A 72,089-nucleotide genomic window follows, 5' to 3' on the forward strand; every position below is an offset into this window, starting at 1 on the left:
TAAAATTTAAATGATTTAAATATTATAAAAAATAAAAATGGACTTATGAGGGATAAAGTTTTTTGGAGTAGACCTAGATGTCCAACAGTTTTAAAAGTGGTATTAATTTGTCATTTTCCATTAAAAAATCGAAGAAACATATTTTTAGGCAGTTTAGTAAATCAGATTATTTAAAAACCCGTAATATGCGGGTATAATTTATAGATGATCGAGACGACATTGTAGAAACGTAATTTTTTTGTGCACTACTATCGAGGTAGAGATTCTTGTATTCTTTGGTCTTAGTGCCTGACTTTATTTCCCTTAGTGGAATTTCTTATATTCTTGACTCTTGTGCTCAAATTTTTTTGGTATATTTTGTTCTTCTGATTCGTTGTTTACTAAATTACTAAATGTCTTCTACATTACGAATTGGTTGTGATTCATTGATTATTCGTATCTGTATTTTATCTTTATTATTGTTTTGAAATTCATATCATAATTTGTTTACTCTTGTTGATTGAAACACTCTTAACATGTAGTTAGACATGCATCGATTTGAAATCGGGTCGACAGTGATTTTTAAAATAAATAATTTTTTTAGAAAAATCTTTGAAAGTTTACGAAAATTCTATTTAATATTTATTATGTATTGATATCAATAGAAAAAATATTTAAAAAGAAAATTAAATGACATTAAAACATTTTTTCAGTTTTGATTTAAGTATTTCGTAGAGCTGTGTATGATTTTAGTAAATAAAATATTTTTAAACTAGTTTTCAAATCATTTTGGGTATACTAAAAATTTGTTAAAATTCATGCATCACTATTGTTGGCTTGATTTGTTTGATTGTAAAGCTCCCTACTTTTATGGTCCTTGTAAGGCCAACATGTGTTGAGTGTATAACCATTTTAGCTAGGTAGCAAGTTTGAATAGTCAAATTTGGGGTTGAAAACTTTAGTAAATTGATATCGAGTGATTCGAGGTTCATTAGACGTATTTGGAGTGGATTTTGATGTATTAAAATACTTAAAAATAAATTCAGAGCAATTGGGGGAACTTTGACCAAGGAAAAAGGAAAAATTGTTTCTAGTATCCAAAACCAAAGTTTATCGATCAACCAAGAGATTCGATCGCTCGACCAAGGGATTTAACCAATCGACCATGGATTGAATAGTTTTAAAAATGGACAAATCCAAAGTTGTTTGATCGACTCGAGATCAGGGCGTAACTCCCTTCAAACATTATCATTTCATAATTTTTCTCCAAATTTTCAACCCAAAATCTCTCAGACTCTCATTTTCCCTCAAAATTCATAATTGCTACCTTTAAAGATCATCAACTAAGGTAATAATCTTAAAATTTTGGTTGATTTCAAGTTGATTAGATGGTTCTCTCTCTAACCCATTTGGTTTTATTTCTCTCTTTCGTCAAACTTTCAAGATTTGAACCCTAACTCGAATATTCGAGTTTGAGGATCCTTGAAGGTCTAAAGGAGTTCAAATTACTTCTACTTACCTTATTCTTTCACACTTGGTAAGTCTCCTAATCATAGAAGCTTGTTATTCGCGATAATTTGGGATTCTAGAGTTTATGAGATTTGGGGGTTTTCGATTTAAACGATTATTTGATATTCTTAGTGATATATTGTGTAGTTTTATGGGTATTGACTCAATGGATAGTACTCAAATAGCACTCAGTGCGCTGTGTGCGCATGTGGGTTGATTTGGTGATTTTGGTATAAACGCTAAGGAGGAGAAGTAGAGAAATTCTATTCTTTTGGCTATAAGCTAAAATATATTTATTGTTGCTTATTTTTGTGCTTTGGTGTCTTTTATAGCCATGGTATGTTTCTTTGACTTCAAATGATTGCATTTCTATTTATTGCCTTTCTTTGATTAGGTTTCTAGAGTTTATTGTGAGATATTGACATTCAGGACTCTTTCTCGAATTGTGTCCTCGGTATTTTCCCATGGAATTGTTAATCTCTCGGTCACTTGTCAACTCTTAACCTCTTCCTTGGAAGAAGGTGGTGCATGTATTCATGGTTTTGAACGTTGTTTAAGAGTTTTCCAAATTCTTTAGTTTAATAGAATTATAATATTATGTATCAGTATATTTTAATTAAATTGCATTAAATGAATTGTGAATATTTTGTTTGTGTTTGCCTGAGTGGGTGTGGTCTCTCTTGAGAGGGATAGATCATAGACGAGATAGGAGGAACTATTTAAAATAATTTTATTGGTTTGATTAAACGGTAAGTTTAATATGCGTAGTTTGGACAACGGTTTTGTGTAAGTATATTCTATTTAGTTCAAAATGAAAATTGTACTTGGTCTTGTTTAAAATTTCATGGTTTGAACAAATACAAGGATAAGGAGATGTTGTTCTAGCTCTCCATTTCTGTTTCCTTGTTGTTGTCATTTGGCTCACCCTTTCTCTTTCCTTGTTCTTACTTTCCCTTTATTATCAAGTGAGCAGTTTGAGGAGTAGCTGTCAGACACGAAATGCGGCATAGTCCACTTTACTCTTTGTGCTCTGATTTTGCTAGTAAAGCTATATTGTCCACTAGGATGTTAGTTTGTTTCCGTTGTTGTCTATATTCGAGATATGTAGTTATGTTCAAGTATTTTTTTTGGATATTTCATATTGCACTGTCATTTGGGTGGTTAGTCACCAGTTGGAATGTTGATGCATTTTGAGATTTGATTGTATGGACTATGTAGGAGATTATGTTGCATATTTACTATGCTTTTGAGAAATTTTCTACACTTCTTTTTAGGCACTTTTTCATGTTCCCTCTGGTATTTTTTGCATTTAGGATGTGATTCGACAAGTTGACGCCATTACTATGCAATATTGTGTCAAGATCATCTTTTGATTTTGGGTATTTTCGTCATTCCTCACGTCCCCTTTCCTCGTGGAAATTGGGGCATGACATTGATTGTTTAGTTTATGGAATTGATATCGCTAGTGGTGTTTGGTATTGTTGATTGTAGTTAAATGTTATGGTTGAGCTATTTTGTGGTGGTTGAGACTTCATGACGGCTTGGGATAATTTTCCCCTTTTGTCCCACATGATGATATTGGGTACACCCTTCATGTAGAGATCGTCGTTCATAAATGACTTCTCGACCATAGAGTCCACAATCTCAAAGGCTATTATGGTGGCAGGTAAAGAGATCGTGGTCGGAGACTTGGAGTAACACGGCGAGTGTCCGCCTGAGATCGACTACGGTTAACGACTATAGGTGGTGGTGTGGGCACTGCTAGCACAAGTTGTTTTTCAATCATTTTTTTGACATTGGAAACCACGTTGTTAGGCTCCACAAGCAGAACTGCTCAGACATTATTCATTCACATAAACTCTCTTCCCTCTCTCTATGTATCGTTTTTCGTTCCTCTTCGTATTGCATTTCTAGGAAAACCACTTGTGGATTGGATTCTATACATCAACTCCGGGGAGAGGAGCATTTTCAGCGATAGGTTTCTCTCTCTAAAAATTTTCTTTGCTTCTTGTAAGGGCATTTTAGTAATGGTCTAATTAAAAGTTCTGTAAGATACATGAGGGAGCCCTCAAGTGAAAAGGACTCTCTCTCTCTCTCTATATATATATATATATTTGTATACCTATGTACATGGATTGCTAGTATTATTTGTGTTGCATGATCATACGCATTAATTTTTGTATTTCATCTGTCGTTGTTTGCTTCGCTAGCTTGCCTTTTGTTTCAATAAATTAATCTACATTTTATTTGCTCTCTTGGTATCCAATTTATTCACTCGGGTATCATCCTCATAGGTATTCAAATTCTTGTAAGGAATTTACCCTTACATAGCTATTTAGTTCACCCTTTCTTTCGATTTTTTTTTTCAGGTGAGTTTGTTGAGGAAAATCAACGCCCTAGAGAGAGATCGCGGATGGCATGGATACTGGATTCCCATAGTGTTAGTATTTGAATGTTAAGCTTCCACAAGTATTTATTGTTTAAATTTATTTACAATTGAACATAAACTCTAGTATTTTGTTTGAATTAAAACTTCGTTTAAGGATTTGCATAATAAATGTAGTTGAAGTTAGTTTAGTCGTTTTACAAATCCTTGTTAGGATGGGGTGTTACGACAACACGCGTAATGTATTTTTTTTAGTTTTTATTTATTAATACCAGTATATCTTTTCAATCACTTTTCTTTCCTAACATGTATTGTTTAACCATGCATTTGTTTTCATTTGCGATAGTTTCTATTTGGTATATGCTACTTCAGATTGTGGAATGTCCATTTGTGGATAGTATGTTGGAGCATTTAATCAGTTTTTCTTAACAAATTCTCTAGAAAACATACAAAATGTCCATATTTTCTAGTTTACAAATTCTTTATACAACAAGTACTGCATCAAATTATTTATCATATTTTCTATTTCATTAAAGTAATGATTTTTTCCTTAATTATTGTATTAAATTTTATTTTATTATTCTATAAACTTTTATTTTATTATTTTATTAACTTTTAGTCGAGTATGCCTCAAAACTTTGATAATGATTATCCTTTATTATTTTATTAACTCTCGGTATTAAAATAATGACTCTACCGCACCAGGTCATGCTTTTTCATTTTCCATGTTTCTTACTGGTACCCTATATTCATATCCATTTTTGGTTTTTTCGTTTTGTACAGCAAATGTAGGGTAGAAAAAGTTTCCCCTAAATCATATAAAATTATTTTTTTATTGTCTCTCTCCTACTTTAACCTTCTCTCTCCTACTTTTGTTTTTTATTTCTCACATTTTTATTTCTCCTAAAATAGATTTTTAGTGAAAATAGGAGAAATCTTATATCCCATTTTTGGGTATCGGGTAGGAATTGCACCATTCTCTCTTTACTATCACTAACGAATTTTAACTTGTCAAAAGGCCAAAAAAAAAAAAAAAAAAAAAAAAAGAAAAAGAAAAGAAGAGAAGTTTAGCTCTTTTATTTTCTAGTGTGATTTTTTTATAATCGAAAATGACATCATACAAGTTTATCATTTTGACATCCGATATGGGTCTAAACTCGACCCGATAAGCCCACGAGCATAGAAATTTCTCACCTAAAGACATATTAAATTGGAGCAAAACCTAACGCGTGGCCTCAAAGGTATTGTTCAAAGTGCGAATCAAACTCAGAATTTTTTGAGTTCATATGATTTACCCCCAAAAAAATTCACCATTAACTATTTACTCTCTCTATCGTAAGTTAACTGATTTTTCCGGTCCTGGTATAACTTAATTATATTTGTATTTTTTTTTCTCTGTTTGACAATACTTTTGTAGAGCCCACTTATTAGGTTAATTTAGCTCTTTTACTGTAATTTAATTTGGTTTTGACTCAAAGTCATCTCAATTGAAACAATATAAGAATTGCAAGATCAAAGAAAGTGGAAGTAGTTGAAAAGCACAAGAATATTCATCCACTAAGCAAAGATCACAGGTGCATAAAACCCACTAAACAAATATCAGTCACAGGTGCATAAAACGGTGCGGATCACATAATGTATCATAAATATTGACCCTACATGGCATATATAGCTGCTCTTATTCAATATTGGCCTCAACATTGCACATATCCATTATTCGCAGTTTGACCTTCTTCATTTCCTTATCAAGGGACAGTGAACCCTACAAAAGGAGAAGAAAATTTGTTAACAAGTCGTTCAGTATAAGCAAAATTGAAACATAATTATTGGGCCTATATTTTAGGCCCATATAACACTACTGGGCCTAGACCACTTACTCCCACACTTTTTTCCAGCAGGCCTGTTCCTAATGTTGCATCGCTTAGGAATGCCAATAGCGATAGCGGGCTGGATCCCGGCCTGCTTTGCCAATGGAGACAAAAGGACCGCGCACAGACATCTTGGAGCAGTCTTGATCAAGGCACCAACTTTAGTGCAACAAATTGGTGGCACTCTAGCTCTACCGTTCTTGGCCGCGGCCAAGCACGGGCTCAGGCTAGCCACGGCAGACTTGATTGGAGTCCTGCCGCATTCTCCGGCAGCTTCAATTTCACTGATAAACACATTCGGAGCTAGAAGGAACACAAGCATACACACAAGGCAGACTTTCATGTTAGTGGCCATTTTTTGGTTGAAGACTTTAGTGAACTTGTGTGTATTTATAAGTGATGTAAAGTGAAGTTTAAATTGGATGCTTTTTTGGTAAGTGGGGTGGTTGGTATACGTGGTACAAGTATGTGGTTTCTACCTTAGTTTTATTCAAATTGTAATTATTTATATTCAAGTTGTAATTATTTCAATAGAGCAATACTTGGTGAAGTGTGTGTGAACATGGATAAGAATTGGGGGCATGCGAGCTTTCGTGTGGTCTCCCATTATATCCTCCAATATCTTTCTATGTCACAAATGTATATGTGCCAATTGTCGAATACAATCATGTAGCTGTTAAATAAATATTGCAAATTCTAAAGACAAAAATATAGATAGGGTTGTGCAAAGTAAGTGTACAAATCGCTACGCTAAAGTAATATAATGATAAATAACACATTGAATGATGTAAAAATTCTCGTAGGTGCACAAGAGTATGAATAGCACAATGTATGCAAGTACGACATTGATCCCACAAAGATTATTTTAATCTAATTAATGTACCTAACGTGATGTATGAATGAGAATTGATGAAAAATGGGAATATGTATGATGAAATTAAATTAGGCTAACAAAGAAACAAAATTCATATTTGTGTTATCAATATGAGAAGATACTAAGGTAATTACTTCACCTAGCAATTCTATCACAAGCAATCAATTAACAAACACACAATTATGGTTCTGATTCAAGGGTTGATTCTTTCTTCAATATAATGGTTTGTTCGTTCGCAGTGCCAATAAATATTATCAACAATGGATTAATCATGTTCGTTCACAATCATTAACCCAAGACTAATAACTCATTACGATCTAAAGAACTATCACAACCAACCAATCCCCTAAACCTTATTCACAGCAGTCGACAATTGATTTTCTTAATTTCAATTCTACTAGGACACGTGAATTATGTTTGTTCCTTAATCCTAACTAGATGAACCTAATTGCATACCCAATTGGTGACTAAGCAATCAAATAAATAAATAGACTATAAGCATGAAAATTAAAAATACAAGAATCATTGAACCAAATCATGCATTCATTAAATTGAAATACTTGTAATATTCATGCTAGGTTACATCAAGCCTTAACAAAAAGATTTAGTTACAATCCATCATCCAAGAAACAAAAAAAGTCTAGAAAGAGAAAACATAGTAGAGAGATGAAGAAAAACCATTTTTTTTTATGGCAAAGCTACAATAAGGACAAACCAAAACAGTCATTCGGGGGATCACACCCACTATCCAACCAACGTAGGCTGAATAATCGCATTGACAACAATAAGCGCATCACCCTCAAATTGGACCTCATTCAACCTAAGATCTAAGCATCTCTGAACTCCCAACAGTAACTCCATCACTTCACCGATTGACACCTCAACTCTCGAAACACAACACACTGAAGCAAACAAGATTTCTCCAGAAGAAGAGCGTGCAATGGACACTGCAGCTGTAAGGTCATGACTCAAACCTGTATCAAAATTCACCTTAACCCAAGTCAAAGGCCGGGGAGTCCAATTTAGAAAGGGACACGACTGGACAAAGAGAGGCACCTTCCAAGCCTGACAATGTTGCAAGTGTAGCTACTAAATTTGAAAGATCAAATGGTGTATAGGCTTCACACTAGTCCCATGAAGAATATCATTTCTGTATCTCTAAGACTGATCGAAGGCTACCAACGCCAAAAGCTGAAATTATTGACACTCTTCCTTAGCAATACCAAGCAACTAAGGATTCATCAGAACTTTAATCCATTCCATAACACCTTGATTTTGAAAGCCAAACAAGTCAACATGCCATCTAGAATTACTCCAACCAAAAGAGGAACCAAGCACCCAACTAAGAGATAGTCTAAGGTTTCTCTTTCGGCATGACAGATAGGGCAGGACATTCCAAACTATTTTCCATAAAAGCAGCTAAAATCGAGTATGAACATTCATCCACCAAAGCTGGTTCCAATTCAAACCGGAGCTAGAAATAGAAGAAGGCAAATTAATGGCATTTGAAATGAGCTTATGGTATACCACTTTTATTGAGAGTCTCCTGAGTTGTTGAGATGCCAAATCTATCTATAATCACCACATGCCATTAAGGAAGCCACCGAAGAATCATCACGTTGAACTTGGATATCTAACCATGCAATCAGCTTGAATCCAATTTGAGAAGGAATCCAAGGGTCATGCCATAACTTGGTCCCTGCACCTGACTTGATCAATTTACATTAACCCATACTAATCACAAGTCTAGTAGACATAAAATTCTTTCCAAATCCAAGTATCTGCACCTAAAGTTTGAGCTGTCATTATATCTCCCCCACGAGTGAGAACATATTTACAAAGCAACTGATTCAGGCACATGGAATTATTAGAGTTTAGTAATCTCTAAGTGAATTTAGCAAGCATAGAAGTATTCATAAGGTGGATTCTATGAATTCCCAAACCACCTTCAGATTTAGGCGTGCATAAAGAGTGCCAGCTCTTCAGATATAGATGTCTAGACCCGTGCCCCCATGCCCACCAAAAATCTCTCATAATGCCATCAAGTGAGTCACAAACATATTGTGGAAATCTAAAACTATCATGCTGTAGGAGGGAAGAGAAGAAAGAATGGATTTAATGAACATACCCTGAAAAGCTTGTGAAAGAAATTTTGCTCTCCACCCTGACAATCTCTGATTGGCAAACCCAAATACACTGCTATAGAAGGAGATATTTGGAAACATAAAATACTTGAAATGTTTTGCTGCAACCTTTCAAAGGCATTTTTGCTAAAAAAATAAAGAAGATTTTCCAGAATTAACCATTTGCCCAGACCAAGTACAATATTTATTAAGACATCCCTGAATGACGCTAGCCTCTGCTATATTAGCTCTTGAGAAGATGATCGAGTCGTCAGCATACAACAGATGAGAAACTGGGGGATTCTAACGACTGATTCGAACACCATGATATCTACCAGCAATTTCTTCTCTAAACAACAGTCTGAAAAAGATCTCAGACCCCATAATAAACATAAAAGGGGATAATGGGTCTCTTTGTCGAAGGCCACGACCCGCTTTAAACCACCCTATAGGGCTGCCACTAAGCAAGAACGAAAAAGAAACAATGGATATATGGATGATACACAAGCTACACATTACTCTCAAAGAATCCCATATATCGTATAACTGAGATTAAGAAATGCCAATCCACACGATCATAGGCCTTAGACATATCTAACTTCATAGCCATCAAGCTACCATTCCCTCTATTTTGTTTCAATGTATGAAAATGCTCATGGGCTATTACCACATTCTTTTGAATTTTTCTTCCTGGCATAAAGGTCGCTTGGTTCAGACTAATAAAATTGCTGAGAATTTTGTTCAAACGATCTGCAAATATCTTTGATATAACATGATAAATGACATAGCATAAACTTATAGGTCTCAATTGGCCAATTTTAGAAGCCCTCGCTATCTTTGGGATCAAAACAATATTTGTACCATTCAATTGACCTAGCATATAACCCCGCTAAAAGAAATTTTGATAGTAGCTACAACATCCATTTTGACAATACTCCAATAAGTCTTATAAAAAAGGCTTGTCATACCGGCTTGTCCTGGAGCCTTAGAGGAGTCGACAGATCGAACTGTATCAAAAATTGTCTCCTCCGAAAGGATATCTCTAGATGACAAATTCTCCTCCTGATTAACAAAAGGGCAAACAAGATTCTCCAAGCTTTTATCAACCAAAGGACCATTAGAATCAAAGAGGGCCGTGAAGTGATTAACCAGGTAATTGCCAATGTGATCTCGCTCTGTTAACCAAACACCATTATCGTCCTGCAACTGAGATAAAACTTTCGTCTTACATTGCACAAGAGTTGAAATATGATAATATCTAGTATTCAAGTCCTTAGAGAAGCCAATTCTCCCTAGACTTTTACTTCCACAGAATTTCTTCTCTACACAACTGTTTATTCCAGTCATTTTGTAACCTTTTTTCCTCCAACCTCTTTCCTCTGATTGAGAACCCAGCTGCACCTTGGCTAAGTTCTTATGCAAAGAGTTAATCTGCTCGCGAATGATGCCAAAATCAGTTACATTCCAATGCCTTAAGGCCTTTTTAACCAGCTTGATTTTTTGACATAAACGATAGGCTGTAGATCCTAAGATGGCCGACTGTCAAACTGAGGCAATAAGTTGATGGATGCTCTTTATGCAAGTCCAAAAGATTTCAAACATGAAAGACCTACGAATAGGGACTAGATCCTTACAAGTATCCACCAAAATATGGAGATGATCCGAAGAAGTTGAGGGAACATGAAGAACTTCAAACTCTTGGAACAACGAACACCAATTTGGGTTAGCAAAAGCCTTATCTAACATTTCTTGAATATTCTGCACTCCACTCCTCCCATTACTCCATGTGAAAGGCTTTCGCACAAACCACAAATCAACAAGACCCAAATTATCTATAAAAGTGCGAAGAGGCCCACACCTATCGACGCAAAAGTCACTCCCCCACTTTGTTAGCAGAGCAAAAGATAGAATTAAAATCTCCAAACACCAAAAAAGGGCTAGAAAAATTATTCAACACACCATAGAGACGATCCCACATTAGTGGCTGATTATGAAACCTTGGTGGCCACAAACAAAAGCCGCCAGCCAAGGTTGAGAAAATTAATCAACTTTAACAGTGCCAGTGATGAAATTCCTTTGCACTAACTGTGGGGTAAAAGATGCCTTCGAATTCCAAGCTAAAAGTAAACCTCCCTGTTCATCAAAAAGAAGGAAATAAATAAAAGAACAAAAACCCAACGATTGTAACTTCAAACCGAATGACTGACAATGCACCATAGTTTCAGAGAGGAAAATAAAATTTGGTCTATATCTTCTAACATATGCCCTAATGGAATTAAAAGCCGCGTGTCGAGCAACACCCTGACAATTCCAAGCCAGCATCTTCATAAACCACCAAGAAGCCTTGGCCCTGGCCTGCTACTCTTGATTGAATCTTCCTCCACCACCTCAACGCAACCAAGTATACTCTAATCCTAAAGACTTTCAGATACATTCACCCCAGTTCCCCTTTTAAAATCATTGGTCTGATCAGCATAAGGACTATATCGATTTTTAGAATGTTGCGACATTTCCTTACCAATTTTGTATGGCCCATGAGAGATTACCTCCTTCCCTTTATCAATATGGCTCATATTGCTAGGCCCACCTACTTGAACAATTGGCCCAACATCAGAAATTCCCCTATCAGTCTTGCTCGACCCATCGGAGGTAACTTCAATTTGAGGCCCACTATCTTTAGGCCAGTGGTCCTATCCTCAAGGCACATTAAATGATCCAACTATTGATTGAAATTCAACTTGGTCCATTCCTTCCCATTTGACGCATCAGATAGCCTTAGAAAACTTCTTTTGTTGTCATAACTTCAGGCTGTATTAATTGCACCTTACCTCTCTGAGTTGAACTCTATCCTACAGACACTACAACACAACAGGCACATGTTGGTGTTCCATCGCCTCCATCCCAGTAAACCTGTCAGAGTTCACCAGTGTTTGGGACTCGTGTCTCATCCTCCTCTTTCGATTTTCTGATACACCGGAGATCATCCCTCCAGAATCTAGAAAGTGGTCCCCTCCACGTATATTGCCATTATTTGAAACTTCACCCATCATTGCCCTTGTATTATCTCCAGCTCTAACATTTGTCTGAGTAGGTTACGTACCCCCTCTACTTCTTCCCACCATAAGACTTCGACTGCCCACCGTGGTCGCTCGCATACCTACTATAAACTTTTCACATTGATAGGCAGCTTGAGGCCAAAAGCATTCTTCCTCCATATGAGTAAACCTGGTACAATGATAACAATAATATTGTTGTCTCTCAGATCTCAAAGACACCCAAACCGAGCCTCTACCTACTATTGATTGAAAGAATCCTGAAATTAGAGCTGTGTCCTCGTGAATATTTACTATGACACAAAGAAATGGCCTGTTAATTACACCCTTAACAGCGTAAGAGGGAAACCTCTAATATTCCAGGGACTTTGTTGCAACGGTCTCATCATATCTTGCTTACTATCTATGTTCACAATCAACATAATTATAATCATAATCAACATCATTATAATCATAATAATTATAATCAACCTAATTATCTATGTTGACAATCAACATAAATATAATCAACACACGTGTGAGCAAAGCGATCATTCTTGCCATAGTTAAAGTATTTCACCCTTTTGATGTCTCTTTTCTTATTTTCTTGGACTTACCACCCTTGCCTTTTCCTTTGTTAGATTCACCCTGATGCTTACGCTTGGAACTCGAAGCTCCCTGAGCACTTGAACTAGCCACATAGGCCTCAACATCTGGTTTGACCTCTTTGCGACAGTCCTCTTCAAGCTCGTACAATATCATCAAAGGTTTTAATGCTTTCATTGTGGGTAAGGTGGATCTTTATCTATTCCCAATTCTAAGGCAAGGATTAGATGTTGGTTGCTCCTGTTGTTCATTTGTGAGAATAGACACACTTCTTCACAGGTATCGCAGTTCTGCTGAAATCACACTTCAGCTCAACTTGTCTTCAAATTCTAGGTTAATTAGCTTCACCGAAAATTCTCAAAATATTCTCTAACATTCTTCAAAGTCTTAGCTTTATCCATCAACTAATGGTTCTTCAAAATACTCAAAATCAACCATTTTCCATCAAAAACTATCCAAGTGCTCGAGAAAACTGAAAATGTGGAAAACAAAGTGATAAGTCCTTTTTAAAGCCAATCCTCTAACAAAAACCGCGTTTAGAGAGTAATAAAATGAGAGAATATATGGAATTATCAAATACCTCCAAACCTAGTTTTTTCTAGTCCTCAAGCAAAGAAGAGAAATCAAACAAAATAAAATACCTAACTCACTTTCGTAGGAATCACCGTATGGTTGCAATTAGCATATGCAACAAGCCTTTAAACCCCTAAGTGTCCCTAGTGGACGAGTTATAGTCTCGTGAGGGTTTACTAGAATGATACCCACAAACATTTATTTACACAAATCATCATAATGTCATCGTCTAAAAACAGCAGCAGAAGAAAATTTAGAGAGGTATTCACACAAACTAATTCCATAATTCAAACTCCAAAAGTCACATCTTCAGCCGCTTCAACCAGGTTATCATACCATCTACTCCATTAGTATTTCATTACGTATTTTGTCTAGTGGATCACTATGAATATTTGGCTTTCAATTGATCTTAACACAAATATTGAAGTGTCACAAGAATCATTAGAACCATCAAGTGAAATACCAAGGCATATTTTTTCTTTTTCACTTTTTTGTATAGATTTTTTCATTTTTTTCCTCATGACTTGTGCAATGCTAAGCTATTAAGCTTTCTAATTGACCCATGTAATGAGCTTTTAACGAATGACTCCCTACCAATTGGCTTAGGGCATTAGGTATAGAAACACCCCTACGAGTTTAATGACTCGAGTAAAAAAGGCTACGAGGCTTCGCTAGTCATACAGTTATTCATCTCGGTCTCTCTACCTTTTTACGCGAAACTCACTGCTTGCTTGGCAAGAGGCCCGATTACTCAGCAAAGAAAACCAAAGGCAAACACACCATTATTTTGCATAAATTAATTGATTTTTTTTTTCATGCCAAGGTATCTAACTCAACAAATTCCAACTCCTCTTAAAACACCAACAATATTCATGATTAATCTCAAATGGCATACCCCACAAACATGTGTAATGTGCAAGTGTAATTATTTGTAACTAAAAAGAGTAGATGAAACAAGACTTAGTTTAAAGAAACCTAGATAAGAATGTGTGTTCTTAACTCAAATTCATCTTTGTGATAACAAAACTAAATTACTTCATATGTACTTGCAAAATCACAACAAAATCACAATAACACAATAAGAAGGGAAGGAAAAGAGACAACATGATATTGAGGGTCTTTGGACAAGCTTCGCATTCAAGTCATCCCAATCGAAAATGTTTAGCTCGAGCTAATCTGCAACTGTTTCAAAGAACCATCAATTGAAAATTTTGTAGCTTGAGCTAATTTGACCCCTGTCCAATAAACCCTACAGGAAATCAAAATCTAAATATCAAGATTTATATATAGGCACTAAGAAAAAGAATTAAAATGAGAAAATTAAAATGAAACGGAGCTTGGGTTGCCTCCCAAGAAGCACTTTATTTAACGTCTAGGCAAGACGTAGAGCAAAGCATTCATTCAAGTGATGGAGTTGGCAGCATCATAGCCAAAAACTTGATAGCAATGGCGCCAAATACAAGTAAGATATATATATATATATACACACACACAAGACTGTAAACATTTAAGCCTAAATACAAGTAAGAGCTAAAACAGATTTTATCGAATGTTATTTAATTTGTGAAGTTAAAATATAAAAGATTGAGTTTGTTGTAGCTGTTGCAACTGAAGCTCTTGAATTTGGGATTTTCCATCTCGACCATCATTTTTTTAGACAGAGGCAGGGTAAAGGGCTTTCCATCCATCTTTTTCGTAGAGGCGAGATAAGGCGCAATCTATCTCGAGTACCATATTTTTCGATAGAGGCGATGCAAGTTAAGATATGAGTGCATACCTGACAGACTACATCGAAACCCACATATCAACTTTACACTTGTAATAGCCGTTAGACTATCTCCCCCATATAGTCGTTATCTTTTTCCTTATATATATATGATGTAACGGATGAATGGGTTATTAACTTGAATGAATATAAATCTCTTTCTTCTCTACTCTGTCTTTTTGCTACTCTACTCTCTATCTCTCTAATCCTACTCTTTTTCTTCTTCAATTCATTTTCTCAATTTATACAAATTATTTCATGGTATCGGAGCAATTGCTCTATCCTTAGGACCTCCATCCGATGACGTTTGGGTCACCTGTGAGCTTTTTGGATATGGGCCACCCACATGATGAAGGGTACCACATATGGACCCTAACTTGTCTAGTCCACCTATTGGTCTAGCATAACCAAGCCCACACTTGCGGGGCAGTGTTAGAAGTCCCACGTCGGAAAAAATGTGGAACATTTCCTTGTTTATAAGACAAACTCACTTTCTAACATATCAACTAGGCCTTTCTCTAGTTAAGTGAGTTGGGCCTTGGCCCACTTGCTAGCTAGGGAGAAACAAAGCCGTGCGGACTCGATGTATCCACGGAAAGCGGACAACCCAAAGTGGATAATATAGTTGATATGAATGGGGGTGTGGATTTTCAACAATGCAAGGGCTCTTATGATTTTATATATACCAATTATAGCTAAAATCTCAATTTAAAAATTAATGTCTCAATTTCCGTTTTTTGATTGCATCTGCTGCGTGATACCCATCCAAAGACTATAAATTCTTTGTATTGAACGATTTTTAGAAGGAAAATTTTATTTGCACACCACTAAAATACTAAGTTTGCACCATTTTAAATTTTTTTATATTTTACATTAATATCCTTATTTAAAATGATATATTAACCCTTAAATTAAAAAGTACTAAGTTTCACCAGGATTCTCAAATTGACACATGCCATGTTTGAAAGACCCAATTGTGCTGGCAAAGTACCTGTGAGATAATTCTTGGCCAAGTTCAACAGCAACAAACTTCTGCAAAACCCCAACTGAGGCGGTATTGAACCGGTGAAGCTATTGAAAAGATGGTTGGATTTTCCCACTTAAATTGTTGGAAGAGAGAATCAAGATCTCCAACCTAGAGAGAGATCTCCAATTTCCATAGGAAGAGACCCTAAAAGCTTTTTCATGGTAAAATCTATCCAGCTCAAGTTCTGATAATGTGTGATTTTTTTTGGGATAGTATCCTGAAAATTATTCATTTTAAGCATAAGATGCTCCAGAGAAGGCATGGATTTTCCAATAGGAATTGAACCAGTGAACATATTGAAGCTACGATTCCAACTTTTCAACCCTGACAATCCATTCAATTGAGATTCTATACTTTCACTCAAGAGATTGTATGTCAAATCCAACACTTCCAATTCGAGAAAGCCAGTGAAAGTAGGTAAAGAACCATTCATACCATTCTTATTGAAATTTAACATCTTCAACCCATGCCTTGGAAAAATCGACACATGCCATGGTTTTTTACAAGAAAAATCAACAGAGGCTGTTGTTTTTTTGGAACAAAAACCTCACAACCTTTCCATTTTCCTGTGACATAATCGGACTTGGTTTTTAGATAAAAAAATTGAACAGATTATCACACAAACTGCACATGGATAACAACTATAGACACCAACAAATACAATGTAACAAAGACTTGACCGACCTTATTTGAGGAATTATCACAAACACATACCGAAAATAAGGTATACAATTTTGAGGAAATTTTCAAAATAAAAACGGACATGTATCCACTCAAGTATGGTTAGTAGTGTAATACCCCGTCCTAATGAAAGGGAAGGAAAAATATAGAATAAAAAAAAAATAGTTATGAACAAAATAAAATGTGTGGGATGAAATTAAAATGTTATAAGGGCTTAAAAAGGAAACTTGAAACAATTTTGGGGTCAAAGTAGAAAGATAAAAAAATAAAAGAATTTAAAAGATGAAAAATAAAAAGCATTTAGCTATTGACTTAAAAAAAATAGTAAAGTGGGTGAAGGTCGCTATTGACTTAAAAAAAATAGTAAAGTGGGTGAAGGTCGCAGACCTTCACCCGTGTATATTAGAACAAAGGGGAAGCTACCCTTTGCACCTTCTCTCCACCACCTCTGGTCAGTCACTTCCGGTGAAATTTCCGGTGACTCTCTAGCAAAGCTCCGGCTGGCAAGGGTCATTCTTAGGTGGACACACACATGCTTTGATTTTCTACAAGAAAAGAGTTGGATTGAGGTAAAATTTTGGTTTTAGGATTTGAGAGTTAAATGAGTTTTGGGGTTTTTGGCTCAATGAGAGTTTCTTTGTTCAATAACTTAAAATTTGATTCTAATTTTGTTATTTTTGTAGGTTCAAGTGAGGTTTTTGAACCAATTCAAGAGAACCCTTTGTTATCTTGATTTGGTGGAATTACCAAGCTTCAAGGTAAGGGTTCTTGACTCCAATTGTTTTAATTAAGGTTGTGTTAGGATGAAAAATAATATTGTGATATGATATTGTGGAAATGAGGATATTGTGGATTATGGAATGTGGGATTTGAATGGGTTGATGAATATGAGAACTAAGTGGAGTTTATTTCATTACATAGGTTTGTGAATTGGCGTGGAGTGTACATTGCTTGTTGGTGAGAGTTTCGAGTCCACTTCGAGGTAGGGATTTCTCACCCTTTTATTTTGACATATTTTCAAGCCACCGAATTGCTTAAATGGTAAGTTTTGGTTTCTGTCTCAATCTTTTCTGAGAGGAAACAAGCCTTGAGGGCTTACCATTGTTTCTTTACCTAACTTGTCAATGACATATTATATGTGAATTATTTTGATGATTATATAACCTTGAAATGCCTGGTCATAAATCGGGCATTATGTAATCTTCATGCATCATGATGAATGGATGTTGTATTTATATTTGTTGCGTGAATGACATGAATTGTAGGATTACATTAGATGCATGGTGTGTTCCCAGGATGGACTCGGGGCTCACGTTAGGTGTTGGATGATTTGGGCACGTGCATGGATGATGGTTAGGAGCCTTGTGATGGTCCTAAGCCGGAGGATTCCCGTAGTGCAATTTGTCACTGCACACTGGCTAGTATGTGATGCTAGGCCAAGCATGACAGGTTGAGATATCACTGTGGGGTCAGCAGTGAGTGGTTGCGATCACATGTGTGCAAACCTTCTCTCTAGCGATTTGAGATGGACGGATATGCAATTGTGGTATTAATTGGATGCTAGAGAGAGAGGTAGTGCGGTGGATTCTAGTCGGCTTATGGCCGCAGGGCGGGAATCTGATTCGTCGGCTTGGGTGTCATTGGTGGAGGATATGGAGGATCGATTGGGTTGATCGGGTGTATTAGCTTTGCACTACATATTATTGTATTGATGATTCGTTATAAATTTCCAGCCATACTATTATTCTTGTGATCTATTATTTATCCCTATTGAGCCTTCTGCTCACCCTATCCATTTTCCCTCTCCGCAGGTGAGACAGGATCTAGTGCACAGGCTACGGATCAGCAGGAGGACGCGTGACGGAGGTGGCCTGGACATTAGTTTGTTTTGTGTATTTACATGGTACTTGTGTGTGATATGTATATATATATATATATATATGCACATGTATGGTTATGTTTTGGTGGTGAACATGCATGGATATGGGTAAATATGCAGGACGTGTTGTTTGCATTGTCACGTTTGTGTGTACTAGTTGTAGTACGGAGAATTATGTGTATGGTTGGATATGGATGATATATGGATGACTGAGAGTGATATTCTGTAATTTTTGGATGGTTGATGCTGATGATGGAATTTGTTATAAATGGTGGACCCTGAGGATCAGTGGATTTGGATGTATTGGAAGTGCTTATTTATTGTGTCATTGTTACAGGTTGGTTTCCTCAATTAATGGGGAGATGCTGTCGAAATTTTTGAAAATTTTTATGTTGGTTTGGGATATACCAAGTGAGAAGCGTGTGGTTTTTGTGTATTTGTCATTTTCTTCAAGCTCCACGGATCGGGACGTGACAAGTAGTGGGTTGAATGTCGATTTTGCAATGGCCAGAATGCAACGCTGATCTTGCAGGGGTTGAAACGCCCCTCTCTACTGTCTAGAAGTACTTGAAATGGTAAGGAGAGGCTAAGGGTTGTGGGTTTCGTTTATGGGTGTAAACTTAACAATTTCCAATCTAATATTTTACAAGTAAAGGTCATTTTAGTCTATTCATTATTTTTTTGTCCTAAACTTATCAAATTTTTGTGTAAACTAATAATGTTGATTTAGTGGTGTAAACTTAGTATTTTATTGGTTTGCAAATAAAATTTCCCTTTTTAGAATTTTACATAGGATGGCCCCAAATCCAAATTTACATGGGCTGGCCCGTTTGGCCATGGGTGACCAGATGGCCCATCCACTGATTCACCGTCAGGAGAAATGTAGAAAATAAAAAGGGAATTCATATCTTCATCTGTAACAACAATCAACAAATAAACCCTACTTCACACAAAGCCTTCCTCGCACCGTCGAAAGCCCTCACCTTGCAGAGAGAACCGCGATCAAGAGACGGAAGAATGAGGCCGATATTGATGAAGGGTCATGAAAGGCCGTTAACGTTCCTCAAGTACAACAGAGAGGGAGATCTTCTGTTCTCCTGTGCAAAGGATCACGACCCCACTGTCTGGTTCGCCGACAATGGCGAGCGCCTCGGCACCTATCGCGGCCATAACGGCGCCGTTTGGTGCTGCGATGTCTCAAGTAAGTTTCGTCTTCTTCACCTCTTATCTTACATCTCCTCCTTCTTCGTGTCTATTCTTCTAATCGAGGATATACGAGGATATAGAGCTCAATGAAAAACAATTTTCATCTAATAATATATTATTTCGATCGTTGTGAGAAGTAAACCGGTAGCTTGTTGCGGTTGTGGTTTAACAATAATAACGCAATAATCTGGAATTCGAAATACAGAGAGTTCAAAAATACTGAATGTTATTGAATTTGGTATCTGAACAGGTCTATGTATGTAATTACAGGGCAAGCTAAATTAACAGAAGCATAGAAGGTAAGGGTCTCCGTCAAAGCAAACGAACAGGAACTCAACAATCTTGCGCTAAGAAAGATAGACAATAAACTTTTAACTATACATGCAAAACTAAAGTTAGTCTCAACCCATATTGATGCTTGAATCCTTGTAAAGCCTTGATAGTTAATCTTATTCTCAGCTGAACTGAAGATTACTGACCTAGACTTTCTATGACGTAGTTGAGCTTAGTGTTTGATGTATAAGATTTTGTTATAAATATCAGTTTATTGTTCTTTGATTTTTTTCTTGTTTGATAACATTTTGTGGGAGTTTTATATTTGTTTTATTGATGAATTGCAGGAGATTCTACTCGACTTATTACTGGGAGTGCAGATCAGACTGCAAAGCTTTGGAATATTCAAACAGGACAGCAACTATTTACATTTAAGTTTGATTCACCAGCTAGGGCTGTGGACTTTGCCGTTGGTGATAAGCTTGCTGTGATGACCACTGATCCCTTCATGGAATTGGCTTCTGCCATTCATGTTAAGCGCATTGCAAGAGATGCTGATGAACGTAAGCTTATCAGATTATCGGTTGTTTCAAATAGATTAATGATCAGCTAATTCATCATTTTTTTTCTTCTTGTTGAATTGTCGAGTTCAATAGAGAATTAGGATGGGTGATCGCCGTTGATAGTTTGATTAAGAAGGATGGAAAGATGCTGCAAACAATATGGTTTCACTGTGTTGTTAACTGAAAACAAATCATTGATTTTGTTTTCTGGCGAGGGGGTGGAAAATGGAAGTGACAGAGAGAGGGAGGGCATGAACTTAAATCATCATTGTAATTTCCATCAGAGTTGTTACTGAAAGTGAATTGTTGGAGTTGCCTTGTTAGGGTATTGATGAAGGTTGGAGAAATGGTGAAGAAGTTGAAGGATAGTTGTTATGTTTAATCTGAGAAATTATTTCATTAATAAAAAAATTTTAACAGCAAACTAGAAATTCTTTCTAATATTTAAAAACATGTTGTTATTTTGAAACCAGGTCAGTTTCTGAAAATATAATGATTTCAGCAAAATGCTTCTTCTTGTTAAAGATAATGCAAAAACTTAATTGTTCAAAACTTATGTTTAGCTTTTTGTCATTTTTTTATTGGTATTTTATTGGGGTATGGGTGGTATGCAATACAGTCTAGCATTTTTACAATTCCTCTGTTGCATTTGGATTCTCGGATTTGGGGGTTCCACTGTGTATGTGTTTATTTCTGGAACTTTTTTGCTCAGCTTCAATCACTTGTGGACTTAGCATTTTCAATTTACTTTTGCAGAGACCAGTGAATCTCTGCTAACCATCCAAGGCCCTCAAGGGAGAATTAACCGAGCTGTTTGGGGGCCACTGAACAGGACTATTATAAGTGCTGGAGAGGACTCTATTGTTCGTATATGGGATACTGAGGTTAGTGGATATGTTATGTGAATATTTTTGTGCTAAATTTATCTTTTAGCTACCATTGGTTTTTTTGTTAAATCTTCTGGTTACCTTTTTATTGATTGCTTGCTTACTATGGTTAATGCATGGATTTAGATCTATTTAATAATGTCTTTGAGAGCATTGATCGTCACTTTATATTGTTTAGTTGTCTTTGAGAGCATTGATCGTCACTTTCTTTATATTGTTCTATTGTCTCCCTCTGTTTCTTGGTTGCACCCCCTTGGTGCTCCTTTAATCAATGAACTTTTCATTCCAACGAAGGAAATTATGTTCTGCTAATTCTTTCTTGGGCTCATTTTAATGCCTTGGATTGGCACCAATTTGTATGTATTTTTCCTGTTCGGTCTGCAGTCCTTGACCTCATCTTTTATATTAATTTATAAATAGATGTTTCTCGCTTTATTTTTAAGTTTTTAAATATCATCTTTTGGGTGGAATTTTTTTAGATATTAAAAATATCTGTTTTTAATATTTCATTGATCACTTCCTTTTCTGTTCATTCTCAATTGCGTTATCAATTCCTGAAACTTACGCTTAAAATTTTTCGTTCTCTGTTATGGTGTAGACTGGCAAGTTGCTCAAAGAATCAGATAAGGAAACTGGCCATAAAAAGACGGTGACATCACTTGCAAAATCCGCAGATGGCTCGCACTTCCTAACTGGTTCTCTGGATAAATCCGCCAAGGTATGGTATACCTCCTCTTCTTTGTGGTTGAATTAATTGTTCTTCCCATACAAATTATGATTTTCTGTCTTCGACACATCCGTTTTCCTTTTCTTCCATTGTTATAGCTTTGGGACACCAGAACATTGACTCTTGTCAAGACCTATGTGACTGAACGGCCGGTCAACGCTGTTGCAATGTCACCTCTTCTTGATCATGTATGTAATATTGAATTTTCAATAATTCAACTTTTGCTGTCTTATGTATTGGCATTCTTGTTCATCTTTTTCTCACAAGTTACAATTGACTGAAGATTCATCAAAGTTTTATTTACCTTCTAATTTATTCTTTTCCCATCTGTTTTACGTAGAGGGGTGGCAGTATTGTGGTCCCCTCTCTTTTTTTTTGTTTGTTTGTTTATGGATTTTTCGGGCTTGTTGGTTTCTGAGATAAGAAATTAATATTTTCTGTGCCACAAATATTAATCCTATAGGGTTCTCTTAATTTTGATGACCATGATTGAGTATAATGTTGTGATGGTTTGGGCTATTAAAGTAGTTTTTAAGAGCTTGAATCAAATGGAAAATTAGATATCGAAGTGTGAATTTTTGGGTAATGTTTGGAGTACCTTACAAGCAAAAAATATTTCATGTAGTTGCATTTAGTTTTCCTTGACATCGGCTGTTGGTGCAGACGATTGAGTTTAATAAAATGTGATGGAATATTATAGTCCTAAGTCCTAACATTTGTTGAGTAAATATTAAGAGCGTAGAGCAAGAGGTGTTGGTTAACCATGTTTGGATGGGTATGCGAATGAAGTGTAGCTGTTAATTTAGTACCATTTATATATATTGGCGTGAGGTTTAAAACTAGTGTAATTGAGTAAAAATAATTGTACTTTCAATGACTATAGTTTAAGTGTGTACGGTAAGAATGTCTGTCTGGGTTTAATACTGGCCACTCATACTCAAATTGAGTTTGAGACTCCCTAATATTCTTCTCATTGTGTGGATGTTCAGCCTGAATGGATGGTCTTTTTACTTCAAGCTCTAGCAGTTTATAGGGTCGACATTTTTTTTAAGTTCGTAGTATGTTGGGTTGACTATTTTTTCCATAAGTTTTGCTTCGAAGGTTATTGAGACAAATTCTAGGTTTGGATATTTGCATTGCCATAGGTTGTGCAAGAGAACCCTGCACCTGCGCAAGTAATTATATGAAAAAGTATGGGTAGTTTGGTAACTATACAGAGTGGGTGGGGTTGTATAAAGTGTCTGGTGTGGGTTGTGAGAGGATGAGGTCTTGAAGAGTCTGTATTTGGGAGGTTTTGGTTCCTCGAAAACCATTGGAGGCCACTGGTTCCTCGAAAACCAGTCTTCTATTCTTGTATTTGGGTGTGATTCTATCATTGTGCTAGTAGTTATTTTTAATAAATGATGCTACTTGGTTGTGATAGATTGCTAGATGGTTTAATCCAATGTAGATAGCTGACAAGATGGTATTTTTGATTATTATGACTGGTTTCTCATGATGCTACAAGTTTTTTAATCTTGCCCTTCTGTATTTTTATTTTCCTTTAAAATTAGACTGCTATGGGCTCTTTTTTTTCTTTTTTTTTTTCAGGTGGTTCTTGGAGGTGGTCAGGATGCATCAGCTGTTACCACCACTGATCATCGTGCTGGAAAGTTTGAGGCTAAATTTTATGATAAGGTAAATTACAGTTGATGCTTTGCATCTCTTGTGGCTATGAAGTTTCTTCAATATATTATGCATTTTGACTTTTGCATGTTCAGGTTCTTCAAAAGGAGATCGGTGGTGTGAAGGGACATTTTGGACCCATAAATGCTTTGGCCTTCAACCCGGATGGGAGGAGGTATGATTTTTATTTATTACAGCTTATGAATCATTAATTGTTTATGGACTGTACTCTTCGCGATAGAATGTCGACCTTCATCTATTTTTCATGAAACTCCAATTTATATCATCTCGAAAAATAGAAAGTCCAATTTATATCATGATGTCAGTGATTATTATCTTTAGAAATTGTCTTCATTTAAATCAAAAGAGATTTTCTTTTACATGATATGTTGAATTTTTTTTTTTCATCATACTTATATTATATATTGAACTTGAGAGTTAACCTCTTAGATGTGACTTTGAAGTTAATCTGTGTGATGTCCATATTTGGGCTGTCTGTTCAGAAATGAGTCGACTGTAAGTCGTAACTTGTGTTTCTGCAGAAAATCTTGTTTGGTTTGTTGTCAAGGTGGAAAATTGTTTTAAGTTCTTTTGTTTGTCTTCTATTACATTTATCTTGAAACTTTTTTATGTTTGATTTCTTGCTGTCTTTGGATATGTTGGCCTTAGGAAATCTGCTGCTCTTAGTGCTCTATAATCTTCAAAAAAAAATCTGCTTCTATACCCTTTGAATGTGTCAAATTCATTGATATGCAACCTTTTGAGTTCTTGTTCATCAATACAATTATCAGCATCTGATTCCTTGCATTTTGTTTATTACCAGCTTATAGTGTTCCATGCTACTTGAAAGTTAAATAGATACCCATGGTGAAAAACATCCTCGAAGTAATTTAAAAAATCAGAAATTCTTTGCGGTTGTGTTTACATGGTGTGTTAAAACATCAAGCAATTTAATAATTTGATTACAAGGTATTCACATTTGTTCATTAGATTATGGGAAGAGTAAGGGTCTGGGAAGCACGAATACGCATATTGATAGCCAATGCAAGTGTCGAACACTTGCAGGACACGGACACGGACACGGATACTTGCCCGACACGTTGGACATGTGTCACCGTGTCATGCAATTTATTTATTTTTAATTAAAAAATATTACCGGACACGCAGTGCATGCGTGTCCGACACTTCTTTTGCTTAAAGTTAAAGTTGACAACTACTTTCTATAAAGTGAAAACATAAAGTATTTTATAAAAGAGAGAGATATTTTTTAATATGCAAAGTTAAATAAGAAACATTAAGTGCATTCGTGTCCGACACTTACTAGTTACTAAGTGTTGATATATCTAATGCCTGAATATTTTGTGCCCGAGTCAACTGATATCTCTAGTGGGATAGATTATAATTTTGAGTTACCAAATATCTTTTTGGAACGTTGTGGTTTTGTTGCCTCAAGCTGTTAGTGGATCCTCTGAGTGAGGACCATAGTAGTTCAGTGAGTTTTTGAACCCAATTATGGGGGTAAACCTTGGTGGACAAAGTGACTCAGGTTGAATGATTAGTAGCAAAATTGGCGGTAGATTAGGGGGGTTCAGTAAAATTTACCCTTTTATCCTTGGTTTTTAGCTTCACTGAGTACTTGAACAGCTGTCTTATAGAGTGAGTTCATTTTATAGTGTCGTTGAATGTTATCTTTGTCTTCGAGAATGTATGTGCTGTTTCTATGTTAGCATGGCCATTGCTCAGCCCAGCATGTGCGAATGCCACCATGCATTATCTTCTTGCACTAGGCCTCATCCCAGGTATTAATTGGTCCATGGAGGTTGCGGGGTCTTCCATGTGACTTGAGATTTACTAGTCAGTTGTCCGGTGGGCAGCTTGGTGTGTTCAACGTTACCAAAAAAAAATGTCTTTTATGTGGTTTAGTTTTCAAATGACTGTTCTGTTATGGCTTGTAATTTATCACTAGCTTTTATTTGATGGACCACATCGTAGCTGCTGCCATTTTGTACAAATTCATAGTTCATACACAGGGAGATGCCGTTCTGGTGTTGCTTAAGATTTTTCTGGCATCGGGATTATGGAAGAATTTCTTTGAAATTGAATCTTTGCATGGTTTAGGGTTTTATAATTTTAAGAATATGACAGGTCCCTTTTTTCTTAAATTACAGTTTCTCAAGTGGAGGTGAAGATGGTTACGTGAGGCTACATCACTTCGATCCGGATTACTTTAACATCAGAATGTAGTTTTTTTAGTAGTACCCTTTTGAAAGATTGTTGGTTAAATTCTCTTAATTGGCGCGGTGTAAACTACATTTTATGATTACCTGTAAGAGTAGCTGTGTTGTGAGGTAAAAATGCAGTTAATACCCTCATTTTTGTTTCCGTGATGCGACAAATTCTAAATTTTCATTTATATTTTAGAGGAAGTTTGAATTGGATAACGTTCAAGGTTAACTGATAGGGTCCAGCAAGTAATATTCAAATAAATATACCAGAGTAGATAACCAGCGAAATATTCTAATGTATTGGTCAAACAGAGAACAGTATAAACTCTCAAAAGAGGGGTGGAGGGCAGTGCGAATAAGCTCTCAAAAAGCTCATGGGCTAGATGGTTTTTCTGTTGGTTTTTTTCAAAGTCATTGGGAGATTGTGGGTGACACTGTTTTTGAAGCTGTGGCTTGTTTTTTTGAGACCGGAAAAATGGAGGTTGATGTCAATGGTACCGTTATATCATTCATTCCCAAGACTAAAGATGCTATAAAGGCCATAAAATATCGCCCAATTAGTTTATGCAATGTCTCCTATAAAGTCATTTCTAAAGTTATGGCTATGAGATTGGGTCTTATTCTGCTTAAGATTATACAAGGGAATCAATAACCACTTATTAGAGGGAGATTAATCATTGATAATGTGATTGTGGCGTATGAGGCATTACACTCAATGAGCCTTCTTGCACGTAGTAGGACCAGCTATATGACAGTGAAGCTTGATATGAGTAAAGCTTATGATAGGGTGGAATGAATTTTTGTGAGGGAGGTTTTGACACGTATGGAGTTTTTAGAAAAATGGATTTGGTGGATTTTGCAATGCATAAGTACAGTAACTTATAGAATACTTGTTAATGGTTCTTTCTCAGTTATCATTTGTCCAACGAGAGGCATTAGACAAGGTGATCCACCCTCCCCTTTTCTTTTTGTATTATGTACCGATGCCCTTAGTAGTAAACTAAAATCAACACATAATGCAAATCTGTTTAGAGGGTTCCCCTTTGGTAGAGGTCGATTACGTGTTTCACATTTATTTTTTGTCGATGATAGTATTTTTTTTGTCGAGCTGAGGATGATGATTGGAGTTGCATTTATGATATTTTAACCGCATATGGTAGAATTTCCGGACAGATGATTAATTACAACAAGACTAGTGTCTTCTTTAGTAGATTTACGTATACTCAATTAAGGGTAAGAATGATATCAATGATTGGTGCAGCGGAAGCTAAGAGGTATAATCGTTACTTGGGTTTGCCGGCAATGATTGGTAGATCTAGAAGGAGTGTTTTCCACTATATCTTGGATAAGTTACGAAAGAAGATTAATTGTTGGTCTCATCGCAATTTATCTCAGGCTGGGGAAGAAATTTTCGTCAAAGCTGTCCTTCAGGCTGTACCGACTTATGCTATGCAGTTGTTCAAGTTTCCAAAAAGTCTTTGTAATGATATTTGATCAGATAATGCGCAAGGTCTGGAGGGGGAATCATGACAATCAGAACTACAAAAGTTGGCTACCATGGTCCAAATTATGTGAATCAAAGTGGGTTGGTGGTATGGGTTTCAGAAATTGTGAAGCTTTTAATGATGCCTTGTTGGCTAAACAAGGGTGGAGGATTCTCAATAATCCAAATTCCTTGTCTAGCCGAGTCCTCAAGGCTAAGTATTTTTCTAGTTCTGATTTCCTAAATGTGGCTAAGGGGAGAAATGCTTCGTTTCTATGGGCTAGCTTATTGGAGGCAAGGAGTTTACTACAAGATGGATTGAAGTGGAGAATAGGAAATGGTGCTAATGTTAAGATTTGGCAAAATAATTGGCTTCCTAGATCAATTTATTTTGGCCAACAGGCGGAGAACTTGGGGTTTCAAATTTCATCCTTGGTTGAAAATGTAATAGATTGGGATAAAGGTTGGTGGAATGTCGATCTTTTAGAGATATTGTTTGATGCCGATACAACTCAGCTTATACTGAAACAGCCTCTTAGTTTAATTTATATTCATGACTCTTTATACTGGTCTGGGACAGCGAAATGGAGTGTATTCTGTGAAAAGTGGCTATCATCGTGCGATGGAAATTAGGGGAAGGGAAACAACTTCTCATTATGATCCCCCGAGTAATTTTTCTGATACAATATGGAAGCATATTTGGTCCCTACAAGTTCCCCCTAATTCAACCGAAGTTTTTCTTTGTTGTGCTGTTCATGAGATCTTGCCTAATAATATTTTGTTGCACCAGCGTCATATTAACCATCAGTCAGTTTGTCCACTGTGTAATGGAGATGCTGAGACTACAATGTATGTTCTATGGGAGTGTCCAGCTACTAAGGATGTTTATAGTGTGAGTCTCAAGAAGCTGCAAAAGATGAACTCTACATATCAGGAGTGCTTTGCTCAGTTCTGGTTAGATACTTCATGGAGTCTTTCTTCCCTCGAGCAAGCTGCTTTAGCTATTACTATGCGAATGATATGGTTGCTTCGAAATAAATTTGTTCATGAAGGGACTTTAATGCACCCAACATAGGTTGCGCAACACGGCATTCTAACTGCAGAAGAGTTTGCAGCTGCTCAAGTAGGGGTGGGAAGGTTTCAGACAATCTCAAACTTGCCTCAGGTACAACCAAATTTGCAAATTATGGAGGGGTCCAGTCACCAATTTTATTAAGGTTAATTAGGATGCTGCTGTTCAGTTGGAGATGAATTGTACTGTGTTTGGTGTTGAGCTCCGTGATGATAACGGGGATATTATGGCTTGTAGTTCAATGGTGAGAAAGGTTGCACTAGAACCTACATTAGCTGAAGCCATGGCAGCATTGTATGCGATCAAACTGTCATGTGAATTGGGTTTTACTCATTTGATTTTCGAAGGGCCCAGTTATTAGTGGATATCAGGAGATTACTTCTGAATGTTTTTAGTTGGGCAGCTGTCCATGTTAATCGATCGACCAATAACGCAGCACATTATCTTGCGAAACTTGCTTTTCATCTCAATCAAGATCAGCAAGTTTGGATTGAGGAAGCCACCTGCTCCATCATGCGTATTGTTCAAGAAGAGAAAGGTTCATGGGAAATAGCCCAACGGAGGTCTACTAGTTTATAGTATAGAACTTTTCTGGAGTTTTTTTTGGTATGTTTGCAAGTTCTTTGTTTTAAGTCTAGACTACTATTGTAGATGGTTTCATTCCACCAATTTGGTGGCCCAAATGCCTTTAATGACCTCCAGTTCTTTTGCTCATGAGGTGGGGGTATCTGAATATATTTTGGTCTTTGACCTTTTCAAACAGAGAACAATAATAATGAAGATTACACCGATTAATCTAGCTTTCGAGGAGTTAGGCCTCCCCCAAAGCACTAGTCAAGAGCGATTCACTCAGAATTTTGAGTAGTGGAAAGTAAGTATTAGAATTTTCAATCCAATATATACATCAATAATATTATCCACTTTGGGTTGTCCAGTTCTCGTGAATACATTGGGCACGCATGACTTTGTCTTCCTATGAGGTCATCCTTTCGGCATTCGAAAGGCCCCACAAGTGGACTATAATGGTTAGGTTATATCGGACTCAACAAGTGGACTATAATGGTTAGGGTTACTTGTGGATGGTCCGTCCTTTCGGCATTTGAAAGGCCCCACAAGTACCACTCACTTGTGGGTGATCCGTCCATGAGGACATCTGAAAGGCTCAACAGGTGACCCAAACATGTGGAGCTGGCTCTGATGTCATATTAGAATTTTCAGTCCAATATATACATCAACAATATTGTTCGTTTTGGGTTGTCCAGTTCTCGTGAATACATTGGGCACGCATGACTTTGTCTTCCCATGAGGTCGCCAATCTCAATAGTGCTCTTGCAGAAACACACTTAACTGTGGTGTTACTATGGGATGTTGTCTTCTAGGAAAACATGTTATTGATGGTTAGAAGCTGAAATTATCTATATATGTTAACAAAAGCATGAGAAAATTTATTAAAAATTTTATTTTATCCCTAAGCAATGATAACAGATAAGGATTGCCGAAAGTTTTTGAATCCGATCCTTGATTTGTACAAGAAGTTATGAAAACCTATTAAACTTGAAGCCGAAACAGGGAATGAATAATTTTCAAATGTTTATCACATGGCAATTCAATGCTCATGAAACATTAGAATTTAACATCCCTTAAGATATCATTGTTGGACCATAGCAGAGGTCGTACATGTATGATTTTGATGATTATATATCCTATGCTATTTGATTATGTGACGAATTTATCTATGCGTTAAGTGAGTGTGAAATGAGTTAGATGAAAAAGAAACTTAATTTGAACATCATTATATCTATTTTCTATCATGATTAATCATGTTTTAAATGAATTAAGTGATTCTGGACTTGTTCATTTTCGGATACTCAAATCTGTCCAGAAACTAGTTTACACACACCTAATTCCAAATTGTATATCTTGTTCATATGAATTTCTATTGATGTGATTCTTGAACAGAAATGGAGTTAAGATATTAAGGAACATTTTATAGGCAGAGTGTTTAAGCCAATTCTAATTGCTCCTTGATCAATTATGTGTTGGAAGTTTCTGCACTTGTACAAATCCAAATTTGTGATATTTGAGCTTTTCTTACTAAATTGAGTGACCATTGTTGGGAAATGTCCTAAATTGAGTGACCATTATGGATAAACATTTTAATGTTGCCTTTGGGTTTTAAATATTTTATTTAATATTTCATTTATGTATGAATGTTCTATCAATGTCTAGGGATGTTATTTATAATAATCATGGATACCCAGATACACTTTATGTGTGAGTATAGATAAACACAAGATTTACTATTACATCCGAAATAAATTAGTCACAACCAGATTAACAAAGCTACTACGCGTAGTGGATAAATACAAAGTAACCAATACCTTAGGAGAAATATGGACATTGGAGTGTTTAATAATACACAAACTCTCACTTCAATTCACCGGGTGTTGCATGGAGGATATATTCGTACACATTCCACAGGTCAAAGATGGGTTTCTAATAAGGAAAGCCTCGATTTAAGAATCGTACATCTTCAGGAGTTCATCCAATGAGTTTAGGTGGTGTTAAACAAACATTGGATTGAAATATTATTCCTAATCATAGGGCTTGACGGTAAATGATAATATTTTGGGAGCCTAGATTTGTATGTTCTACGAAGTTCCCTTGGTATCCTTATTTTAGTCTCTTGTCCTATTCATGGAAGATTGACAAAATTCACCATATCACAGCGATTGTTGGGACATTACAAGAATAGAATTTGTATAACAAATACATATAATTTTATTGGGTTTTGGTTTTCCAAAGATAACCTTAAGTTAAAATTATTTTTGTTAATATATATAAATTTTTTTAAGTGTATTTATAATAAACTAATAAGTCTCGAAATTTTGATTTACATTATAAAATAAATATTTTATATAATCGAAACTAAAGTCAAGAATAGACCAATGAGTAAAATAATATTTGAGTCTTTAATTCTTGACGGATTGGGCCAAATAGAAATCTAGAGGTACAATAAAGTTGGACGGATCCTAAGAATTCCAATTTTGGGTCTAGCTAGACCCAAATCATGCTTTGAAATGCAAGGCATGAATGACCTTAAACGGAAAACAAATCGACGTCGATTATTTGAAAAATGCCATTTTAATACTTAGTGAACAAATGTTGGACACATAGGTCTAACAAAAATTCTTTTTTCCATATAAGTACCTCTTTTTCTACATAAATAGTTCTTTTAAAAATTAAAAATTACATAGTCCCACATTTGCCTTTCTTCTTCAATAGGCAAGGATAAAAAAAAATACTTAGATCTAGGGCACCTACACTTCATCTCCACCATCGCCACCATCACTCCTCCACCACCGTCGCACCTCCACAATCATCTTCTTCATTTTTATTTTCTTATTCTTATTCTTTTTATTTTTATTAGGCTTCATCTATGTCTTGTTAAAGCTGAGATGTAATATGAGATCTGAGATCGTAATATAAGTTAATATCTAAGATCGTATGTTATTGTTTTCCCCCGATTATTTGCAATTGGTAGCCCGTTGTTTGTGTTATCCCTATTTTCTATAGAATTGGAACTTCCAATCAAAAGGAATACAAAAACAAACAGGGACTTATTTATTTGTCTAAATATAAAGCACTCCCTTGGTTTTGATGAGACACACGGTTTTGAGAGCTGCGTGCGTAGCACTATAAAGGCATCTGTGCCGAATTAAAAACATAAGAGAGAAAACCCTAAGTGGCCATGTTGCATCTAGACAAGGTAACCCGTATGTGGTTGTGGTTCACCATCAATCGGTGTTTTTTTTTGCTTTGCTCATATGCAAGGAGACTAAAGGGAATACCAAGGAAATAACGTAGGCACTCGAAGTGGTGGTTTGTGCGTTTAAGAAAAGAAGAAAGCTAAGAATCTCGATATTGAAGAGGTTGGTTATTTTCTAGATCTTCTTGATGCCATGTTTCTGTGTTTATCTAGTTTTAATATTTTTTAGATATAAACCTAGAGGTTATTTATAAAAGATTAAAACTTGTTCTAATATGTTTGTATGCCATGTTAAAAATATTATTTGTAACCAAATAAATTTTTAGAAGAGTAGCAACAAGGGCGATTGCCGACTAGGACGATTATCGACAAATATTTCCTCATGCCATTGATATGTGACATGCCATGACAGTTGCAAGAGTTGCATTGTTAGTTTATTAGTTGTCATTTGTTCTGTAATTATTTAGGGGTCAATTGTATTTCATTCAGTTGCTTTTGTTTCAATTGGCTCATGCTTGAACCCTGTTAGTGGGTTGGTAGTTGAGTTTAGTCACATTCTCATTGTAACTGCAAGCACTACTATAATACGTGTTGATGAAGGAACATAGGATAACCATATTTGAGCCAAGAATCCTCTTCTTTATATCTCTCTCTGTTCAGTTCTCCTTTCTCAGTTCTTGTACGTATCATTGGTATTAGAGCTGTTGATGGAAACCCATGGCAAGTCTAATACAGAATTCCGCAACGAGGTTAGCAAAATCCTAGCCCGCCATGAATCTAGCTTCGACCAAGTACACTCCACCATTCAAACTATCCTCACCGAACTACAGTTCATCCATGTCTCTTCTACCCGAGCCCAAGCCAATGGAGTCGACGACATCAACCTATTTGCCATTGGAGAGACATCCCAACCAATCAGAAGCAATTTGACCAGTCCCCACAATACGGGACTGAAGTTAACCTTCCCGGGGTTTTCTGGAGGTGATCCAACTGGGTAGATTTAGCAACAATTTTTTGAGTACCAACGAATTCCACCACAACAGCCTGTATCTCTTGCTTCCTTCCATCTCGAGGGAATTGCCTTGTAGTGGCATCGTTGGCTTATAAAGGCTAAGGGGCCAATGGTCTGGGGGGAGTTTACAAAGGAATTGTTGCATCGCTTTGGACCCACTGAGTATGAGGATCCATCTGAGGCTTTTAGCTGGCTCAAACACACCACTACTATAGTAGCATACTAGGAGGAGTTTGAAAGGCTTTCACAGTTGATTGACAATTTACTACAGGCTTGGATGTCAAGGTGAAGAAACCACGTACCTTGATTGAAGCCCTCGCGATCGTGAGATTAATCAAAGAACGCAATTCCCTGCAGCGAAAGTCCTGTATCTTTGCACGCTTACCCATACCAGGCCCACCAAAATCCATTCTTGGACCCCTACCAGCCACCTCACACATCACCTCAAACACCAAACCAAACCAAACTCCACCCATACCACTACTATAAATTCTTCCACATTCAAGCAGATCACGGGGCAAGAGGCACGAGAACGACGGGAAAAATGCTTATGTTATTATTGCGATGAGAAGTACATGTCGGGTCATAAGTGCCAAAAGCCGCAGCTCTACATAATTGAGGATGTTGAACCATCGGATCCTACTGAAATAAGCCCAAAATCTAGCTCATATGTCAACAGTGACATTGTTCTCGAAATTTCATTCCATGCCATGTCCGGGGCTGCCCATCCTTAGACCATTTGAGTTCTTGGCAAATTTTAGAACCACGACATTACTGTGCTTATTGATGGAGGCAGCACGCATAATTTCATTGACCAGAAGGTTGTTAAAAAGTATGAAATACCAGTGGCAAGTGATCAATCCTTCCAAGTCCTGGTTGCTAATAGGGAACGGGTTGAATGTATGGGTCGTTGCCTATCTCTCACGCTTCTAGTTCAGGAGCATGTTATAATTGTTGATTTTTATGTGCTGCCCATCGCAGCCTGCCAAGTCATGCTGGGTGTTCAGTGGCTTGAGGCGTTGGAGCCTATTGAGACGAATTATAAGGAGCTTACCATGGGCTTCACCAAGGATAGGGTTCGATACCGATTCCAGGGCTTGCAGAGGTCTGAGTTAGAAGCCTTATCAGATAAGAAACTCCACCAATTAGAGGGCAATGGTTACTTGTTACAAATCATGTTGAGTCCTATTACAGATTCCCCATTGACGCAGAAGGATGAAATTGACAATTTATTGTAGCAGTACCAAGGAGTCTTTGTTGAACCTACATCACTACCTCCACACCGAAATCATGACCACACTATCCCCCTACAAAATGGTGCAAGACCTATTAGTGTGCGGCCATACCACTATCCTTCTTATCAAAAGGCGGAGATTGAAAGAATGGTTTAAGGGCTACTTACCACCGGATTAATAAGACCAAGCACCATAAAAGATAAGTACCCTATTCCTATCATTGATGAACTACTTGATGAATTGTATGGTGCTAAGTGTTTCTCTAAGCTTGACCTCAGTTAAGGGTTCCACCATATTCGTGTCAAAGATGAGGATATACATAAGACAACATTTTGTACTCATAAGGGCCATTATGAGTATGTTGTTATGCCATTTGGCCTTACTAATGCCCCATCCACCTTCCACAGTCTCATGAATGACCTTTTTCGATCATTTCTGCGCAAGTTTATCTTGGTCTTCTTCGATGATATCTTGGTATATAGCCACAATTGGGAGGATCACCTACAACATTTACATACAATCTTAGACATTTTGTTGGCTAACAAACTGTTTGCAAAGCTGTCCAAATGCAAGTTTGGAGTTTTCCAGGTGGATTACTTGGGCTATTTGATCTCACACGAAGGTGTGGCTGTAGACCCATCCAAGATCCAAAGTATATTGAGTTGGCTCGTTCCTCTCACGATGAAATCTCTTCACGGTTTCCTTGGGTTGGTCGGCTACTACCACAAGTTCATCCGTGGATTCAACACCTTGACAACCCCACTAACTCGTCTTCTTTCCAAAGATGGGTTCCATTGGACTCCCGAAGCTGTCATGGCCTTTGATGTCTTGAAACATGCCCTCACTTCACCACTAGTATTAAAACTGCCAGATTTTTCTCAGTCATTTGTGATTGAATGTGATGCTTGTGGCGTAGATATTAGAGCAATTCTCATGTAGGACCAGCCGCCCGTTGCCTATTTGAGTGAGGTTTTGAATAACTCCGCCTTATCCTTTTCTACTTATGAGACGGAGATGCTAGCCATGGTGAAGGCCATTAAAAAATGGCACCCGTACCTAGAAAAGTCTCAAATTCCTCTTAGAGCAGCGAATCACTACTCCTGCTCAAGCTCGATGGCTTCCCAAAATCTTGGGGTATGATTATGTGATCCAATATAAAAAGGGGAAGGATAATCAGGGTGCGGACGCTCTTTCACGTGTTGTCGAAGTGGAGTTGGTTGATATTTAAATTCCAACCGCTAATTGGTGGTCCCTCTTACAAGATGAAGTTTGCTCAGATCCTTTTTATATGAAGATTGGTGACTTATCTTTATAGTCGGGCTCCCACAAATATTCTAAACACGATGGAGTGTGTTCTATCGCAACAGAGTTCTATTGAGTCCAGCTTCCTCCCTCATTCCAATTGTCCTGGTAGAATACCACTCTACTCCTAGTGGTGGACATTTTGAGTGCCACAAAACTCTTGCTCAAGTTCAGTCATATTTTTACTAGCCTAATATTCATAAATATGTGAAGGAATTTGTTCGTAATTGTGAAACTTGCCAATGGTGCAAAACTGAGTGTCAATTGTCGATTAGACTTCTCCAGCCACTTTTTATTCCTGATAAAGTTTGGTCTGATGTTTTTATGGATTTTATTGAAGGACTTCCTAATTCAAAAGGGCGGACAGTCATAATGGTGGTCGTTGATCGACTAATCAAGTATCCCACTTGCCTTTACAGCTGCAACGGTTGCTCAATCTTTCATAGATCAAGTAGTTCGCCATCATGGTATTCCAACTTCTATCGTCAGTGATCGGGATAAGGTTTTTGTGAGTTCTTTTTGGAAAACTTTATTAAATTGTAGGGAACAATACTATGCATGAGTTCAAGTTATCATCCCCAGACAGACGATCAAACCGAAGTAGTCAATCGTACACTCGAGCAGTATTTGTGGTGTTTCACAATTGCTCAGCCAAAATGATGGAGTGATTGGCTGGCTTGGGCATAGTACAGTTATAATACAATAGTTCATTCGTCTACCAAAATCTCTCCTTTTGAAGCTATGTACGGGGTTCCTCCTCCCACGATGTTGTCATATGTGCCTAATACTACCAAGGTACAAGCTGTAGATGATCACCTGCGCACTAGGGATACTATATTGAAGGATTTACGACAACATTTACGGATAGCCCAAGACTGTATGAAATCAAAGGTAGAACAAAGGCGGCGTGAGGTTGTGTTTGACGTTGGTGATATGGTGTTTCTCAAACTACAGCCCTACCGACAATCCACTGTGTCATTCTGGAGTTCTCTCAAACTTGCTCCGCGCTATTTTGGTCCCTATCCAATTATGGAACACATTGGCGTTGTTGCTTACAGGCTACAACTCCCCGCCGATTCACAAATACATGATGTCTTCCTTGTTAGTCTTTTGAAGAAGAAGCTTGGCTTGGTCTCACCCATCTCTCATGCCTTGCCTCCTGTTACAGATGAGTCTATTGTTCTTCCTCAACCTGAGGAGATGTCGGGTCACTCAAAAGGGTAACTATCACCCAAAGATGGAGATCTTGGTCAAATGGAAAGAGGCACCTCCTGAGGATGCCACTTGGGAATATATGTGGCGATTTTCGAAGACTTACCCAACATTTATCCTTGAGGACAAGGATAATTTCAGCAGGCGGGAATGATATGTGACATGTCGTGATAGTTGTAAGAGTTGCATTGTTAGTTTATTAGTTGTCAGTTATTCTATAATTATTTAGTGATTAGTTGTATTTCATTCAGCTGCATTTGTTTCAATTGGCTCATGCTTGAACTCTGTTAGTGGGTTGGTAGTTGAGTTTAGTCACATTCTCATTGTCACTGCAAGCACTACTATAATACGTGCTGATGAAGGAACAGAGGATAACCATATTTGAGCCAAGAATCCTCTTCTTTCTATCTCTTTCTGTTCACTTCTCCTGTCTCAGTTCTCGTACGTATCAGCTATTGCGTAACACCTTTCTCACAAATAGTTCCTTGTGACTCTCCCTTTAGATCTACACTATAAAGCCTTTTCTTATACATTCCACGTTTGGATTTTCCCAACCTATTCATCCAAAGACACATTACATGTCTTCTAGCCAGACGAACCTCACGTAGGTATGAAGATTCTCTCATGGAATTGTAGAGGTTTGGGGCATGCCTCTACAATTAGAAGTCTATGCGCCATTGTCCAAAAAGCCAAAGCAGATATGATTTTTCTCATGGAAACCAAAAATCCTAGTGCCCGTACTAAAACAATTACTCAATCATTGAGGATTTTATAATCAAGACACGGTAGAAACTGAAGAAAGAAGAGGCGGACTTATAATCGGATGGAAGATGGGTATCGAACTAGAGATTAGCCATAAGGATGAGCATGAGTTCATGGGCGTAATCCGATCAGACCCCCCCAATCAGCCATGGATATTGGGATGCATTCACGGTCCATACTTATATTCCCGAAAAAAAAGGATTTTGGGTTTCCTTGCTTCCAGAATCAAAGGCCTCTCTTTACCCACCTCATACTTGACGATTTCAACATAATCTCTAGCAATTCAGAAAAAAATGGGAGGTATACAGTTCTCTTTTTCATCTCTAAATGGCATTACCAATCTTTTATAAAATGAAGGCTTTATTGATTTGGGATTTACGGGATATCAATTTACATGGACAATAAGCAACCAGGATCTCGTAACATCCACGAGAGATTGGATCGGGCAATATCGAATCTAGAATGGCACCAATTATTTCCCACGACATCTATTACCCATGAAACAACCATTGCTTCAGAGTATCTTCCATCCTCCTTGATAGCAGTGATCAGGTATCCTCCTTTGTCTATCCTTTTTTATTTAAAGACTTTTGGACCAAAGAAAATTCTAGCACTCAAATTTTTACAAAAGTTTGGCAACGACCCATTTTGGATACTCCAACATTCATCTTCTGTCAAAAGAAATTTGTAGGAAACATCCAGAACAATATCAAAAAAATTTCTTCTCAAATTGAAGAGCTTCAATCAAAAAATCCTTCCCATGATGACATGGCCACTGAAACGGCCTATCAACTGGAACTTCAAGAATGGTATCAGAGAGAAGAATCCTTCTGGAAAAGCAAAGCTAGGGAACAATGGCTAGTCTCTATAGATCTAAACACAAAATTTTTCTTCACCTCTACCATAGTCAAACGTAGGCAAAAAAAATCTCTCAGCTCAAAGCAACTAATGGAGATTGGGCTAATGGCAGACATGAGATAAGTACAATGTTCTCTAACCATTTTCAGTCTCTATTTTCCTCAACTAACCTCTCAACACTTGATGAACTGAATGATATTTCACAAGGCCAAAGAGACATGCTTTGTAGAGTTCCATCCAAAGATGAAATATTTAAATGCTTGTGCAGTATTGGATCATCCAAGGCCCTAGGATCGGATGGATTCAATAGTCTATTCTACAAACACTACTTGGAGATCAAACGGAGTGATGCAGTGGGCTTATGTTCATAAAGCTCATTGGGTTTGAAAATAGCTAGCATATCCATTTGGTTAGTAATTAGGGCCCGGGTCCATGAACTTTAGCAGGGGAGGGCATTATCTTTGCACGATAAAAAGGGCATAATGAAGTTTGAAGGGGAGCTTTTGGGATTGAATAGAAATTTAGTTGTTCGTAATTTTTTTCTCAATTTATCGTGTCTCTACCTCTTGTAAGAATTATTAATCGATACTCAAGGTTCTCCCCGTAAGTCTTGTAATCTTCTTATATCCTAGTGGTGTGATCAGACTTTTGTGGGATTTTTTGAATTGTTATCTATGGACATGCAAGTGTTTGCTGGTGATTAGTTGGTTGTGGGTGCTACTTCTATCTGTGACTGGTGCAGAGGATGTGTAGTTGTAGTTCATGTTTCTAGATTTGGTCATTACTATCGAGTATTTGCAACGCACTCTAGCTGTTCGATGAATGGTCTGACTGAAGTGCATCAAGTGGTATTGAAGACAATGAGCATCTGGGACTCTGTTGCTCACGATCTGAGAGACTAGAGTAGGCATTATGAAGAGGTGCCTGATCAGCTCACTAACCGATTCTATGGGCATGACCACACCCATGACGAAAGAATCGAGTGGTACGAGCAGTGCTATAACCAACTTTAGTGCGATCTCTCTCCTGATGTCCGTGCTGAGTTGCTTGAACAACACAACCATTATCCTCCATCTGACTCCAAAGCTAGTGAGTTTGGTTTAGGCTACGATGGTGACCGATGGTACGATCAATCTCGAGTTCTCGACGGTAATACCTATTGGGATGGTTGGCATGTGAATGGTTGGGAAAATGAATACAACTCTCGTGACATGTCCTATTCCTATGATCGGGATGCCAGAACCCCTTACTATCTTCGATCTCAGGCTGACAGGGAAGGTTGGTGCGATTCTGCTCCCAAATATAGGCGAGATTGGTCTGATTTACATGACTGTCAGCCTCAGTAGAGTTTTCATGCCTACCTTCTATGTGACGAAATGCCTGAATGAGCCTTTGCTTCCAGGAATAGTACATACATGATGTAATATTTCTTGCAAGTGCACAAGAGTCTATGAATAGTACGGTGTACGCAAGTACGAGGTCGATCCCACAGAGACTAGTTAATCTAATTAATGTACCTAACTTGATGAATGATTGAGATTTGGGGAAAATGAAGAATGATTGATGTAAACAAAATAAAATTCAGATTTTGTATCCAATAAGAGAAGAACACTAGGGCAATGATTTCACATAGTAATCCTATGTCAAACATTCAATTAATTAATACACAATTATGGTTCCGATTCAACGGTTGATTATTTCTTAAATATGTAGGTTCGTTTGTTCGCGGTGCCAACAAATATTATTAACAATGGATTAATCCTGTTCGGTTCGCAGTTTTTAACTCAAGGTTAATAACTCATTACGATCTAAAGAACTATAACAACCAATCAATTCCCTAAACCTTGTTCATGGCAATCGACAATTGATTTCTTTAATTTCAATTCCACTAAGACACATGAATTCGGTTTGCTCCTTAGTCCTAGCTAGATGAATCTAATTGAGCATTCAATTGGTGGCTAATCAACCAAACAAACAACATATTATAAGAATAGAAATTAAAGACAAGAATCATGAACCAAAATTATGCATTCAATTAATTAAAGTACTTGCAATAATCATACCAGGTTACATCAAGCCCTAGCAAAAAGGTTTAGCTACTCATGTTATAAGAACACAAGGAAACTAAATATGGGAACGCCATGAACCAAGAACAAGAACAAAGAGAAAAGCTAGAGACAAGAACAAAAGTTAGAGAATGTGGTTCTCCAATTCGTCTTCTATTGTGCTAGAGGACTCTTTTTATAGTGTTCACAAAAGCTTCCTTCAAATTTGACACTCCTCCTTATTGAATTCATACACGGTAGTTTCCTTCAATTGCTACAAACTTCTTGCCCAATTGGGTTTCCTTCTTTGAATCTGATTTGGTTTTACTTATTGTCTTGCTCTTCCTTTAGCATAGGTCACGAAGATCTTTTCTTATTTCATATTTCTTGTTTCCTATTATGCTTGATTTCATTGGTTCATCAGGTCCCACTTCTCTTGACTTTGAGAATTCTTTATTTCTTCAACAAGAACATGCATACCCTTTTTTCCTAACACCAGCCGAGCCCACAAATTAATATTAACATGCCTTCATCACTTTTTGTCTCATAACCCTGAAAATCAATAATCATGAATATTAGTGTAATGTTCATGTTCAATTCAATTAAAGGGTCAAAAGTGAGCGTAAAAGTGAGGTATAAAAATAGGTAAAATATCATACAATCAAATACCCCCACACTAAGCTTTTGCTCGCCCTCGAGTAAAATTAAAAAAAAATAACCTAACTCACTGTCGCAGGAACCGCGGTGACACTCAGCATGTGACACAAGCCTTTAAACCCCTAGGTGTCCCTAGTGGACGAGTTATAGTCTCGTGAGGGTTTACCAGAATGACACCCACAAACATTTAAAATAGTTCTTCCAATCTCGCTCAAGCACCAAAGATGTCTTCTAAACTAGTCATTAGTTAAAGAAATTCACAAAGAATCATGCTCAAATATATATGTTTAGAATTAGGCCAATATCAACACAACATATCTCAATCGAAATAGTGCACATTCAAACTCAATTTCAACTTCTCACAAGGAATACTCTCAAGATTCACTCAATTTAGTGGTAGTAAGGTGTTTGCACTCAATTAATCTCATGAAAACAGTCCTACCATATGCTTGCTTGTCCACCGATTCTACACTATTAAAAACATATAACTTCATGAATCAAGAGGTCTTTATTCAAGGTTGTAATGGGGCCAAGGGTGAAGGTAAAAAGAAAAAAATGGTATAAGAAATCACAAAATTTCTAAAGAACTAGTAGAGCACACAAAAATTAGGGCATAAATCATCTTGTTGGCCCATATCTTCATTCTCAATATTCAATACTCCACCAATTCTTCACAACTTCAAGATTTGCACTATGCACATAAACTTTCTTTTTTTTTTTTCAAAAAAATGTCAAATCATACTAAATATTTTTTTCTTTTTTTTTTCTTTTTTGACACATTAATGCACATGTGTTCGACATCATATTTATTCTCAACCAAATAACATCCCAACATACTTGAATACCATCAACACTTGAAAAATCTCATGGTATGCTCTACTAATCCCTTAGAACTAGGTAAATAATTGTTTTTCGGGTTAAAGGGTCATGTAGATAAGTTTCATGAATAAAAACGCTTATTTAGGCTCAAAGAGTTTTCTAGTGGATAAATACATTAGGATATAGGCAATTTGGCTATAGAGGTATCATCCTAATGCCTCAATCATATTCATGTCATCACATGTATCAATATAGTCTCAAAAAAGTTCAAAGCAAGTTCTAGAGAAACATGTAATCATGAGAGCACACAAGAAAGAAATTGGATTGATATGCATAATGTATCAATCATATAGGCTCAAAACTCACAAGGGTAATTATGCAAGTCTACATCAAGTCTAAACATGCTTCTTTCTCAATCAACATATCATGTTAACATTGGCCCATGAAAATTGTAATTCAAGCTCAATTCTAGTGAAAATTCTCTTTACACACTTGAATTATGCAATGTCCTCAGTGCATGGGATAGTGTAAAAAATAACGCGAAGAAAAAGTACTGAGTTAGAGCGATACAACCTGACTGCGAAAAACATTCGGGAAGTAATTCCCGCGTAGAATTTTGCACTACGCAGACGTCGTAAAATCATCAATTTCTCCTTCATCTGAGCTCGGATTCATGAACAGTAAAATTCTACAGAAACTAGACATCCGTATCTTTCTGTACATATATGGCTTGCATTCTGGTTCATCCTGAGTTGCTCCCAGAAAATTGTTTCAATCGAGCACTTTGGCACAATGTTTTCTTTCTACATTTGATGCACAAATAGCAATTCAATTCAATGTGGGATGAGTGCTCTTCCAAAATGAACTAAAATAATATACAATAAAAGGAACGAATTTACCTAGTGGGTTGCCTCCCACCAAGCACTTCATTTAATGTCTAGGCGAGACGCAACTCTTCAAATAGTTAAATTAGTGAACTTGGAAGCCCACTTTCAGTTCATTGGGTTGTAGCAATCGCCTTCCTCTAGCCACACCCATTTCAACATCCAAGGTATGCCTTTCGTTACTGAAGCAACTGGCATGAAAAACAATGAAGTCGCCACCAATTGATTTTTAGGATGCAATTGGACATCCGTTCTGCTCTACGAGAAAAATGGGCAAGGGGGTCTATTGAGCATGGGGAAGGTGTTAGGCACCCCACAACTCCCGAAAACGGTTACCTTTGAATGTTTTCCTATTTGGCTCTAATTTGTTTTTGAAAATCTCATTGTGAATGTGATGAAAAATCCACTTGGAGTGGTTTAAAGAAAAAAGGTGCACGGGATCACTGCGGCCATTCCCGGCTTGGCCAAAGATGAATAAAAATTCCAATTGGAGTGGATTTGGATGATTTGAAAAGAGGGTGCACGGGATCATTGGGGCCATTCCCGGCTTGGCCAAAGATGAATAAAAATTTCACTTGGAGTGGATTTGGATGATTTGAAAAAAGGTGTGCACGGGATCATTGGGGCCATTCCCGGCTTGGCCAAAGATTAGATAAAATCCCACTTGGAGTGGGTTTGGTAATTTGAAAAAATGGTGTGCACGGGATCATTGGGGTCATTCCCGGCTTGGCCAAGGATGAATAAAAATTCCACTTGGAGTGGATTTTGTAATTTGAAAAAAAGGTGTGCACGGGATCATTGGGGCCATTCTCGGCTTGGCCAAAGATGAATAAAAATTCCACTTGGAGTGGGTTTGGATGATTTGAAAAAAGGTGTGCACGGGATCATTGGGGCCATTCCCGGCTTGGCCAAAGATTAGATAAAATCCCACTTGAAGTGGGTTTGGTAATTTGAAAAAAGGGTGTGCACGGGATCGTTGGGGTCATTCCCGGCTTGGCCAAGGATGAATAAAAATTCCACTTGGAGTGGATTTTGTAATTTGAAAAAAGGGAGTGCAGGGGATCATAGGGGCCATTCTCGGCTTGACCAAAGATGAATAAAAATTCCACTTGGAGTGGGTTTGGATGATTTGAAAAAAGTTGTGCACAGGATCATTGGGGTCATTCCTGACTTGGCCAATAATGTTTGTTTTGCTTAGTTTGGATGAAAAATTCCAATATGAGTGGGTTTCGATATTTTTGGAAAAATGACTTTTTGGGGACTTGATTGATGTACCAAAAGGGCCCACAATCAAGGAAAAATGTTCAATTTAAGCCTTACTCACAATTATGCTCTTCATGAGAAAAGAAAGAATCCATTTATGACTCATTGAATGGGTCAAATATCTTTAAACCCACCTTTGAGTCCTTAAATAAATTCTCCTAATCCCTAAAAACATATTCGCTTTTCGGGTCCACGAAATCCAAATGTCTTGGATGAATGTGAGTGAAACCCCAATATCTTGAAGGCTCCTTGGTATTTAAACAAAACATAAAGGTTCCATAAATTAATCTTGGTGTGTCTTTTAAGGTGAGACGGCTTGGATTAATTCTAATGACTAACGCTTTGGATTTATTTTCATGGCATTCGAACAATCCTAGCATACGTCTAAGCATCATGGCATAGTGTGAAAAATCAAAGTCCTAAGCATGCATTCTAATGCAATCATCATTCACAAAATCAATTCCTAATTTCTATATGCTTCTAGCATCCTAAAATATCATGTATGCATTTTCTATTTTACATCCACTATTTTTTCTACACTATTACAAGGCTTACACTTTACAATTATGTACAAATAATAAAATGTACAAAAATCCAATATCACCCGCGAGGCCCATTGCTTCAATCCAGCCCAAATCCTCTAAGTATGCCCCTCAGCCCAAGTGGAATCAAGCCCGGTCCAAGCCCCAATATCAAACACAAAAATAATGGGGTCAAATGGGTATTCAAAACCAATATCAAATTCAAATTAAATTAAGTACAAATTCCCATACATTATAAATATATAAACTAGCATGATACGTACACAAACACATACACATATACCTATAAACCTGTACATATACATAAACACATATACCCGCACATATACATAAACACATACATACACATATAAACCTGTACATAATAGACCCATATCCATATACAAACAACATATACACCAATTACATATAGATATACATATTGAGCATAACAAGCAACAGATCAAATTTTTATTCAATTGCTACATGTACCCATAACCCACATACAAGCATCCTCTATATACAGGCTAACTAAGCCAAGTACTCAAACAAATATCACCATATTGAACAACGGATTCAAACCGGACATCAACAGTCAAAGAACAAGCAAATATGTTTATTTCAAATCCAATACATACTATAGATCCAATACATTTGAATAGAACCAGGAGAAACACATCCCAAAGCTTTGCAAAATCAAAATCATGAAATAGAACCAGGGGTATTGAAACAGAGTCTGGTATGACACAATTAACACTGGTATGGATCAAAGAAATGGAACCAGCTTAAACATGAAGGCAGGATGCAACACATGGGTATATCAAATAGATGTTCAAAAATTTGCAGAGATTGAAGCATACACAAAAACAGAAATCAAAACGAAAGATGAGAGTGTGTATGAATTGTCACCTTTTCGACCCAAAGCTAGAAGAGACTAAATCTTCACCTTGCTGTCTCTCACGACTTCCAGCTGCAGATCCTCTCCTTCTCTTTTGGCTTCTTTTTGCCCTCTGTTATCCCGATTTCTCCTTCTCTCCAAACCCTCTAAAACCCTCTTCTTCTTCTTTTCTCCCCACTTGTTCTGCTCTTTGTGCCGCCTCCCCTTTCTCTCTTTTTGTTTTTTTTCCCCTATGTGTGTTGTGGGGCCCTCTTTTCTTTTCCTCTCCTTTTTGTTTGTGTGTTATGCAGCTGCCTTCACCCTCTTTCTATTGCTCTCTCCTTTTATATTAAGAGAGAATGAGACCTCATCTCCTAAAACCCTAGTTCTTTCAATTTTTCCTTTTTACTCTTATTTTTTCTTTTCTTTTAACCAAGGTGGCTATTCTTTTTGGTCTTTTCCACTTTTTAATTTTCCATTTAATTTATTTATTTTTATTCTCTAGATATTTTCTAGGGTTTTGTTGTATTGGGCTTGAGTTTGAATTTTATGGGCTTATGGTCCAAGAAATGGGTCTTAGGATTTGTGTATGTTTGTGGGTCCATGAAATAGGCTTTGAATTTTTGTGTAAGCATGTGGGCCTATGACACCGGCTCTTGACTTTTGAATTTTTGCATTTTTGTATATTTTTGTTTTTATTAATTATTCTTCGACCGGACAGAAACCGGTTACTACAGTTACTCAGAATTGTAAGAGTAGTCGAATCCTCAAAAGGATCTAAATATCCTTTTTCCCTTTTTCCGAAAATAACTTGTTGCAAAATATTAGCTTGTGGCGCTTTCACAATGGAGGAGAACAACATGTTAGTTGATAAAGGAAGGGACTCAAAGGCAAGAGTATGCTTACTTCTCTCGTATGGAATGACTCTAAATACATTCACAAACTCAAGCTCAGTTGTATGTCCTTCTTTTTCCACAAGCTCTTCTTTAATAGTAAGCACCTTCTCCATCGATTTCTCACGTTGTGCTACCTTGGTCTTGAAGGTCACTGTTTTTTCATTATTTGTCATTGTTAGCGTGCCTTTGTACACATCAATTGTCATCCTTGCAGTCTTCATGAATGGTCACCCCAAAATTAGTGGAAACTCTTCCCATGACCTTAGCAATCCTGCATATCAAGTACTAGAAAGTCAGCTGAAAAAATCAGTCCATGTACCTTAACCAAAACATCTTCTAGTACTCCCTTAGGATATCGAATAGATCGATCAGCCAATTGTATGCCCATAGAGGTCTTTTTGAGCGCTCCTACATTCAAAGATTCGAAGACAGAGAGAGACATTAGATTAATTGATGCACCCAAATCCAATAAAGCATGTTCAAAATTTTTATTGGCTATGCAACAAGGTATAGTGAAACTCTTTGGATCCTTAAGCTTTGGCAGCAACTTCTTATGTGATATGGCACTACACTCTTCAGTCAGTTTCACCGTGTTATCCTCATCGAACTCTTTCTTCTTCTCTTGCACAACAAAAGGTTCCATGTCCCTCTCCGGGGTTATCTTTTGCACTGATGGTATTTCTTCTCTATTTCTCCGAAGACGCCCTGGAAATGGGATTGGAGGAACATAAGGTCTCACAGGTGGAGCAGGTTTATCGGGCTCAGGCAACCCATACATGATTGCACGACGTGACTGCTGAAACGGCTACTCTTGTGCTTGAACTTTATGCTCTTCCAACTTTGTAGCAACTCGGCTTTGTTGCTCACGTCAAAGTGTGATAGCCATGGCATGCTCCCTATTATTCAGATTTATCTCAATTTGGCTTGGAAACTTTCTAGCCTCCCTTTGACTCAATGCTTCAGTGATTTGACCCACTTGTGCCTCTAGTTTCTGATGGTTAATTACCAATTGTCTCACCATATCCTCTAATGTAGTGGTAGGTGGATTGACTTGATTCTGGGTGTTCTTCCAAGAAACGTTTGGATGTGCCCGAAAACTTGGATTATAAGAGTTAGAGTAGGGATCAAACCTTGGATTCCGATTATAGGAGTTCATCATATTTTCTTGCTCTTGCACAAACTCTGGGAAATCCACTCCTTGAGGGCATGTAATGGTGGCATGGCCAGGAACATGACATATGGCACATAGCTCTTGTTGAATTGTACGCCCATTCATTGCTAGAAGCATGTCCAACTTTCTAGCAATGGCATCAACCTACGATCTTGGTGCAAAAGTATCAGAATTATTAAGTTCATAAACACCAGCGTTCATAAACACCAGCTCGCTTACCTCTTACTTCCGAATGTTGCATCTCAACTGCCAGATTATCAAACAAAGTTTGACATTCTGCTGGAGTCTTATTCCTAATAGACCCCCCTGCATAATTATTAACTGCAGCCTTACTAGGAACTGTCAGTGCTTTATAAAAAATGTGCATCAACACTAATAAAGGCAGAGCATGATGGGGACACTGAGTTAACAAATTATTAAATCTCTCCCATGCCTCAGAAAATGACTCATCAAGTTGTTCAAATTGCATGATCTTATCCCTAAGAGCATCAGTTTTCTGAGTTGAGAAAAATTTTTCCAAAAATTTATTTTGTACCTCAGTCCATGTCGCCAGTGAACCCGGCCTCAAACCATTAAGCCATGTCCTTGCTTTTTTCTTCATAGTGTAAGGGAAGATCTTCAACCTCAAGTGCTCTTCACTAACCCCTGTAGACAAAGACATGCTAGAAACCATATTAAAAATTTCACGAATGTGACTAGGTGGATCTTCCGAACTTAGACCATGAAAAGAAGGCATCATGTTAAAGTGTATGGTCTTAAGCTCGTAGTTCCTAGTTGCCGTCGGAAGTACGATGCAAGATGGGGATTCCGGAATAGTGGGGATGTCAAGATCACCCATCGTTTCACCTGGAACTATTGCTGCCATCTTCTTGTCTTCGGTTGAGGATTCTTCGTTACTTTCACTACCTTGATTCTTGTTCCTCAACAAAATTTCAATGTCGTCTACGTAAGGTTGTAGCTCTCCTTTCAAAGAGCGTCTACCATGCATAAACCTGAAAAAATTAAAAAAAAAATTAAGTACACAATTAAACTAAACTAGTCCCCGACAATGGCGCCAAAAACTTGATGTAATATTTCTCGCAAGTGCACAAGAGTCTACCAATAGTACGGTGTATGCAAGTAAAAGGTTGATCGCACGGAGACTAGTTAATCTAATTAATGTACCTAACTTGATGAATGATTGAGATTTGGGGAAAAAGGAAGAATGATTGATGTAAATAAAATAAAATAAAAATAAAGAAGTAAAATTCAGATTTTGTATCCAATAAGAGAAGAACACTAGGGCAATGATTTCACCTAGTATCCTATCAAAGACATTCAATTAATTAACACACAATTGATGCAGTGGGCTTATGTTCATAAAGGCCATTTGATTTGAAAATAGCTAGCATATCCATTTGGTTAGCAATTAGGGCCCGGGTCCATGAACTTTAGCAAGGGAGGGCATTAGCTTCGCACGATAAAAAGGGCATAATGAAGTTTGAAGGGGAGCTTTTGGGATTGAATAGAAATTTAGTTGTTCGTACTTTTTTTCAATTTCTTGTATCTCTACCTCTTGTAAGAATTATCAATCAATACTCGGGGTTCTCCCTGTAAGTCTTGTGATCTTCTTATATCCTAGTGGTATGATCAGACTTTTGTGGGATTTTCAATATTGTTATCTCTGGATATGCAAGTGTTTGCTGGTGATTAGTTGGTTGTGGGTGCTGCTTCTATCTATGACTGGTGTCGAGGATGTGTAGTTGTAGTTCATGTTTCTAGATTTGGTCGTTACTGTCGAGTATTTGCAACACACTCTAGGTGTTCGACTAATGGTCTGACTGAAGTGCATCACAGAGGTAATTGTATGGTAAAAAAATTCTTTGTGGATGGTTAGCTGTTCAAGCAAATCAATCACACGAACTTAGCTCTGGTGCCTAAACTCAAAAGGGCTCAGAAGGTCTCCCAAGTCTAGCCTATAAGTTTGTGTAATGTCAGCATAAAATTATCTCAAAAATCCTTTCAGTGAGATTCAAGAAGGTTCAGCTCATCCTTATAGGTCCCCATCAATCAGCTTTCCTCCGAGAAAGAGACATTTATGACAACATTATTCTGACTCAAGAAGCTTTTCAGTCGATGGAGACGCGGAAAGGCAGAATCGGTTCGGTGATTTTAGAGCTTGACATGGAGAAAGCTTATGATAGAGTGGAATGGTAATTCCTAATTAAAATCCTGACTAGATTTGGTTTTGGTGAAACTTTTTTCAATCTCATCAAACGATGCATCACAACAGTATCCTATTCTATACTTCTAAATGGGGTTCCGCATGGGAAATTCCACGTATCTAGAGGCCTCAGACAAGGTGACCCTCAATCACAATTCTTGTTCATATTGTGCTCAGAAATCCTTTCCAGATTAATCTTGAAAAGTCTGAAGCAAAAGGCAATATCAGAGGTCTTAAGCTACACAAAGCAGGCACTTCTATTTCTCACATCTTATTTGCAGATGATACACTACTAATGGGCACATCAAAATTTTTAGAAATGCAAGCCTTCAAGGATTGTCTGACAAAGTATATGGACTTGTCAGGACAAAAGATTAATGTGGAAAAGTTTGTTATTTTCTTCAGCTCTAATACATCGATTAGTGACAGACAAAAGATCAATCACTATAAAGTTAATCCCTCAAAAGCCACGTACCTTGGCCTCCCATTAAATTTCCAAGGTAGGCATAGTGGGGCCTTGAATTCAATCATTGAAAGGGTATCAAACAAGGTTTCAGGTTGGAGCATAGCAGAACTCATGACAGATAATCCTAAAAGATGGGATATTGTTAAATTGCGGCAGTTGTTTGATCAAGAGACAGTTTAAAACATCATGGCTATCCCTATAACTCAATGGCCTATGGTTGATAAACAAATTTGGGCTCTATCCAAGAATGGTAAATTCTCTATCAAATCTACCTTTCATGTTATCCGTGAGCATCACCCGCAGGTCAACATTTCTTTATCCAATAAGGATTGGAATAAACTATGGAGCCTTCAAATTCAAAATAGATTGAAATTTCTATTATGGAGGATTATACATCGAGAGTATAAACCATGTTTTCCTAAGCTGTCTAGTGTCTCAAAATTTATGGAGTCAATCTCCATGGACTATTGATACAGGATTACCAACCCTCCCTCCAGTTATAACTTGGAGTAGGATGATTATGGATCCTGAAAACTATTGTCCTATTCCTTCTCAGGATAGCCATCACTTCCAGTTATTTGCTCTCACGTGTTTGGATAAAATTTGACTACTGCGAAATAAGACTCTACACTCCCAAGAACTGATTGAGGTTTCTAAAATGCGAGGGCAAATGTAGAAAGTCTTCTTGGATCACCACTATGCATGGAGTAAGAGAATCAATCAAGTTTCTATAGTGGAATGGTTTCCCCTAACCCGGGTATTATAAAAATCAATTTTGATGTGGCGGTGCGAAACAATTCTCCTCGATTGCTGTTGTAGCTCGTAATACAGAAGGGTCCATTTTAATGGCCAAAGCTTCCACCTTTGTCTCAATCTTAGATCCTACCATGGGAGAAGCCCTTGCTGCCCTAATGGCCGTCATCCTAGCGATAATTTATACTATGGGTCGCATTCCCGTTAGTGTTCTGGAAATGTAAAATATTTGGACTTATGTTGGGAGTAGTCCCCCTTAGTTTCCTCCTTTCTCGTTAGTGAAATCTTGCCTTACACAAAAAAAAAATTACAAGCATACTAGGCAAACATAACTGAGCCATGGGATACATAGGGGTTATAGGATATCGTTCGTTAAAATTTTGATGTGTACCTATGATAGGAATAGTATGCTAAAGGTCATTATTTTATGTAATATTCAAACTCGATTTATTTATTTGAATAAAATATATTTAGCATTTAAAATGAGAAAAGACATATTGGCATCAGTGTCTTTTATTCTATATGATATATGAATTGGTGTGTAGAGTCTAAGCTTGCACACGGAAGATCAATTCATAAGTTCCTATCGAATATAAGTAAGCGATCACAGCTAACGAAAATTGTACCTATCTTGGTTACAGAGAGCGGCAAAGCTTGAACTTACTATACCAGTACACTTGGAGTGTATTGATCAGGACTACGTGTGAGTCAATTTTCCCAGTCTGACTATATGGAAAATTGTACACTCACACAAACGTTATAGAATTGTTTATATTCTTAATTTATTAAAGATTATTAGTACATGTTCATTTAATGTATGGGACTTTGATTTACTAAAGGGTGAGGTCTTTTTGTACAGGCCAACAAACACCAAGTGAGTTGGGCCACCACATTAATTGTACGATGAAAAATAATCTGTTAATAAAATTCACGTCCAATTATGGATTGATGATACCCTCTTGAGAATGCTTATAGGATTTGAGATTGTGTCAAAACCCTGCAGGTGGATTTTAATTAATCCGACACATTCAAATAAGTTAAGCGGTGAGATCAAGGAAATATTTAAATATGTCAATTAAATATTATATGTCAGTGGCATATTTAATTGACGGGTATCTGTAACTTAACGTGAGGAATTTATGAACAAGTATAACGAAAGGCTCAGATTTAATTTGAGATAAAACGGGGAGTGCAATTATAATATTTTAGTGGAATATATTATAATTTATGAATTATAATTATGTCCATGGGTTTGGGCTGATAATTAAATTCATAGGAAGCCCATGTTTTATTTTTCATAATTGGTCCCCACTGTAGCCGAGAAGCCCAATACTAGAAGATACAGGAAAACCAAAACGGACCGGAATTAGGAGAGGGAGAGGCTTAGGGGCCGGCCCACCTAGGGAGAAAACCCTAGGTGTGGCCAAACCCTATAAATACACACATAGTGTGTGTTTTGTTAACACAAGTTTTGAGACATCAGTTGGCCTCTCTACTCTCTAATCGTTTCCACTAGTTTTGGTTTGTGTTCTTCAAGTTCTTGGAGAAAAGAGACCACCCTCTCAATCCAAGTTTGGGAATTGGTGCATACGGTGGAAGATCCGCAGGTTTGAGCTTAGTATCAAACTCGCTGACTCCATCCTTCGTTCCTGATTATTAGAGATCAAATCAGAGAGATCTCAAGGTATATAATCTTCTTGTAATTAATTGATATATGGTTTGTGCTATGGTGATTAGTATTTGATAAGAAATTTTTGAAACCTGTCTAGCTATCGTTTATGTCTATGAGGTCCTTATATGCTTCCGCTGCGTTGCACGTTTCCAACAATTGGTATCGGAGCCGGTCATAGATACGTAATCGATGCTAAACAAAATGAAAAATTTGTCAAATTTAATTTGTTAGCATAATCTATGTTTTTCGGTGTTATTGCTTACTTGTTTTTGCAGGATGAAATTCTGGCTGTCATGGTCTAAGTTTTTTTTAATTCTGATTTTAGAATTGTTCACTCCGAATAAAGGAGTAGGAATTATTGTAAATCGAATTTTAGATTGTGAACTCCGGTTTGAAGCAGGTTAGGATTTTTTTTGTAAAAATAGATGAAGAAACGAAGAGACGAAGGGTACTGGCAGCCTTGCTGCAGCTGCTGGCTACTGCTGCCAGCATAGGCAGCTGCTGCCAGCAGCAGCAAACTACTGCCAGCGCAGGCAGCAAGTGCTGGCAGCAGCTTTGGTTGCAGCCAGCAGCTGCTGTAGCGCGTCCGGCAACAGGCGGTCACCACCGGAAGCTGCAGGACAGATGTGGGCGGCAGGGGGTAGATCGGGCAGCGGGTGCGGGGCAATCCGGGCAGTAGTATTTCGAGCAGTTTCCAAACAGGGATTCCTAATCAAGTTGAGATTCGGCTTGATTGAAGACCATGATAGCTAGGACTCTTGATTGATTTGGTTTCCTATTTTAACTATGTCTCTTATTTTAATTGCATGTGTGATTGTAATTAAATGCCATGCTAGATTAGGATTCCTATTTATTTATGGATGTTATCTAAACATGGAAAATAAAATATTAATCACCCAAAAAAAATAAAATATTAAGTGGGAGAAGGGTTACACATCACCCTACGGTCTCCATCATTGGTTCAAAGAAAAATATGTAATAATAAAATTCGGAAAGTTGAGATATTAAATGTGACTACGGTATTATTTTGGGAAAATCCATTTTTAACTTAAGATTCTTTTCGGTACCAAAGTGTGTAATTCCGACCCATGCATTTAAGTATTCTAATTTAAGATTAACAATGCAATGTCTACAAAGTTCTGACAAGGATTGAGGTTACTTAATTGCGCGACGTTTTTTGGAAAGCCCCCTCTTACCTGGGAACGACCTGGTTGCTAGATTTGTTAATCGTTAAATTGAAAACCTATGGTGCTGCGATAACGGTTTCACTTCATGGAGAAAATCCGTAACGAATCTCAGTTTTGGGCGGTGATACCAAACTGCGTAAATTCCGGTCAATGCATTTTTTTAAGATATCTCAATTCCAGGAGTTTTGGAATTACGGAAATATTTTTTAAGTTTGGATTATTGGTAATTGGTAAGAAAATATAATAGAGATGTAATTGAAAATATGTGTTGTCTTACCCCTTCCTCCCTATCAGAAATTTTCGATTACAGATATTTCAGATTATTAGTTTTCTTGATAGTCATAATGAGTAGTCATTTATTATAAAATTATTTCACCCCATGCCACCAACCTGCCTGCCTTGCGAGGAGGTGATGGGTTGGGGGTAGCGGCCCATGGGCCCGGCTTGTACGCACAGCCCATTACTACGGGGTAGGTGTGTGGGATGGGTCGTTACATAAAAACTGCCTTTTCACAAGTTTCCCCACCCACCTCCCTGGACCTCAGCCCAGTAGGCATGCCGTAGGTACTTCCCTGGGCCATGGCCCAGACAGCTCTACCCTTCCCCCCTCGCAAGGAGTAGGTTGTTGAAGGTAGGAATCAAACTCCTCACCTCCCTTTAACATAGAGGCTTTGCCAACCTATACCACCAACTAAGCCATGGCTTAGTTGGTGGCATGGGGTGAAATACTCCCTATGTTAAAGGCTAGGTGGAGGGTTCGAAACCTAGCAACAACCTGCCTGCCTTACGAGGAGGTGATGGGTTGGGGGTAGCGGCCCATGGGCCCGGCTTGTACACACAGCCCATTACTGCGGGGTGGGTGTATGGGATGGGTCGTTACACCGTAAGTCTGAAACTTTTGAGATGTTCAAAAGCTATAAGGCAGTTAAGGAGAAGCGTTTAGGAAAGAGTATCAAAACACTACGATCTGATCGTGGTGGCGAATACCTCTCGGGAGAGTTTATGGAATACTTAAACGCAGAGGGGATTTCATCCTAGTTGACTGCGCCAGGCACACCACAACAAAATGGTGTGGCAGAAAGGAGGAATAGGACTCTTATGGAAATGGTAAGATTGATGATGAGTTTTTCTGAGTTGCCTAATTTCTTCTGGGGCTATGCCCTGGAAACAGCTGCCTACATTCTGAACTTAGTTCCTTCTAAGTCAGTACCAACTACTCCTACTGAATTATGGATAGGGCGAAAGCCCAGCTTGGCCCATATACAGATATGTGGTAGTCCGGCCCATGTGCTGGTAGGGAACACTGGGAAGTTGGAATCAAGAACAGAAGTACGTTTTTTCGTTGGATACCCTCAAGGTACCAAAGGTCGTTTGTTTTATAGTCCTAAGGATCAGAAGGTCATTGTCAGCACCAATGCCCGATTCTTAGAAGAAGACTATATGATGAATCACAAACCCAAAAGTACGATTGTTCTTGAAGAATTAAGAAGGGAAACACAAGGAAACCAAACAACTCAAGAAACACCAGTTGAGGATAACGATCCAGTACCACATAACAGTGGGGGGATTGTGGAATCCCAAATTGATTCTGTTCAGAGGGATGATCAGGGCATGCTGGGGAATCAACCAGATCAGCTTGAAAATCCTGATACAAATCGAACAGAATCATCACACCAAAATACTCCAAACGAACAAATAGAGCCTCATCGTAGTGGGAGGGTAACTAGATTACCTAGTCGGTATGCTCTATTGGGTGAAGTGTATGAAATGATCCCAACTGAACAAGATACTGATCCCAGTAACTACAAAGAAGCTCTCCAAGATAAAGATGTAATATCTTGGAAGGAAGCTATGAAATCTGAGATGGAGTCCATGTACTCAAATCAAGTCTGGGAACTTGTAGAACCACCAAATGGTGTAAAACCCATTGGTTGCAAGTGGATCTACAAGAGAAAGAAGGGGGTGGATGGGAAGGTTGAAACCTTCAAAGCTAGGCTTGTTGCGAAAGGGTACACTCAGAAAGAAAAGATCGATTATGAGGAAACCTTTTCGCCGGTAGCAATGCTTAAATCTATCCGGATACTTTTATCCATTGCAGCATATTATGATTATGAAATATGGCAAATGGATGTCAAGACAGCTTTCCTAAATGGAAGTCTTGATGAAAGCATCTATATGGTACAACCAGATGGATTTGTAGCGAGAAACCAAGAGCACCTGTTGTGCAAGCTTAAGAGATCCATTTATGGACTCAAGCAGGCATCTAGGTCTTGGAATATAAGATTCGACCAGGCCATAAAATCCTATGGATTTGAACAATGTCCTGATGAACCTTGTGTCTATCGGAGGAGCAATGGAAGTGTGGTGGTATTCTTAGTACTTTATGTAGATGATATATTACTAATCGGAAACGATGTAGCTATATTATCTACTGTTAAAGTCTGGTTGAGTAGTCAATTCGAAATGAAAGATTTGGGAGAAGCCGGCCACATTCTTGGGATCAAATTACTAAGAAATCGGAAACAAAGAATGTTGGGCTTATCTCAGGGAGTCTACATTGACACCATTCTGGCAAGATTCGGCATGAAAGATTCCAAGAAAGGATTTCTTCCTTACAGATATGGAGTCACTTTATCTCGAGATCAGTGTCCTAAGAATGTTGATGAGATAAAGAAAATGAGTCAAGTACTATATGCTTCGGTAGTGGGAAGCCTCATGTGTGCCATGATGTGTACTAGACCGGACATATGTTATATGGTTGGTCTAGTTAGCAGATATCAGTCTAATCCAGGTATGGAACATTGGATTGCTGTAAAGCACATACTCAAGTACCTAAGGAGAACGAGAGATTATGTGCTAGTTTACAAGTCTGATGAGCTTATACCCACTGGGTATACAGATTCAGATTTTCAGTCAGACAAAGATTACAGGAAATCAACTTAAGGGTATGTTTTCACATTGGGAGGTGGAGCCATTAGTTGGAGAAGTGTCAAGCAATCTTGTATTGTTGACTCCACTATGGAAGATGAATATGTAGCAGCCTCTGAGGCAGCTAAAGAATCAGTGTGGCTCCGGAACTTTCTTATAGACTTGAATGTGGTGCCTTCAGCTCTGTCGCCTATTACACTTTACTGTGATAATAGCAGAGCAGTTGCAAATTCAAGGGAACCAAGGGCTCATTCAAAAGGAAAACATATTGAACGCAAGTATCACTTGAGCAGAAGTGGGAGATTGATAGGAATAGTATGCTAAAGGCCATTATTTTATGTAATATTCAAACTCGATTTATTTATTTGAATAAAATATATTTAGCATTTAAAATGAGAAAAGACATATTGGCATCAGTGTCTTTTATTCTATATGGTATATGAATTGGTGTGTAGAGTCTAAGCTTGCACACGAAAGATCAATTCATAAGTTCCTATCGAATATAAGTAAGCGATCACAGCTAAGACGGAATTGGACAAACCGTCAACTTAGCTGTGGTATAGTATTTAAGTATACCTATCTTGGTTACGGAGAGTGGCAAAGCTTGAACTTACTATACCAGTACACTTGGAGTGTATTGATCAGGACTACGTGTGAGTTAATTTTCCCAGTCTGACTATATGGAAAATTGTACACTCACACAAACATTATAGAATTGTTCATATTCTTAATTTATTAAAGATTATTAGTACATGTGCATTTAATGTACGGGACTTTGATTTACTAAAGGGTGAGGTCTTTTTGTACAGGCCAACAAACACCAAGTGAGTTGGGCCACCACATTAATTGTACGATGGAAAATAATCTGTTAATAAAATTCACGTCCAATTATGGATTGATGATACCCTCTTGAGAATGCTTATAGGATTTCAGATTGTGTCAAAACCCTGCAAGTGGATTTTAATTAATCCGACACATTCAAATAAGTTAAGCGGTGAGATCAAAGAAATATTTAAAGATGTCAATTAAATATTATATGTCAATGGCATATTTAATTGACAGGTATCTGTAACTTAACGTGAGAAATTGATGAACAAGTATAACGAAAGGCTCAGACTTAATTTGAGATAAAACGGGAGTGCAATTATAATATTTTAGTGGAATATATTATAATTTATGAATTATAATTATGTCCATGGGTTTGGGCTGATAATTAAATTCATAAGAAGCCCATGTTTTATTTTTCCTAGTTGGTCCCCACTGTAGCCCAGAAGCCCAATACTAGACGATACAGGAAAACCAAAACGGACCGGAATTAGGAGAGGGAGAGGCTTAGGGGCCGGCCCACCTAGGGAGAAAACCCTAGGTGTGGCCAAACCCTATAAATACACACATAGTGTGTGTTTTGTTAACACAAGTTTTGAGACACCAGTTGACCTCTCTACTCTCTAATCGTTTCTACTAGTTTTGGTTTGTGTTCTTCAGGTTCTTGGAGAAAAGAGACCACCCTCTCAATCCAAGTTTGGGAATTGGTGCATACGGTGGAAGATCCGCAGGTTTGAGCTTAGTATCAAACTCGCTGACTCCATCCTTCGTTCCTGATTATTAGAGATCAAACTAGAGAGATCTCAAGGTATATAATCTTCTTGTAATTAATTAATATATGGTTTGTGTTATGGTGATTAGTATTTGATAAGAAATTTTTGAAACCTGTGTAGCTATCGTTTATGTCTATGAGGTGCTTATACGCTTCCGTTGCGTTGCACGTTTCCAACAACCTATGCTAAGCCGATCCTAAGACGCTTCCGCTAATGTCTGAAATCGATTTTGATAACCAACAACCATATGTGGGAATCTTGATATGAAAATTGGCATGTATATTAGACATGACCTAAATTGATTTATCATACATTATTCAAAATTTATTGAATCGATTTTGAATACGATTAACCTAAATACAGTTCAATGAAGCTCATTTGAGCTTACATGCAAATTGGGGAGTTACATCTCCTACGTCTTTATAGGTTAAACATTTGAACATCCTATGAAACTTGTGAAATAGTTTGGAGTATGCTCGATTGTTAAGCAACCCAAGAATGGGTTGGAATTCTAGGGTGTGCCAGTGTTCATAAATCTTTCCACTGATGGATCTATTTAAAGAGTTGATTACATACAGCCTTAGAGCTATTCATTTTGGGCAAAATTCGTCTAAAATATCTAAATTTCATCTAGAAGGTTTGTTTGGAGCCAAAAAGGAGTTGTTCGAAAAGTGAGAAAATGTTTGAAATTGATTTTGGAAAGAGACAAGGCAAATATTTGACCATAATGGATCCCGCATGGCTTTTACTTGACATAGCAAGATAAGGACATGATTCTTGATAAGTGAGGAGCCTTTGATAAGTGAGGAGCCTTTTAACTGGATGCGTTTAGTAGAATGGTTGGATTAACTTTCAATGCTAGCTGAAAAGTTATAAAAAAAAAATTGAGTTTAAAGTAGTGTAATATGTTGTGAAGTGGTTAATGATTTAAAAGCTGATGCTAGTAAAAAAACTGTTGAGTTAAAATATTCTAATATTAAATTTTATGATTTTTATATTAAATTTAATATTAAATTAATCTGATAAATATATTTTTTATTAAATTAAATTGAAGTATAAATTATTAAATATTTCTATATCAAAATTAAAATGATTGTCTTAAAATATTTATAAAACGTTCAAATTAATAAAAAAAACTAGGATTTGAACGAATAAAATAATTTATAATTTCATTAAAATGTGTCATCATAAAAGAATTAACACATAAAGTGAATTTCAAAAAAGTGTATGCATAATTATGTTTGTTATAGGATATTGATTTAAAAAGATATTGTTAAGTAGGGATTTGATTAGGGGCTATAGTGTTCTAAAACAACTAACATAACATTCCAGGAAAAATAAATAAAAATATACCCAAATAAAATAACAGAATATATAAGATGACTCTCAATACCACATGCTACTTTTTTAAGTTACTTTTTCTTGAGAGAGTCTTTAGAGACACATAATCAATGGAACCAAACAATCTAACAACAGAGTCAATGAACTCAATTCTAAGTTCATGATCTTCAATGGAGAAATCCCAAACTCTTTCAACAAAAGACAATTTTCAGGTTTCAAGTTCCTGTGAACAATATCATTGTTGTGAAGATAGGAAAAATCACAATATTAAAAGAGAAAGTAAGCCTGCAGAAATTGTTCCAATTGAAACATATAATATAGAGCCAAATACATGACAAAACAACATTTGGCTCCTTCTTGGTCAAGTAGAAAATTCGCACACATCTAAAAAGTTTAGGGAAAAAGTATTAGCTAAATACCATAGAGCAGCATATCCCCATCGTTTATTAGTTTAGCAATCTGTAATCGCTTTGATTGATGGGAGGAGGGGACCTGTGGTATAAAAAAAAATAAATAATTTTAACAAAGACTTAAAAGGGAAAAAATAAAAAATATCTCTAAGAAGCAAAACTTGCTTAAATCAACATAATAGTCCATGCGGTTACTCTTAGTTTGTTTCATGCAAAATATAATATAATTTAGCTCTTTTTTTTTACGGATAGAACACATAAATCTAAGTTAATAAATACAACAATTTTTTGACTTTATCGTATGTAGTGCATTAGAATAAATTTATAGTCTTATGACAATAGTATAATAATAGAAAATTGACAATAGTATGATATTCGTGTGTTAAATTTTGAGACATCTCTTTGAATACTATATTGCTTGTAGTGTTACATAATCATCGTTCATCATTAACAATCAATATCTTAAATAACATTCTTGAATCAAAGTAAGCACTGGACACTCTTATATTGTCTGATGTTATTTTAAGAAGACAATTAATTATATTCAATTTATCTCAAATTTTGATAGGGTAAGTTATATTAGCAAACAACCTTGACCGATAAATCTTGTATATTCATTGCATCTTTAACAAATTCCATGATGAAACAATTATGGTAACATAACAAAAAAAAAAGTAGGTGTTAGCTCCAACTATTTGATACATGACAAAAAAGTAAAAAAATTTAATAATGATTATGTATTGATATCTATCTTAACTTTGATTCTTACCTTGGTACTCCTTAAATTTATAAGAATATTAGGCCCTTGAATGCTAGCAGACTTATTCGAGTTGAAATTATCATCGTGGAAGCTTTGTCCTAAATTTCACTATTTCCCAAGACCATCCATTATGAGGATGTTTAAGACTATAATATACTTTATTATTTTAAAAAAATCGATTACCTCTATCTTCAACAACTAAGAATGTAATTGGAAGGAAAAAAGTCAAAAAAATATAAACGTGTCACAAAAAAAATTTGAGAAACAATAACAATGTACATGCATGCTCTTATTCTTTTTCGTTCTCTTCTTCTTATGCTTCTTTTTAGACAAATTATGCTTGATGCACACACGACATTTATATATATACCAATTAAATCATAGAACAAAGGTTAACATAACATAACTAACTTTGTATCAAATAATTCTATCTGACTAATTTTAAATTTGTATCATCATCTCCAAAACCCGCATCAACTAAATTTTTAAATAGCAATTAAAAGTTGTAACTTGGAGGTGCAAACTCTATATCATAATATATCTCCCAATGGCATTAATAATCTAATTCAACATTTAGTAGATAAAGGGCACGAAAATGTTGGACACCACTAAAATTGTTTCATCTCTAAGATGAGACACAAAGCTGAGTCATGCAAACATCTTTTGGGTATATAAGTTTTCCTTCCTCCATTTACAAAGGAAATGCCTTGAGCTACATAATTGATGCGGTTCGATTCCATTTGTTGAAGTTGGGTTTGTTTGATTGAGTCTCACAAAGTTTGGAATTATTCATAACGGTATAACTCGAATTTTCAACTTCTAATCATACCTATCATGAGTGACATATTCAATAAAGCCAAACATTGAAATCATTAGTAACGTACAATAGATAGAAAATGAAGAAAAAGTGAATGATTTCAAATAAAAAGAAACTTTTTTTTTTCATAAACTGACTGATTTTATTTAAAGCAAATGAAGATAAAAAGGGACAATCCCAACTAAAACAATCAGCCACACATCAGTATAACAATCAGGCACCCAACTATGACTAATCCCCTAACTATGCAACAAACATAACATTCCTCACGGCACCTTGCTTGGCGAGGATATCTGCCACTGTGTTGGACTCTCTCCACACATGGTTGAAGGTGGGAGACAGATGGCTGGAAAGATTTATAATAGCATTAAAGTCTTGAGCCAAGGACCACGGTGAAATTGATCCTTACAGCAGCCAGTTAACAACATTTTTGGAGTTCGATTCAACAATGATTTTGCCCTTATTCTGAAGCCCATAATCCCTTGAAATCTCCAGAGCTTAATGAACTGCTTTCACCCACCCAGAAGTAGATCCTTGAGATGATCCGTCAATGTTCTTGTAGGGGTAAATTTCTACAATTGTTGAAAGGTCAACTTCAATTTCTGTGGGGTCCGTTTACAACTTTGAATGCTGCAAATATCACAACAAGTGAAACCATGAAAGCTCCTTAACCGGTTTAGGTGGTGCCGGTCGTGGAGGCTTCGACGATCAAATTAGTATTTGTCGGAGATGTAAGACCAGCTATGGTTTAAGTGTTTTGTCTGAGTGTGTTTTGTGAAGGGTTGGTAAAACCAGTTTTTATATTCTCTTCTGTTGGAAAAATGTTCGATCCCCCACATATAAAAGGAGGGGGGTATTTATAGAAGAATAACGATCAACCTCGGGAATTGTGTGTACATTCCACTTGTTTTATTGGACCAACTTGTATAAAGAAAAGTATGAAAGGCCCATTATTCCGGTTGTGACAGGGTTGACAGATAGATAAAAGGATAAAGTAGCAATATGAAATGATCAAAACAGGTGTTGATGAAGGTGTGGGTTGGATTATAAGCGGTATTTAATGAACAAATACGTATATAAAAGAAAGTCATACCTAGGGATGTGAGCCTGTCACATCTGTAAATATCGGCTGTAGACTAGATTGATAAGAACTGCTTTACAGGAGGGATAACCCCTGAAGTGGCTCTCGTACGAACCAGTGCCATTACTATGTTGGCCTCTACACACGGTCGCCAATTCATATAGTTGTCTTGAAACCTGGTTCCACTTTGCTTAAGGAAAAGTTACTGTACATATAATAGAGTAAGCAGACTATAAAACTCCTATAAATAAGTGTCAGAAAACGTGACAGTCCTAGTGTCAGACAACTGTTATGTTGCTTAGTAATGATGTAAAGATTATATATGGGCCTCGAGATGGGCTTGTAGATTGGGCTTAACCGTGATGGTTAGGTTCGTGGACCCGGATAGTCCAACTAGTTTGTGGTTATATGACCGTGCGGGGCCATACCATTTTTGGCACCTGCAATTGTCCCCCACTCTCCAAGCATGAAAACTAATTCATCTTAGAGAGTAGTACGTGATGTATCCCTGCAATGAACAAGAAATGATGGAGTAAGTATAATTGGAAGATGGATTGTATAACACAGATAAACCGAGGTGTCAGGTATCCGAAATGCATCCTGATGAAGCGTATCCTGAAGAGGCGTGTGTAGCCAAGTACAATGATATCTGTTGATGCTGATGAGATACAACTTATTTTGTTCGAAGCTGTATGGTAGACAACCTCGTTTGTTTGAGGTTGGCGAAGTATACAGCCTCGTTTGTTTGAGGTTGTACATAGCCAGCATGGGCGTTAGCGTAAAAGCTAGATTGGAGTCATTGCTATGGCCTGAGTTGGCGCTAGCATGATGACTGAAATGGAGCTGTTGCTGTGGCCTGAATTGGCACTAGCATGTTAGCTATCCGATGAAACCGACTTCTATTCGAAGGCGTTCTTACGCAGCCTTGTATGCTTGAAGCTGTATGTACGCTGAATGCAAGCATAATGTTCAATACCTGTCAGAGAATACTCGATGGCAACTGCGTAAGTATAGGTATACTCAATGAAATATGACAGTTTATGAAAACAAGGATAACTCAACAGATGTTTCCATTTGAAGCTGACTTCATTGGTCAAATATAAGTATGCATAACCCTGCTGTTAATGAATAATTCATAATATGAATTGTCTTAAAGAAAGGATTGTTTATATCAATACGTAATGCCGTACGGACGCCATCACGTTGAGGTAAAATTGTAAAAGAATTAGTAACAAAAATACATCGTAGCACGTGTTAATGTGAAATGACAGGTATTTGATGCATCTGACGTGCACAGTAAAATTTTGAATTGTTACGGCTATCATTCCTTGGAGAGCATGTTTCGGAAAACGTGCATCATGATGAATGCAAGGGTAGTTTGGGTAACAGTATAACTCTGAAACTCAAAAATCACACCTTTATTTCTTAAGATAAAAAGCTCTCAATCAAAATCCACTGAAACTGTTCCAGATCCTTCGAAGACGCAAAGAGAGGAAATCGATCACCATACATACTGTATCAACCGAAGGTAACTCTCATTTCCTATTGCCTTGAATTTACACTGGGTTGAATGACTCGATCTGGTGATCAAGCATCGGAGAACGAAGAAGTATCTGGAAGCGGTAGGCCTCTCGCTGGGCAAACCAGAAATGAAAAAGAAACCAGTGTCAACTACTTATGGAGTGGGTCGGGAAGTCAAGAATCTGGTGGCAACAGACTCAAATCCAATAGCACTGTCGATAAGAATAAAGACTCAGGAAGAAAAGGTCATAGCGAATGACCTTTGATTCCAAAGAATTTAAACCCTAAGTCGATCTTGGCGTTAAGTGATATGGAGTTTCTCCGAAGGGAATACAAGATTCATTCATCCATTGAAATCAGACCTGGAGCTGACACAGAAGGAGTTGATCATGAAGTCCGTGGAAGGTCACCATTTTACCTGCTATCATTTAAAATAGGGCTAAGATTCCCTATACCAGACTTACTCGCAGATGCTTGTAGAGTATGGAAAATATGCCCAAGCCAATAGATGCCAAATAGCCTTAGAATCTTATTGAGTGTACAGTGTTTGGCTGAGAAAGAAAATATTGAATTTGGGATCAACGAACTAGCAGTAGTATATTACGCCAAAGAAAGTGGTCCATGGCGATATTGCCTGGTACGGCGGAGAAACAGAGAAGACCTGATTCTTGATACCGTCTCCAATGACCATATTGGTGACTGGAAAGACAAATACATTTTTGTTAGGGGCGCCCTGGTATATGGGCTTCATGGGGATTTAAACTCCAATTGGGTTAAAGCTAATAGTAAGTTTCTTTCCTTATACATTTGTTAACAATTGGTATTGAATCTTATGCGTCATTTCTTTGCAGCATCAAGGAATCCTCTGAGCAAGTGAAAACCAACCCAGAAGTGCTCAAAAGAGTGGATGATTTCTACAGTCTTGGGGAACGCAAGAGATCTTGCAAGAATATCTTGACTATTCGTAATCTAAAGAAATCGACTCTCTGGAGATATATCAGTACGTATATATAAATACGTAAATGAACAAATCATGGCTCACAATTAATATGTATTAGACACTTATTCTCTGATGTTGTATATGCATGTGACGAAATGTTTGAGAAGGTTTTCACTGATATAACCGATGCAGATGACTTATATGAAGCATTAATGCAAGATGCCGAGCAGCATTAGCAAAATCAAGCAAACTCTGGCGGAGGATTTGATGCAGCTAAATGCGTTGCAGAGGCATCTAAAGCTAAGAAAGTTGGAGAAAAAAGGAAAATAGGTGAAGAAATGCCTGAAAGAATGTCAAAACAGAAAGAGGACCCCACTGGTAAAGGGAAGAAGAAGATCACTGAAACAAGTGGGAAATCAGTAACTAAGACGACGGTTCCTACTGTTGAAGGTGGAACAGAAGTTCCCAGAAAACTCCTTCACGACGCCATAACATCAGGACCAAGAGGTCGGGGTGGCGCTCCCCCTATAACCGCCATGTCTACATTGACTGCAATCGTCCTGGATGACGATTCGAAACTGCCAGAGTAGATCCTATTGAACCAGTGGGGACACTAGCAACAGAAAACCGTGGGGATTTCGACCCAATAACTGATGAACACATTGAAACAATCATGGAGACAGAGGTGGCTAAGGGTGAAATTATGGAAAGTGGATCAAGGACCGCTCTACCGCCACTGGGCGATCAAGAAGTGGAAGATACTACACAGAGAGGGGAAGATATTCAGCCTAAGCTCAGATTGGACGTTACAGGAAGTGAAATGAAGGAAATATCCATATGGATCCCCAAATCATTGACTGTTTCTTCTGCTCTTGTGCTTCCACCCGTAGGTATCAGAAAATTTGTCTTCCCTGAGGATGCCAGAAAATTGGACGCTATGTCTCTACCTAACCAGTTTAACTACTCGGTGGCTCATTGCTTCACTGTAAGTGTCTAGATACATCTCAGTGTGATAAGTATTTTAGTTAGAAATGTCACATATGATTAATTTCACGTTCTTTGCTCCTTTGACAGGCTCTGTAGGGAGTACTGAGGTCCAAAGAGAATGCTATCGACAGCTTAACCAAAGAAAGAACTGAACAGGAGAGGCTACAAAGCGTGGTAAAATTGTTAGAAGACAATCTGTCCAATGCCACCACCTTACAAAAAGAACTGGAGCTTCAACTGGTTGGGGAGAAAAACAAGAACTCTGAGATGCCTGCTCAAATCATAAGGTTGGAAGAGAAATTGAAAGAAGCAGATGACCAGCTGTTACACTCAGCTGAATCATTGAGTGCATTGGAGAAGAAAATACACGATGACGCATACAAAGCAAACCAATTTAAGTCAAGAATCACTCAAGCAACCAGAGATGCTCAGTACTTTAAGGACTATTGGGAGGGAGTTACCAAGCAATTGGAGAATGCTGAGAACAAAGAACACTAAATATAGTAAAACGGTCTATTTTGATGCCTTAGGAATGCTCAATTCTATGCATGGACAAGTCTTTCACGTTTCGTGCAATTTTGAACATAACTTGGTCTATTGGCTTCTTTACCTAACGAAACGTTGTCCAAAAGCTAAACTAGCAAGTTAAGTCTTCCAAGAACACTAAATAGAGTATAACTGTCTATTTTGATGCCTTAGGAATGCTCAATTCTATGCATGGACAAGTTTTTCACGTTTCGTGCAATTTTGAACTTAACTTGTTCTATTGGCTTCTTTACCTAACGAAACATTTTTCAAAAGCTAAACTAGCAAGTTAAGACTTCGAAGAATACTAAATAGAGTATAACAGTCCAATTTGATGCCTTAGGATTGCTCAATTTTATGCATAGAATAGTTTTTTTCGTTTCGTGCAATTTTGAACTTGACTTGGTCTATTGGCTTCTTTACCTAACGAAACGTTGTCCAAAAGCTAAACTAGCAAGTTAAGACTTCTAAGAACACTAAATAGAGTATAACGGTCCAATTTGATGCCTTAGGAATGCTCAGTTCTATGCATAGACAAGTTTTTCATGTTTCGTGCAATTTTGAACACAACTTGGTCTATTGGCTTCTTTACCTAACGAAACATTGTCGAAAAGCTAAACTAGCAAGTTAAGACTTCGAAGAATACTGAATAGAGTATAACGGTCCAATTTGATGCCTTAGGAATGCTCAGCTTTATGCACAGACAAGTTTTTCACGTTTCGTGCAATTTTGAACTTAACTTGGTCTGTTGGCTTCTTTACCTAACGAAACGTTGTCCAAAAGCTAAACTAGAAAGTTAAGACTTCTAAGAACACTAAATAGAGTATAACGGTCTATTTTGATGCCTTAGGAATGCTCAATTCCATGCATGGACAAGTTTTTCACGTTTCGTGTAATTTTGAACTTAACTTGGTCTGTTGGCTTCTTTACCTAACGAAACGTTGTCCAAAAGCTAAACTAGCAAGTTAAGTCTTCTAAGAACACTAAATAGAGTATAACGGTCTATTTTGATGCCTTAGGAATGCTCAATTCTATGCATGGACAAGTTTTTCACGTTTCATTCAATTTTGAACTTAACTTGGTCTATTGGAATCTTTACCTAACGAAACATTGTCCAAAAGCTAAACTAGCAAGTTAAGCCTTCTAAGAACACTAAATAGAGTATAATGTTCTATTTTGATGCCTTAGGAATGCTCAATTCTATGCATGACATGTTTTTCATGTTTCGTGCAAATTTGGAACCTAACTTGTTCTATTGGCTTTTTTACCTAACGAAACGTTGTCCAAAAGCTAAACTAGCAAGTTAAGACTTCGAAGAACACTAAATAGAGTATAACAGTCCAATTTGATGCCTTAGGATTGCTCAATTCTATGCATAGACAAGTTTTTCACGTTTCGTGCAATTTTGAACTTGACTTGGTCTATTGGTTTCTTTACCTAACGAAACGTTGTCCAAAAGCTAAACTAGCAAGTTAGGACTTCGAAGAACACTGAATAGAGTATAACGGTCTATTTTGATGCCTTAGGAATGCTCAATTCTATGCATGGACAAGTTTTTCACGTTTCGTTCAATTTTGAACTTAACTTGGTCTATTGGAATCTTTACCTAACGAAACATTGTCCAAAAGCTAAACTAGCAAGTTAAGCCTTCTAAGAACACTAAATAGAGTATAACGTTCTATTTTGATGCCTTAGGAATGCTCAATTCTATGCATGACATGTTTTTCATGTTTCGTGCAAATTTGGAACCTAACTTGTTCTATTGGCTTTTTTACCTAACGAAACGTTGTCCAAAAGCTAAACTAGAAAGTTAAGACTTCTAAGAACACTAAATAGAGTATAACGGTCTATTTTGATGCCTTAGGAATGCTCAATTCCATGCATGGACAAGTTTTTCACGTTTCGTGTAATTTTGAACTTAACTTGGTCTGTTGGCTTCTTTACCTAACGAAACGTTGTCCAAAAGCTAAACTAGCAAGTTAAGTCTTCTAAGAACACTAAATAGAGTATAACGGTCTATTTTGATGCCTTAGGAATGCTCAATTCTATGCATGGACAAGTTTTTCACGTTTCGTTCAATTTTGAACTTAACTTGGTCTATTGGAATCTTTACCTAACGACACATTGTCCAAAAGCTAAACTAGCAAGTTAGGCCTTCTAAGAACACTAAATAGAGTATAACGTTCTATTTTGATGCCTTAGGAATGCTCAATTCTATGCATGACATGTTTTTCATGTTTCGTGCAAATTTGGAACCTAACTTGTTCTATTGGCTTTTTTACCTAACGAAACGTTGTCCAAAAGCTAAACTAGCAAGTTAAGACTTCGAAGAACACTAGATAGAGTATAACAGTCCAATTTGATGCCTTAGGATTGCTCAATTCTATGCATAGACAAGTTTTTCACGTTTCGTGCAATTTTGAACTTGACTTGGTCTATTGGTTTCTTTACCTAACGAAACGTTGTCCAAAAGCTAAACTAGCAAGTTAGGACTTCGAAGAACACTGAATAGAGTATAACGGTCCAACTTGATGCCTTAGGAATGCTCACTTCTATGCATAGACAAGTTTTTCACGTTCCGTGCAATTCTGAACTTAACTTGGTCTATTGGCTTCTTTACCTAACGAAACGTTGTCCAAAAGCTAAAATAGCAAGTTTAGTCTTCTATGAACACTAAATAGAGTATAGCGGTCTATTTTGATGCCTTAGGAATGCTCAATTCTATGCATGGACAAGTTTTTCACGTTCGGTTCAATTTTGAACTTAACTTGGTCTATAGGAATCTTTACCCAACGAAACGTTGTCGAAAAGCTAAACTAGCAAGTTAAGTCTTCTAAGAACACTAAATAGAGTATAACGGTCTATTTTTTTGCCTTAGGAATGCTCAATTCTATGCATGGACAACTTTTTCACGATTCGTGCAATTTGGAACTTAACTTGTCCTATTGGCTTCTTTACCTAACGAAACGTTGTCCAAAAGCTAAACTAGCAAGTTAAGACTTCGAAGAACACTAACTAGAGTATAACAGTCCAATTTGATGCCTTAGGATTGCTCAATTCTATGCATAGATAAGTTTTTCATGTTTCGTGCAATTTTGAACTTGACTTGGTCTATTGGCTTCTTTAGCTAACGAAACATTGTCCAAAAGCTGAACTAGCAAGTTAAGACTTCTAAGAACACTAAATAGAGTGTAGCGGTCCAATTTGATGCCTTAGGAATGCTCAGTTCTATGCATAGACAAGTTTTTCACGTTTCGTGCAATTTTCAACTTAACTTAGTCTATTGGCTTCTTTACCTAACGAAACATTGTCCAAAAGCTAAACTGGCAAGTTAAAACTTCGAAGAACACTAAATAGAGTATAACGGTCCAATTTGATGCCTTAGGAATGCTCAGTTCTATGCATAGACAAGTTTTTCTCGTTTCGTGCAATTTTGAACTTAACTTGGTCTATTGGCTTCTTTACCTAACGAAACGTTGTCCAAAAGCTAAACTAGCAAGTTAAGTCTTCTAAGAACACTAAATAGAGTATAACGGTGCATTTTGATGCTTTAGGAATGCTCAATTCTATGCATGGACAAGTTTTTCACGTTTCGTGCAATTTTGAACTTAACTTGGTCTATTGGCTTCTTTACCTAACGAAACGTTGTCCAAAAGCTAAACTAGCAAGTTTAGTCTTCTAAGAACACTAAATAGAGTATAACGGTCTATTTTGATGCCTTAGGAATGCTCAATTCTATGCATGGAGAAGTTTTTCACGTTTCGTTCAATTTTGAACTTAACTCGGTCTATTGGAATCTTTACCCAACGAAACGTTGTCAAAAAGCTAAACTAGCAAGTTAAGTCTTCTAAGAACACTAAATGGAGTATAACGGTCTATTTTGTTGCCTTAGGAATGCTCAATTCTATGCATGGACAATTTTTTCACGTTTCGTGCAATTTGGAACTTAACTTGTTCTATTGGCTTCTTTACCGAACGAAACGTTGTCCAAAAGCTAAACTAGCAAGTGAAGACTTCGAAGAACACTAAATAGAGTATAACAGTCCAATTTGATGCCTTAGGATTGCTCAATTCTATGCATAGATCAGTTTTTTACGTTTCGTGTAATTTTGAACTTGACTTGGTCTATTGGCTTCTTTAGCTAACGAAACATTGTCCAAAAGCTAAACTTGCAAGTTAAGACTTCTAAGAACACTAAATAGAGTATAACGGTCCAATTTGATGCCTTAGGAATTCTTAATTCTATGCATAGACAAGTTTTTCACGTTTCGTGTAATTTTGAACTTAACTTGGTCTATTGGCTTCTTTACCTAACGAAACATTGTCCAAGAGCTAAACTAGCAAGCTAAAACTTCGAAGAACACTAAATAGAGTATAACTGTCCAACTTGATGCCTTAGGAATGCTCAGTTCTATGCATAAACAAGTTTTTCACGTTTCATGCAATTTTCAACTTAACTTAGTCTATTGGCTTCTTTACCTAACGAAACATTGTCCAAAAGCTTATCTAGCAAGTTAAAACATCGAACAACACTAAATAGAGTATAACGGTCCATTTGATGCATTAGGAATGCTCACTTCTATCCATAGACAAGTTTTTCTCGTTTCGTGCAATTTTGAACTTAACTTGGTCTATTGGCTTCTTTACCTAATGAAACGTTGTCCAAAAGCTAAACTAGAAAGTTTAGACTTCTAATAACACTAAATAGAGTATAACAGTCTATTTTGATGCCTTAGGAATGCTCAATTCTATGCATGGACAAGTTTTTCACGTTTCGTGTAATTTTGAACTTAACTTGGTCTATTGGCTTCTTTACCTAACGAAACGTTGTCCAAAAGCTAAACTAGCAAGTTAAGTCTTCTAAGAACACTAAATAGAGTATAACGGTCTATTTTGATGCCCTAGGAATGCTCAATTCTGTGCATGGACAAGTTTTTCAAGTTTCGTTCAATTTTGAACTTAACTTGGTCTATTGGAATCTTTACCTAACGAAACGTTGTCCAAAAGCTAAACTAGAAAGTTAAGTCTTCTAACAACACTAGATAGCGTATAACGGTCTATTTTGAGGCCTTAGGAATGCTCAATTTTATGCATGGGAAGTTTTTCACGTTTCGTGCAATTTGGAACTTAACTTGTTCCATTGGCTTCTTTACCTAACGAAACGTTGTCCAAAAGCTAAACTAGCAAGTTAAGACTTCGAAGAACACTAAATAG

General features: G+C 37.1%; 5 protein-coding genes and 1 non-coding gene across 6 annotated transcripts; 4 read left to right on the forward strand and 2 right to left on the reverse strand.

Moving 5' to 3' along the window:
• Positions 1 to 5,402: 5,402 nt before the first annotated feature.
• On the reverse strand, positions 5,403 to 6,097 carry LOC120013841 (non-specific lipid-transfer protein 4-like). Its single transcript, XM_038865797.1, has 2 exons — positions 5,752 to 6,097; positions 5,403 to 5,636 (listed from the first exon to the last, which is right to left on the reverse strand). Exons 1-2 carry the CDS (start codon positions 6,095 to 6,097, stop codon positions 5,620 to 5,622), a joined length of 363 nt encoding a protein of 120 aa, XP_038721725.1. The 3' UTR covers positions 5,403 to 5,619.
• A 9,539-nt stretch (positions 6,098 to 15,636) lies between these two features.
• LOC120012499 (receptor-like protein 52) lies at positions 15,637 to 16,937 on the reverse strand. Its single transcript, XM_038863932.1, has 4 exons — positions 16,811 to 16,937; positions 16,457 to 16,546; positions 15,851 to 16,264; positions 15,637 to 15,761 (listed from the first exon to the last, which is right to left on the reverse strand). The coding sequence occupies exons 1-4, from the start codon at positions 16,935 to 16,937 to the stop codon at positions 15,637 to 15,639; spliced, it is 756 nt and encodes a 251-aa protein (XP_038719860.1).
• A 2,274-nt stretch (positions 16,938 to 19,211) lies between these two features.
• Positions 19,212 to 26,064, forward strand: LOC120013214 (eukaryotic translation initiation factor 3 subunit I-like). The gene is made up of 8 exons (XM_038864951.1): positions 19,212 to 19,503; positions 20,129 to 20,344; positions 21,101 to 21,228; positions 21,830 to 21,949; positions 22,057 to 22,146; positions 23,549 to 23,635; positions 23,719 to 23,798; positions 25,792 to 26,064. Exons 1-8 carry the CDS (start codon positions 19,320 to 19,322, stop codon positions 25,865 to 25,867), a joined length of 981 nt encoding a protein of 326 aa, XP_038720879.1. The 5' UTR covers positions 19,212 to 19,319; the 3' UTR covers positions 25,868 to 26,064.
• A 532-nt stretch (positions 26,065 to 26,596) lies between these two features.
• Positions 26,597 to 27,342, forward strand: LOC120012500. Its single transcript, XM_038863933.1, has 3 exons — positions 26,597 to 26,635; positions 26,760 to 26,792; positions 26,941 to 27,342. The coding sequence occupies exons 1-3, from the start codon at positions 26,597 to 26,599 to the stop codon at positions 27,340 to 27,342; spliced, it is 474 nt and encodes a 157-aa protein (XP_038719861.1).
• A 7,132-nt stretch (positions 27,343 to 34,474) lies between these two features.
• LOC120012501 lies at positions 34,475 to 36,945 on the forward strand. Its single transcript, XM_038863934.1, has 5 exons — positions 34,475 to 34,577; positions 34,703 to 35,274; positions 35,359 to 35,553; positions 35,935 to 36,119; positions 36,414 to 36,945. The coding sequence occupies exons 1-5, from the start codon at positions 34,475 to 34,477 to the stop codon at positions 36,943 to 36,945; spliced, it is 1,587 nt and encodes a 528-aa protein (XP_038719862.1).
• An 11,125-nt stretch (positions 36,946 to 48,070) lies between these two features.
• LOC120013981 lies at positions 48,071 to 48,173 on the forward strand. Its single transcript, XR_005471517.1, has one exon. It is a non-coding gene; the product is annotated as a small nucleolar RNA R71 (small nucleolar RNA).
• Positions 48,174 to 72,089: the final 23,916 nt, after the last annotated feature.

Source organism: Tripterygium wilfordii, chromosome 13, assembly GCF_013401445.1.
Source record: "Tripterygium wilfordii isolate XIE 37 chromosome 13, ASM1340144v1, whole genome shotgun sequence".
Taxonomy (NCBI): domain Eukaryota; kingdom Viridiplantae; phylum Streptophyta; class Magnoliopsida; order Celastrales; family Celastraceae; genus Tripterygium; species Tripterygium wilfordii.

What these genes read in the sequence shown, in the direction of transcription:
- LOC120012501 (XM_038863934.1), top strand. Translation starts at nt 34,475, where the DNA reads ATGACCACACTATCCCCCTACAAAATGGTGCAAGACCTATTAGTGTGC. An exon ending in TGGCTTCCCAAAATCTTGGG is followed by an intron (nt 35,554 to 35,934) that starts GTATGATTATGT and finishes AAATATGTGAAG; the next exon opens with GAATTTGTTCGTAATTGTGA. An exon ending in GTCGTTGATCGACTAATCAA is followed by an intron (nt 36,120 to 36,413) that starts GTATCCCACTTG and finishes GGCATAGTACAG; the next exon opens with TTATAATACAATAGTTCATT.
- LOC120013841 (XM_038865797.1), bottom strand. Translation starts at nt 6,097, where the DNA reads ATGGCCACTAACATGAAAGTCTGCCTTGTGTGTATGCTTGTGTTCCTT.
- LOC120012500 (XM_038863933.1), top strand. Translation starts at nt 26,597, where the DNA reads ATGACAGTGAAGCTTGATATGAGTAAAGCTTATGATAGG. An exon ending in TGAGTAAAGCTTATGATAGG is followed by an intron (nt 26,636 to 26,759) that starts GTGGAATGAATT and finishes GTTCTTTCTCAG; the next exon opens with TTATCATTTGTCCAACGAGA. An exon ending in AACGAGAGGCATTAGACAAG is followed by an intron (nt 26,793 to 26,940) that starts GTGATCCACCCT and finishes TGTCGATGATAG; the next exon opens with TATTTTTTTTGTCGAGCTGA.
- LOC120013214 (XM_038864951.1), top strand. Translation starts at nt 19,320, where the DNA reads ATGAGGCCGATATTGATGAAGGGTCATGAAAGGCCGTTAACGTTCCTC. An exon ending in AGGCTAAATTTTATGATAAG is followed by an intron (nt 23,636 to 23,718) that starts GTAAATTACAGT and finishes TTGCATGTTCAG; the next exon opens with GTTCTTCAAAAGGAGATCGG. An exon ending in TTCAACCCGGATGGGAGGAG is followed by an intron (nt 23,799 to 25,791) that starts GTATGATTTTTA and finishes CTTAAATTACAG; the next exon opens with TTTCTCAAGTGGAGGTGAAG.
- LOC120012499 (XM_038863932.1), bottom strand. Translation starts at nt 16,937, where the DNA reads ATGACCCTTGCCAGCCGGAGCTTTGCTAGAGAGTCACCGGAAATTTCA. An exon ending in TCTAATATACACGGGTGAAG is followed by an intron (nt 16,547 to 16,810) that starts GTCTGCGACCTT and finishes CCCTTTCATTAG; the next exon opens with GACGGGGTATTACACTACTA. An exon ending in AATTGGAGATCTCTCTCTAG is followed by an intron (nt 15,762 to 15,850) that starts GTTGGAGATCTT and finishes ATACCGCCTCAG; the next exon opens with TTGGGGTTTTGCAGAAGTTT.